A 72,089-nucleotide genomic window follows, 5' to 3' on the forward strand; every position below is an offset into this window, starting at 1 on the left:
TTCAATCAAGGGCTTGTCAGAAAGCATCAACAGTAACACTGAAGGAGTTTGATGTGTTGCTTTCATCTCTATTAGCTATTATTGATCCAGAGGAAGGAGAAGCAAGTTGCATCGGATGGATGCTGGAGTTCCTGAGCACAGACTGTCTGTACTGGGACTGATCAGAAATCTGAGCTTTGCTAACTTTGTTCATAAATGCTCCAACACACTTAAAGAGAGGATACAGCCTGTGGCTGAGAGTTCCTCTTGAAAAGATTAAATCTACATCCCTTCTAGGAAGATTTGCACAGTAAGGAAGATTACAAACTTAAAAACATTCCAACTCATCTTCTGAAAGCAAGACCACATATCAGAATGTTATAAGCTACTCATTTTTATATTTAAAATGCAAGTATTTTTAAAAGCTCAAGATTATTTCCATCCAAAAGCTTGAGAAGAATAAACTATCCATTTGTGTCTTGAATTGTTATATAGGTATATCTGCTTACAGATACAAAATTTATAAGAATATAATAGGGTGTTTTGCAAGGCTGAAACTTCCAAAGTTAAAGACCTTTAATAAACCATCTTCTCCAATGCTGAACACTGAATAATCTAAAAATACAATTAAGAAACGCAAACATCTTGAACTGTGCCTTACTCCTCACTGTATCACATTGATTTTTTTTTCCTCCTGTGAAGTCCCCAGGATAACAGAGATGTGAAAAGAGGCCACGGGGGACATTTTTTCCTCCTGTGAAGTCCCCAGGATAACAGAGATGTGAAAAGAGACGACTGTGTGGGACACTAGGTCCTGATGACAATTACCACAGTGGCAGAGCTGACTGTGGAAATGCAAGGTGCCATGGCAGCTGGGTGCCTGACCCTTTCCCTTGTCTCTGAGCTGTAAAAAATCTCTTTACTTAATTCTGGGGATCAGACTTCTTAGGTCTGTTGTCACAAGCTATCAGAAATACTGCTCTTATTACCATGACATAAAACTCCTTATTAAGGCTAATAGTCTAACAGCAGCCCCCTGCCAAATTGTGCATAACCTGTCACACAATGTCTTTCTAAACCTGAAGATTTATTTACAGAAAAAGTGAAAATGTCAGAGTGATGGAAAAAAACTGCAACCCCTTTGACTCAGTCACCCCTCTGAACGTGTCAGGCGGTGCGTTTTCTGTCACCAGCCATAGCAGGCAGATCTGGGCAGGCTTCTTTTGTGCCCATGAACTGTACTCTCAGAGTATAAACAAGGTAAGAACTTCTCCAAACCTGGAGGGCTTCAGCACTGCCTGCTCCAGCATCTTTCACTTCCAGCAAGCAGTGGAGAGCAGAGGGGTAAAGGATGGGAGCCCTTCCCGCTGGGAAGCGGGACTGTGTGCCCGGGACAGGGGCCTGTGTTGAACTCCTGAAGACAAAAGGCTTTCCTGTACATGAAGAGCATTTTTAAAACTTCCTCTCATGGCCTGAGACTTCACAGACAGATTCTACTAAAGATATTTAAAAACTTTTCGTGCCTGACTTGAACATAGTGGCTCTGTTGAGAAAAGTGACATTTTTCTCTGGAGATACATGCTGGCTAGGATGTGGTAAAGCACTTTTTGAGAAAAACTTTGTTAGCAGTCTAGCAGGGACATCTTCCCCTTCCACAGCCCCAAAAAGGAGGGTGGGGGTGTCACTGGGCCAGTGCAAATGGCTGGGGCAGGAAATGAACAGCCAGGAAGGGGAGTGGGATACAGGGATGAAAGCAAGGATCCAGGATCAGTATTTGAGCAGAACCAGAATCAAGCCAGCAAATATGTTCTAACAAAAGGCTCCCTGGAATTCCCAGGGTGTCTGTGGCAAGCCAGGTTCTCTTAGGTTCCTTGGGAACTCCCAAATGTGCTTGTGGTGTCCAAAGGCAGCTTTAAGCATCCTCGGGTCTCACTCAAGGACAAGCCAGTTACAAGTCAGGATGGTCAATTTTTGACCATCAAATCCATCAAGCAGAATTTACCCTGTATTCACCAACCAATTTGGGAACTGGATAAAGAGTCTGTAACATTCAGGACAATGTAGTTTAACACTGATAAACACAGATGGCAGCATGGCTTTTGCTGCTCCACATGCTCTTCCCAAATGCCCTGTAGCTACCAAGAGCATAAAAACAAATTCCTCCTGCTTCTCATTTTGCTCCCACCATTATCACAGTAGGAGCGTGCCCACATCTGGATGGCTGGGGATAAGTATTGCTCTATTAATATAAGTATTACTCTACCCTGCAGTAGTGAGCAGGGGCAGGAACTTGCTGTGGTAGGCACTGGTTACCCAGGCAGAGGCAACAGCCACTTGGAAGAGCTGAAGACTGCAGTGGAAGATGGAAATATTGGACGTTCATCTGAATGCAGCCTGGATTCCGCTGAAGGAGAATGATCAGGGCCTGTTTGTCCCTAACTCACCTCGTCAGACTTGGCTGACCGGGTGGTGTCTAGGACACTATCAGGCAGAGGAGAGCATTTTCCATCCATAATTAAACATATCTGGCAAAAGAGGTGATGAAGAAGCAGGCAACAAATATTTTATATGATACTTAGGACAGATTTACATCTCTCTGTACTGTCTGGTGCAAGGAAGATAAAGGCCACTATCACTGAAAGCATTTCAATCTTGTAGTTGATCATGAAGTCTGTTCCACAATAGGGTACCACCACTCTTCTTGCCACACACGAAAGCATCACAGTCACAAGTCACTGACAACCACATGAACTCAAAGTCTGGAGTCTCATTCTTGCTTTTTTTTTTTTTCTGTGGGAAGTTCCTGTTTAGATCAAATACATCATTACTGTGGGAGACACAAAAGCAGAGCTCTATCATTTATGATTGTAATCTATTTTAGGACACACTTTGCATTTCAGAGGTGTTAATCTCAAATACTGGCCAACTTCTTTGTCTTCACAATGTCCTTCTATTTCAGAAATTACAGTGGTTGCAGTGTGAGGAAGCTCTTTCTTTACTTTTTGTTTTAAAGTTGCTGGATGGTCCTGCACTGTGGGGGCTGTGTAGACCTGGTTAAAAATTTCTAACTGAATTATTTTTCCTGTAAAAATGCCTCACTTACTCTTTCCAGAGTTAGTTTTCCAGATAGAGTATATGCTGTGCCAGGGAAAGAGGAAGGAGGCTAACACTTTCTGGCCTGAAGGTCAGGGCAGCCTTTCTTGATGCAAGAGCTTGAGGGTTAGTTACTATTTGATTACCAGACAAACATCTGACCTTTTCTCATGTCCTTCTAGAGAAACAAAACAAAACAAAAAAAAAAAACAAAAAAAAAAAAAAAAAAAAAAAAAAAAAAAAAAAAAAAAAAAAAAAAAAAAAAAAACAAAAAAAAAACAACCAAAAAAAACAAAACTTAAAGAAGACCTTGGTGTTGGCCTACTAAAATAATTTGAAAATTCTAAAATCGAAACTGTTCTTGTGGGATGGCATGAGCTTTTCATTTCACATCCCCCTCAGACAGTAAGTTTCATAATGAGAGCAATATATTTTAGTGAGACTGGACTTTCCCTCAACAGCTCTTCCCTTTTAGAATTGGGGTCATTTAGATTGGAAGCAACCTTAGAAGTCATCTTAGAAGTCCCTCCTCCCGTTAAACATTAGTCCAACAAGATCAGATGGCCCAATACCATGTAAGTCAAGTTTTGAAGGTCTGGAAATGACACAGATTCTCTGGGCAGCCTGATCTGGAACAAAATCCCTTCATTGTGAAAATGATCTTCCTAACATCTGAATGAATTTCCTGTGCTGCAGCTGGTGCCCATTGCCTTTTGTCCTATCAGTGTGCACCGCACAGAAGAGTCTGACTCACATTACTGAGCTGGGGAGAGCAAAACCATCTCCCCTGGCCTTCTCTTCTGGGACTGGGCAAAACCAGCTCTGACTGCTCCTCCTCAAACACCATATGCTCCTGCCCCCTCACTGTCCTGGTGACTCTCCGCTGGTCTTGCTCCAATTTGTCAGTGAACTTCTTGAGCTGGGGAGCTCCAGAGCAGACACAGTACCCCAGCTGTGGAATTCACAAGTGTGGAATACCACAGAGGAACAACTACTCTTGACCTGCTGGCTATATTCCTGCTAACAGGCCAACATATGGTTGGTCTTTGCCAGCACATTACAGATCACAGAATATTCTGAGCTGGAAGGGACCCAGCAGGATCATGAAGTTGAGCTCTCCATGAATGGCCCATTCAGGGATTGAACCCACAGGGACTGAACCACAGCCTTGGTGGTATTAGCACCATGCTCTGACCAGCTGAGCTTGGTCCTGCTTGAGGCACACAGGGACACCCAGACCCCTTTCTATAAAGCTGCTTCCTAGACAATTGGCCAGACTGAGATGTTGCACAAACTTATTCCATCCCATGATCAGGACTTTGCATTTGCCTTTGCTGATTGCCATGGGGCTCCTGTCAGTCCTTTCCTCCCACTGCCAGGGTCCCTGTAAAGAGCAGCCTTGCCCTCCAGAATGTGATCCACATCCCTGCAATTTGGAACCCACAGGTTCCAGGTGTTAATACACGCATTAAAAAGTGTTGGCCTCAGTACCAGTCCCAGGGGAACACCAGTTGTGACCTGCCACCAGATGGATTTTGTATGCTGATCCCAACCTTTTGAGTCAGGCACTCCAGTCAATTTTCTATCCACCTAATTGTCACTTATACACTCCATATCTGACTTTACAGAGACATAGTGAAGATTTTTGGGTGTCCGTAGATTGAGAGCTACAGCCTCTGTGTGAAAAGGAAACCACAATAAAGTTTGACTAAAATGTATTTGTTACATTTTTTGAGTGCTTGACTTTTCAAATTAACTGAGTTTTTGTTTATACAGTTTTATTTACATTTATACCAAGTGGGAACTGTTAATATGGGGCTCAAACCCTTTTAAATACTGGGGCATGTGCATGTGGATATGCTGGTGTGTTGCTTTTTGGTTTGGTTTTGTTTTTTTTTCTGGTAGATGGTTTGAAATCCTGTGGGTGAAAGATGCAGTAGGAACAACTGAGTGATGTTTCATGATGAATCTCACGCACTGCAACTACAGTGACCAATACTATTAATGTTCTACTTTTCCACAAATCTTCTGCCTACAGTACTGGATTATGTGGTTATTCAGGTTTCTTTCCATTTGCCCGTTGTTCCTCTCTGTGCTCCCTGTGATTCATGAAGACAGCTCTCCCAGCTGCAGCAGTCACTGCCTTCCCACGGCACTGGCAATACCTGTGACTTCAGGACCACCCCAATCTTTCCCTCTACCCCTTCCCTTCTCACATTAGACCAGGCCATCCTTGCAACAGCAAAAAATCAGTTTCACTTACAGTGCTGAGAACCTTGGAACTCCATTTGAACAGATCCTGAATTTACTTCACCACCAACACTAAATTTGACACCAGGGCTGGGGCATGGGGATGGAAAGATTGCTTTTGAGAAAGGAAGGTTTTTCTGCAAAGAAACTGAAGAAAACTTATTTTGAAAACTTATTTTAAAAATTCAGGACTCTTTACTGTACCAAAAGGCAGACATGGCTTTTGGTGACAATTTTAGTTGTCTTCCACAAATAAAACACCCACTTCTGAAGAAGAGGCTTGTGTGTTGGTGGATGAGCTGTGGGCACTTTGGATGGGGGACAGCCCTGCATGTCACAACAGACACATGTGAAAAGTTCCCTTGCTGAATGGTCCCACAGAGGGGAGGTGCAGCCTGAGCACTGTCACTGCCTGCCAGGGCTGAGTCTCACTTCAGAGGAGCCATCCCAAAATCGTGTGCTTATGGCAGGCACTGGCTGGGAGATGGTCATGCATTCTGAAATTTCTGGTTTACTTCTGCTTAGACAATGAGAAGAGCTTAGTGACAGCTTTCCAATAACCAAAATTAAGGAACTGTTCAAGGTTTTAGAAAGAGGGAAAAGGAAATAATACACAAGTTCATAGAAAAGCTATTTTGAGAAAAAAAAAAAGGTTTCTGTCTTCCCACAGGAACTGCAATTGCTGAAGCTATTCACTAGCCTGCTAAGTTGCTTTGGATGTCTGGATGAAGATGGGTCTTATTTGAGGAAGGGAAGCTTGACCAAAAATAGCAGGAAGCAGAGCCTAGAGAGACTGATGCTTTCTTGTTGAAAAGTTCAATTGGAAAGCACAAACACAAAGCAACAGTGAGAGAACAAACCCCACTGGACACATGCTGGGCACAGTGCTTAAGGCACTGCTGGAATGCACTCAGAGATGATGGGGATGTGGCTAGTCATAAGAGCTGATGTAGAATGAAAGCTTTGTAAAATTTGGCATTGCTTTAAGTTCAGATGGTTGTATCTCAGAGTGGAAAATTGTTTCTTGCTTTTGTCATTGAGTTTGCAGCATACATTGGGACGCAGAGACCCAGAAGAGCAATGGCTTACCATGCTCTTACTCTGTGAGGACTGTCCTCACAGCAAGACATGTACCTGATGGCTGGACAGGATGAATGATGGGTATTATTTAATGCTAATGCAAATATTTTGGTGATATTTTAAAAATATAAATTAAAAAGGAATGGCATGCTTTAGAAGAAATCCCAAAGCTGGTTGCAAATTAATGCCATAGATACAAAACAGAATGAAGTAGCTTTTAGGGAGGAAAATGACAATTTTCCTCCATGTAGCATAATGATGTATGCTCAAGCTTGTCAGAGAATGAGGAATACTAAGGTCAGCTCAAATGGTCTGTGTTTTTCATTCTGTTTAGCATGAAAAGTGACAATCTGCTCAGGAACACTGCTGTCTACAGAAAATGTTTTGCTGACTTCTGCAGACTATGGCTCAAACTCTTGTAATGTCAGTTGGTATCTCCCCAGAAGTAATTTATTTATTGAAGTAGCCTTGAAGATATAAAAACTCCATTATTATTACCAAGCTTTGCCATCAGCAGTCTCAGCTTAAGGGTACTGTGGTGATTAATACTTGGGGAATGTCTGAACGGGGTTAGAATGCTGTGGAGGAACAGGATGCTTGTGCCATGCCCAACACAAACTGCTCTGGCTCTGAGTTGTGGAACACAATGTTAGACATGATAAAGAACACAGGTACTCTTGGCAAAATGGTGAATCAGGCTACACTGACAGAAAGAGGTCATTTCAGGGCAAGAACTAGAAGACTGTGGAGAGGCACGAAGTCAGTGCTTAAGGCCAGATACAGCTTTCAGGTAAACAGGAATTTACCTGAGTAACCCCATCAAGACAGAATCTACTTATTTCATATTTGCCTAATTAGTTCGGTAGAATTGGTCTCTGATTTTCCAAGCTATACTTTTTCTTTTTTTCACTGCTTTCTTTTTTGCATCCTTTCTCAGCACCAGCTACCAGGCTCCCATGGGTTTAGTCCATTCCATTCACACCCATGTTTACACTCTTGCTCTACTTGCCCTGTTTTACTTGAACATCACATAGTTATGAAAATACAAAGCTTCATGCCCACCTGCAACATCTTTGTTTCCAAAGTAACTATGATGGTCCCCCCCTCAAAAAAAAAAGAAAAAAAAAAAAGGCATGTCATTCCAAGCAAATGACACAAAGAGTTGGGGTGCCTTGGTGTGGTTTCTGACACCACTCATAGCCTGTGGGCTGACTCTATTGCCCTTCAAGTCTTTCTGATAAATGCTAGTTCCTCTCAAGGATCCAGTACTTGCAAGGACTCTGGAAATCTTTCATGATGGCAATCTCACACACATCAACCTTTTTAGAGCTACATTGCCTATGTCTTACAGAGGCTGGGCTGTGTGGACCCTGTCCTTCATTGTTAGCACACGGAGAAAAGATACCAGGCACATAAATTAAAAAAAAAAACCCAAAACATAGAATTTATTATTTCCATTTTTAATACCCACGAAGCAATCATGGCAAGATAGTATTGCTTTCTCACAAAAAAGCCTTCAGGGTAATATAAATGATGAATAAACATGGAAAGCAAAGACAAAGCCACTGAAAACTCATGAGGCAGGGTGCCATTTCAATGCAGTGACTGAACTACAGAACTGAACACTAATTTTATTTTTAAAAAAATTACACCTCATTATTCCCAGTGAGAGAGAACTTCTCCTTCCTGAATCACACAGCCTTTTGTTTGCTGTAAGTCACTCTCCACATAGAAAGACAATTCTATTCCCATTCATTTAGTCTTTCTGTTTTCTACTTGGCTGAGATGTCTAAGCAACTCTCCCTTCCCTATGGAGAACTGGCTTTATCTTCATTTGCTTTCCAATATTCTATTCAGAATAATTTTCCTGCTTTCAGGACTTGGTCTTCAAAGCACCTAATTATTAAAACTCCAAGTTATCTGTTTTTTTGCCCTAATAAAAAGAAGATGTATTCAGAGTTTAAAGTTAAAGATGGTGCAAGCAGAGTCTAAGCATCTTAATCAATATTTAATTTAGCTAGATTTGCTACTTAATTCTGAGTAGCCAATTCCATGCATTAATAATTGCACCTCTTGGTTTTACAAGCAATACAAGCACTTTACCAATACAAGCATTGCTGCATCTGCAAGGACTGAGAGAACAAGCTAGAGGCTCACACTTTGCACTTATTATAGCTATTTATCTTAATATTCCTTAGGAAATTATTGAGATCTCTTGGCTGTAAAATCACCTTGTCCATGCTTTAAGATTATTTTGGTGTCACAGAAAGCTGGATGGACCTAAAGTGAGAGAGCTTTCAGAAAGCCTCAGGTATCTGCACAGGGCCACCAAAGGATTGACTCTGTCATCTACACTCACAAAAGCAAGCAAGCATCTCACCTTAGAGCTGGTTCATTAAAAGAACCCAAGGGAACAATAACCCAGCTGTGGCAGAATAAAAGGAGTGTGTCTTCACCTGGAGGGTGCAGCAGGGTGACCTGGGGACACAGAGACTAGAATCTGCCCAGCCTGGTGGTTTGTAGTAGCGAAGATATTTGTTTACAAATGGTAACAACTCCTTGAAGAGCATTTGGCAATATAAAACAGTTTATCTTGTCTTTAGAAGTTAATCTTGTCGTTAGGAGAGGAATCTACACTTTGCACAGGGTTTAAATGATGCTTAGAGTCTGTCAGTTGCAGCATTCAAGCAATGTCACTCGCCTTACCCATCTCTATCCCCAATTCCCAGAGCAACTGTCAATCAATATTCCCAGCCTTTTGTGAAGCTATAATCAGATATTTACATACCACTGAACTGCTAAGACAAAGTCCACTGCATAGCTACTTGTCCTAAGTTAGCTGCCCTGCTGAGGCACACCAGTGTCTCTTGTGAATGGATGAGCTGCCCATATTAAAAAAAAAAAAAAAATCTGGGCTTTGAATGGTTGGAAATTTGCCTGCAATTCACACAGCTGGAAAGGGACATTATTGTTTTTTAGACATCTTTGTCAATCTCTACTTGATATCTCTATGCACAATGAACTTCAAGACAATAAGACAGGCAATTCCACAGTGGAAAGCTGGAGCAATACCATTGCTTCAGTGGAATTATTCTGGATTTACAGTGTAGAAAGTCAGATTGGAATTTGGACAACTAATAATGGGTCAGTAAATCCTCTTCTCACCTTTTTTTCCTCTCCCCAAGAAAGACAATGAAGCTAACAAAAATGAAACTAGACCAAAAATAAGGTGAAGTGGCTGTTGCACACAGTTAATGCTGCACCCAGTGTTCTCATAAAGAACAGGGAGTTTCCACATGGGAAATTCCCTTAAACTCTGTGTTTATCCTCATGGGAGATGAGCAAGCAGCCAAGTAAGAGAATGCAAAGGATTCAGCTGCTCCAAAGGAAGATTGGCGTTAGATTGCAGAGGGAGAATCAGAATTGCTGTTATTTTTAAATTTAACAATCACTGTAAGCAGCAGATCTCTTAGAGGGCAATGAGGCCAGCACAGGCTTCAACATGAACATCTAATGAGAGAGGTTCACACTTGATCTTGCCTCAGCCTAGTGCAATAAAATACGTGGTAAAGGACATTTTCTCAAGTACAATGCAACAGAAAATAGAAACAACACTGATTACACAGGAGGTCTAAAACTGCTTAACTTGTATGTCTTGCAGCACTAAGAATATTTTTTAGTTTGGCTGTTTCCATACCAGAAAAGTGCTCTGATGTTAGCTATGCTGCACCAAGAGCTCACCAAAGTCAGGGTGACACTTCAAGGCAGCTTTTGACAATGCAGCACCCTGAACACCGATGTTCTGTTCCCACAGCCCAGCTGTGCACAGGGGTGGTGAAAGCATTGAGTTTCACAGTCACAATAAAGCCTCACAAGCCTGCTGTCAGTACCTCGAGTTCCCTTTACTCTTCCTCCCTCCTGTCTCTCACTGGATTCTTGATTGCATTTACTTTTCTGTTTCCCTAGAAATTTCCCAAACTTCTTCCTTCTGGATACCAGAAGGCAAGGTGGGCTCCAGCTCTGAGAACAGACTGCTCATTTCCTCTAATGCTCTGAGGAGTTTTAGTCCTGACCTCCATTGCACAGGACCAGCTGCTGCCAAGGGCTGTATGAGAAGAGAGTGAGACCTTTAAGAACGATCCTGTGTGACTGCCTGGACTAGAAACCCAGGGAGCAGAATGGAGGAGACTTGGAAATGCTACAGGAAATACAGCAGCTCCCTTTTACAAACTCATCTTCACCCTGTGGGACTGGAGCAGTCTGAGCAAAGTAGCTCCACAGCTAGTCCAAGACACGGCTGGAGAGCACTCCCCAGCTTCTTGCATTCAAACAGGCAGTGTCTGGCCTGACTGCTGAGCCTGGATGCTAGATTTAGGACCTGGCCATCAAGTGCTGTCATTAAATGATGTGCTAAGAATGGAGAAATGTCACTGAAGACCTTCCAAAGCTCTGATTCCATAGCTCATACATCCTCTTGCTGCCAAACTTGTTTCCAGAATGAAAACTGATCCCCTGCTCAACAGGGAAATGTGAGACCCCCTACATCCACCAGAAAGAAGAAAGGGAAGTGTCTTGTTCACAATCCTTCCTTCTCTGCTTACACTGAACCTCAGCCAGAGGCAGTGACACAGGGATGAATTTCTTAGAAACTCAGGAAATGGCAAACACCTGGCTCAGCGTCCCTGTTTTAATCTTCTTTCATTTCCATTATGCCTAGCTGAAAACAGGCAGGTCTTCCATCCTTGGCCATGATTCTGGATCTAAATCTTCTCTGGACACCAATTACTTTTGCCCACAGCCACTGAAATCAATGGGACTTCACACTCTGGTGCAGAAGTCTCAGCTGGAGAGTGATGATGTGAGATCAGAGCTTTTGCCTGCAATTCATGCATGCCTAAGAGTGCTAAAGAAATAATAGTTAACAATGGATTATTAATTGACATATCAAGGAATTTGTATTACTTTGTCATTAATATACTGGGTAAAGTGAATATATATACATTGAGTAAAAAACCCTACAGGCTGTCAGCACCAGTAGTTACTTTTAAAGACTTTTTATGCACGTTAATGACAACATTGCTCTAAGATTAAGGTACTCTGGTTTTACTGGCAGGGAAGCAGAGGTTAAGCAAGTTTTTTAAGGCCACACAGCAAGTCCTTGGATTTATAACTCCCAAATTTGCCTTCTGCTCAGTCCAGCAGGTCATGCTGACTAACTGTGGAATGCATATTTCCAAAGAACTCTTAAGGGACAAGAGGAATCAGAAGGAACAAAAGGTACAGATAAAGTAAGCATTAATTCTAAAAAAAAATAAAAAATAAAAAAAAAATGTTTTCCACCATCCAAAAAACACAAGTCAACTTCTGTTTAAGTTGTCATACCTCACCAGTGCCTTGGCCAGGAACAGGAGCACTCAAGAACATGAGGGAAATTGTCCTGACAGCATTTTTAACAAAACTGAATAGACACAACAGCTTTATATAATGAGATTTCCAACACAAACAAAATCTAATATGTGTCTAAGATTTCAAATAAAGTTTATGGAGGTTTATCCCAATGTAGATAAAAAGTTCAGAGAAGCCAGAACTGTTCCCTTCCATGCAGATCTTGGCAGCCATGAGACTGTAGGAAACAAGCAGTGATACTGTTATTTCAGCTTCTTGAACACTATTTCTATGCTACTGCTCTATATTAGATAAATCTACTCCTCAGAGCTGGACCAATCCATATGTACTGGAATGCATATAAAAACAAAACCTCTTTTAAGCAAATTAAGAATGTAAATACTAACTTACTCATCTTAAAGATGAAACATTTTCAGAACACTAAGACAATTAAATGGACCTGATCCTGCAATTTCAAAGACTTTTTGCCAGACATTAACCAAGACAAGTGTGAAAGGAAGTGCTGATTACGTGACAGTACTATAACCAGACCATCTGGAATCTGATTCTGGAGCAGGAATAAAGAATTCATTTCCATTCCATCAAGAGTCTCCATCCATAAAAAGTTAATTTCGTTTTATAAGTAAACAAAAGGGAGTTGCTCAACCTGACACAGCTCCCTGAATAATCAGCCTTAATGCACACAGTGGTTCAAGCTGCAAACTGCCTTCTCCCTGCACCCTTTTCTGACTGCACCTCATTTATGCTTACACAACTCACGACATGGGACAGATCCCAACCTGCTGCTAGCAGATTAAAATTAAGTACCCGCAACAATCTTTCTCATGCATTGAAAGAGAGGTAGGTACTGAGAGTCAAGTGACAAAGTATCAACAAAAAAGCCCTCAGAGATTAAAGAACTGAATGGCCCTGTTTGAACTTGGCTTTGGTTAAAGTCAAGCAGCTGGAAAAGCTCCTGATCCCATACTCACATGTAAAAAATAGATGGAGAAATCACATATTCTGATACTTAATTTAGAACCTGACATTCTAAACTTACTCTGTGGGTAGTTAAGTCAGAACCAGACACTACTCCTACTATGCATTACCGTTTCAGAAACAGACTTCTGAGACCTTGTATAGAGAAATTTCTTAAATAAAATTACAAATAAAATTCACATTAAGAATCCTATTAGTTTTAGTGAAGAGGAAAACCTCCAATTCTGCTAATATTTCTTGTTACAAAACTAGGAATATTTTGCTCACTTTGAGAGCTCTGGTAAAATTACACGTAGGTATCTGTAACTGGAAGAATGAAAATATTTCCCTCAAACATTTCTTATTGCCAGGAGCATGGGAGCATGTCTATGTCTGCCCAGTTTTCCTCAGAAACATCTGCAGTTTCTAAGGAAGTTGCTAATCTCACTCTGAATCTTTCTCCTTACTCTTTTTGATCCATTACTTTCAGCATTCTTCCTTCATGCACCAAAAAGTCACACTGAAACTCAGATTCTAATACTTACCTACCCAAACCAGGGGAAGTTACTGAAATGAAATATTTTTATGAAGAAAATAAGATCTGTGCTGTGCACCAGTGGCTCTCACACATGGTTTGTGGCCTCCAAGCTGGCCATGCAGAGAGAGCAGACTACACTGCACGGATTCCACTTCCTCTTCTCCCCATCCTAGCATTGGGTGCACACCCTTGTCTCATCTGTGAAGTGACAGGGCACAGCCAAAAATGCCACGGTGTGCTCACAAAGCAGGCTAGATGTGCAGCTGGTTCTGCCAGCTCACAGGGGGTGTCTGGGAACCACAGTGGTCTCAGCTTTAACACCTGCTTTGGCCTCAGCAGGCTGTGTCCTGGCCCCCTTGCAGCAGAAGGGGAGCATCTGCAGTGCTGTGCGTCCACTCCAGAGGCTACTGCAGCATCCTCCACTTGTCTATTACGAAGCCATAGCCAAAACACTGGTGGTAAACCTGGGCCACCCCTGGATCTGTGCTGCTGCTGCACTCTGCAAATGTCCAGAGCCTACCACACCCTGCTCCACAGAGCAGAGCAGTTTCCATCCAGTCCCCCTGTCCCGTCTCACAAGTAGTGCAAAGACTCCTTACACCCACTCTGACCTAAACCAAGTTCAGCTTGTTCACAGGTCACATTTGGGACGTTTTCTGTTGACAGCTGAAGTAATCCACACACTCAGTCTGATGTAATAAAAGTAACAAAAGAATTAACTACAGTATGGAAGAAGGGAAGTAAAACTGCAAACAAGGCTCACACAACAAGGTTAGCTTCTTGTATCTTTATTACAGGAAAGTCTAAATTAAAAAGATTATTACTACTGACAGCAGTGAACAAGTGAACTGGAGCCAACTGATAACCCTCACTTCATATATAGTCTCTTCCACCTCATAAAGGGCTTTCACTCTAGACAAAGCTGGGCAAATAAAGATACCTTGGAAATTATAGTGGCTCAAGTAAGATAGGAGATAGTGTGCTGTAAGCAGTAAAGATGAAAAATTGAGAAAAGTTGAAGGGAAGAAGTGTGTTTTATGAGCAGAATCCTCAGTGTGCAAGAAATGAAGTATATCTCAAGCCTAAGTGAAGTGTAGCAGAGGCATGGAGTGGAGGGCAGAAGATGAAATGACAAGGAGGGGCAGAGTTAGGAAGAACGCAGTGGGAGTGAGAGTAAATTTCTGTTTGGGCTGTCTGACACAGCTTCCCAGTTCAGGCCCTTGGGGTCAGATGCAAGCACTAGTGCCAGGGCAGGGCAAGGAAGCACATCAGGAATAAAGCAACAAGTGCCTGGCTGCTGGCAGGAGGTGAGGTCTGTGCCCTCGTACCCTTATGTTAGTTAAGATTTAAAAACTGACTTGCAGTTAAGATTACATTCTTGGCTTAAAAATACATATAAAGTATTCCTTATTGCTCTACTGGAGCATAGCTTGTTTCTTGGAGGAAGACATGTTTTCAGAATATACCTTTGGATTTCAGAACATACATAATAGCCTAAAGTTTCTGCAAACTTACTGTCCTTTGGGTAGAATGGCTCAGAATGGACAATATGAAATCCCCAGGCTCCTGGAAAGCCTGAAAATGCCACAAATAGACACCTTCCCAGCTTTATTGCCAAACCATCTTTTAATTCTCCCAAGCATATGTTCCATCTCCAGAAGCCTTCTGGAGGACCAAGTAAAGCCAAGGCCAATAGTTCCTCTAATTAGTGTTAAATTTCACTTGATAAATTGGACAAAATGACCAAGTTTTTAACTAAACAAACCGTACTACACTAGAAAATTAGTTTCTCACTTTGCAAAACAGAGAGCCTGACTAAAAACCAAAGAGAATTGACATTTTTAAACTGACTTAAAATTCACTTACTGTCAAAACAATGGGGGCTCAGTGGGGGAAGCACACCTCTGAGAAGTAGGTAATGTGATCTACCCTTCTTCTACCACCAGGATCAAGAAAATATGTCACTAAGTCAGTGCAACAAATAAAAACAGAATTGGTGGTGTATTAAATACCAATCTGATGACAAATCACAAACACCAGAATTCCTAAAATCAGACTTATTTCAAACTGATCTCACTGGGGGCCTTGTTTGCTATCCTTAAATATCCTTTTGGCATAGGAGTGCACAGAGTAAGGACACCCACATGCTCATTATCTGTGCACATTTGCAGGCTGCAGTTCTAGTAAACATTAGACTAAAAAAACCCAAAAAGTTCCTTGAACTTTGAAATAAAGAATAAAGCTTTGACTTCTATTATAATTAAAAACTTTGAGAATGGCCTTCAGTTCAAGTCCTGTGTTCATCACTGGTGTTCACTGACACAAGGGCTCAAACCAGTACCATAAATGGGAAAACCACCAGTTCTGTAAGGAACACATCTGGCAGGATTGTGCAGTCCATATACAAGCTGTCATGACTTTCAGTAGGATACTTCATTATTCTTCATGTCATCTACAGAAACTGATCTTGCCAGCTGAAACCTATTGATATCTACACTCTTCATTTTTGTCTGAAAATATCTGTAGCCAAACAAACCACGCCAGATGTTCAGCTTGCAGTGAGACAACAATATGAGGATGAACATATGGCATTTCAATCTTACATCCTAGCAAAAATCCACTCTATTACCTAGTTTGCAGTATGCACACTTCATTAAGCCAGACAGCCTTTAAACATTACTACCTTCACACCCCTGCAAGGCTATGGCAGCTTTTCTTTTAGAAAAATTACCTGCAAGAGTATTTCTTTGAAAAACCCCCCATACTAAGGAATTTGGCTCATTAAGGAATTCATATTCTACAGATCAAAACAAATTTACTGTGATCTTCTTGCTTTGCGTTAAGAGAACGTTATCTGTTCTTTTTTATTTGGCAAAGGAAAACGAGATGTTATTGCATATACTTGATCCTTCATCTGGATTCCTGCCTTCTGATATTTAGATAAATATAACTTAATACACCAGAAATATTTAACGTTTTACAAAGAGCTTCTGTTCACATTTGGTAAAACTTCTTTTGCTAACCTATGTGCAGAGGGATCCTTGTGTAAGAGGAACAGTTCGGCTTCCACATGAGCAGCTGTTAATGTAGGCACACATTCAAACACGCAGTTGTCTGAAATAGCAGCGCTATGGACGTTGAAAGTCAAGAAGGGCCAGCTCAGGTTGCAGGGCTGCACGGCCACCCCTGTGGGATGGTGTAATCACAAGCCAGTGAAATCCTTCTCCTGCTAGGAAGCTATTACTGGTCACTCCTCACACTGCTTCCAAGGGTTGGGATTGGCCTTTAAGCAGTGATTCATGAAGGTATCACACTGCTCTGCCTGCCGTGCTGCTCTTGGCTCACTGCAGTCACTTCCCTCCTAGTTTCTGCAAGCCACACATTGCACGCAACAAATTCTGTTCCAAAGGTCTCTCTCCCCATCTTTTCCTTATCCAGAAGGTAGTTTAAAATCACAAATGGAAAGAAGGTATCACTTGAAGCCATGGTTATGACTTATTCACACTTTGACTTCATAAGATATTCTAAGTTCTTGCTTTTTAGTTATGGCAATTTCCAGTAGATTCCCCATTCCCTTGGCATTTATGAAGAACAACAGTTTTGTCTCATCCCAGTCATTAGGAAATACTAGTTGCTCAATGCTTAGTTACAAGAGTGAATTACAAACTACAAATGCCTACAGCAGAGACACATTTTTCAGGGTTCTGCACACGCAGCCTGCTCAGCTGCAACACCAGAGCACTCATCCTGCTTTGCATAAGAGCACAGACACACCAGATCACTGTCAGTCGGGGACTTGCAGTGTTCATCTCGGATTTCTCTGGCAGCATGACCCTGGGAACACTTCACTTCCCAGCAATAAATAGCAAAGAACTACCAATTAGTTCCATTTGTTCCCTAATACTGTACATTTTAAAAGCGTTCTCTCCTCGAAGCATTTAAGAGCAGTACAAAAATGCCAGGCAACACAAAATTCAGCTGAAGTACTTAATATGATTAAGATAACGGGCACATCATAATACTCTGCAAGTGCATGTCCAGAATTATCTCTGTTGTCACCAGAAATTAATTTAATAATATGAATACAGATTCAGGGTTCATGATTCAACAGTATTTCACCACTTAGAGTTCACAGAGAACTGCAGGTTATGAAACTGTGCAATGACATTTGACTCCTTCAAGAAAGCTGCAACACCACAGATGAAAAGTGCAGGAACAACTGGCAACGTTTTCTGTAACACTTTGGATCACTGAGGAAATTTTACAAAGTGCATCTCAAGTAACCAATCCACAATGATTAATGCTGAAATGTAAAAAAAGAACAATGAATGAAGGAAAAGCATTCCGACCTAATTCTCACATCATCGAAGATGATTTTAACCACCAATTCCAATATGAATTTAATAAAGACCTGACTTCAGAAACAGGAACAACTCCAGAAACCAGTTACTTTGTGGGCCAGCTGAGGGAGCGATCAGTTCTGTTAAATGTCAGCTTGGGGTAACATTTAAATATATGCTAAACTTTTGAAAATCCTGAATATGACATCAGTCAATATTACCCTTTTTTGAATTTTCAGGGAAGTCATCACTTGCAATTTGTACTTCTGAATAAATTACGTAATTTGCATTTCTCTAAGTAATTATGACCAAATACATTTTGACAAGAAAAATAACTACCTACCTAACTAGCCAGAGCTGATTATTTTTACTTATTTAATAAAAACAGCCTTAGATATTCAACGACTCATGGCAAAATCAAACTCCCAATCAGCTGCAGACCCTGAAACTACTGAGATCTTATATTTCAATTTTTCAAAGTGAAACCATGTTCATTTTCCCCTGGAGGTTTTAACGAAGAAAAGTCCCACAGTGCTAGATCACATCCAGTAATTTACTATCTGTTGTACTGTGGCAGCCAGAAGCAGTACCTACTCATGACACCAACAGAACATCCCCTTCTACAAAGCAAATTACCACTATGAGTGAAAACAGAGCCCTTGAAGACAAAGAGATCTGGTACGTGAAGGAGTTGCTGTGAGGTAAGATAGGTGTGATCTTGCCGTGGGCTAAATGTGAGCACCAGGACAGCCCACTGCACAGGAGCCTGTGTCCATCCTTTTTACACTCCAGTTTACCTCGCACTGCCTTGTCCACCAAGTTGTTTCATGTCACTGGAAAAAGAAATCTCTTCATAGCTGTTTGTTTTCCCTCTCAATTCCTTATTCCATTTGAGCTCATTAGTCCAACAACAGCTTGAGACAACAATCTGTTTTGGATTTGAAGAGTGACTAATCTTGAATCTGTATTAACATCATGAAATTAATTTCTGGTGACAGCAGGGATAATTCTGTACCTGCATTTGCAGGATAGAATGATGTACCTGTTATCTTAATAATATTTAAGCACTTCAGCTGAATTTTTTGTTGCCTGGCACAAAAGTGAGTACCTTGATCAAGGTACTTAGACACCACTGCAATAATAAATAAATCTTATTTACCAACAGACAATCCAAGTCTTTATACTGAAATAGTAGAATCCTCCATGACAAGTAAGTTAAAGTTACAGAAGTAAATTCATTCTTTAGATGCAGCCTTTGAAAAGGAAGACATTAGTGTTTGCAGATATATTGAAAGACACAGCAGACCTTTTACAGTAACTGAGGTATATACAGAACAAACTCCATTTCTATCAGACATTTATCATGTCCTTATTTAAAGGAGCAGCACTCATTACACAGTGAAGTTCAAACAGTGCTTTGGATTTCCTTCTGGTTCAAAACATGAAATATCTTAATTTCAAACACAATTTTTCAAAGTTTTTCAATGTGTAGTTCCTGCATGTCTGCTTATGCATGCAGTGAAATAGGAAAGGCTACTTAAGGCACAAGCTTTGTTTTCTTGGTTATGTTTTGTTCCTCCTCATAGGTAATCTTAAATTCTGAGAGGCCTCCAGACCACATGGTCAGTACTTGACCATGCTCAGACAGCATTTTTAATTCAGCAACAATACTGAAAACAAAACAGGCAAATCTAAAGAACCTGTGCTCTAAAATCTCATTTATAGCAGCTGCATGGTTGCCATTTCTTATGTAGGGAAGTTCCCCACTTCTGAAATACTAACTATCAATGCACAACAAACTTAGTAAAATGGGGTAGCATCATTACTGCTGCACTAATGTAATAATAAACCAAAACATATTTACTACATGTATTTATTTGTGGCATTCACCCATACTGAGAATACAATTACAAATGATGCAGATAATACATAAAGAAAGACAATGCCATTAATCAAGGGGCATGGTATTATTAACAGAAATGTACTTATTTAGACAAGTAAATGTAATTTAGGTATATGATGAGTTTATATTTATCTTTGTGAACAATGGCACCATAAGTGAAATACTCAGAAGAAGAATATGTTCTGATTTTTTGGTTTTTTTAAGATGTTTTCTTTTCTTCAGCATTGTGCTGTTAAATAAGTATTGTGTCATTAAAGTCTAACTTAAGAATTGAGATCAAGATTTATTCAGATTCAATTTAGAATGGGGCCCAGCTCCAGAGAAACCCATATTACACATCAAAACAAAGACAACAACCCCCTTCATTCAAACCAATAAACCAGAAAGAAAAAATATACATGGAACCAGAACAGAACAACGCAGGTTACATTTAAATGTACAATAAATGTTTTACATTATTTAGTAACAAATGAGGAGTGGCTAATTTAAAAAAAAAAAAAGTTGATTCCTTAGGCTCAAAGAATTCATTTTGTTTGGGATTTGCAAGGCAATGGCAAAAGAGAATTAGATGTCTAATCAGGATGGGGAGAGAGAATCCACTTTCTTTGAAAATCTCCCACTTATTATGCAATACCTCTCCAGCCTTCATAAAGGAATATCTAATGGATTCCTATCCCTGGGTTATTTACAACAAAGGGTTTCACAGCAAAGTACAGAATGGATCAAGATTTAATTTCATACAATGTTCCTAAATATTAGTATTTTAAACACCTTTATTCTGCTTACTCAGAACATAATTCATAAGCCTGTAGGTTCTGTCTGAAAACAAGTGAAATGGAAAACAATTCTAGAAAGGAACTCTATTCCATCAAATTCTCTCCACAAACATGAAAACACAATTACATGGTTCAGGCTGATCCTTATGGGAGGACAAAAAAGTTATCCCTCATGATATATTTCACAATGACCTTACAGAATTATTATATACATGGCAGAACACCTAAATCACTTTTTAATTATCCTTACAAAGAAAGTTTGCTTAGCAACATTTCCACAAAAATGCAAAATTTTCAGCCCAAGTCTTCTTCCTAAGCACAACAAACAGTTTTATTCTACAAATTTTACTTCAGGCAGGTACTAACAACATTAAATTCATCTGGGGAAGACAAACTACATTAACCTAATAAATAAAGGAGTGATCTATACAACAAAGACATAGTAAAACTTGAACTATTTCTCATTCTTTTTATAAACTAGCAGATAGGAAACTATGGAGAGACATTAAAATAACTATGGAGTCGCATATTATCACCATCTATATATCAGAAAGTGTTATTACATTATCGAGATTTCTTGAGGAGGACTTCTAAGAGTATTTTTCTTTAAATTGAAGCACTTACAAAAAAATCCAACAATAGATTTACCTCTCTTCATAGAAAAAATAAACCAAATGTGGTTCTGTACTTGGATATATTTTTCATATGCAGGAATTTAATATTCATAATGAAAAGCCTTTTCTAATCACAATGTTTTATCAGAGAGGACTATCTTCACATCTTGCTTGCAAGTCAAGGTAAGTCAGAGGTATCTTAGGAATGCTTTAGAAATCAGTGTTTTACTTGAAATTAATTAATCCCTCTTTCAAAGGGGTTAATAGTAAGTACTAAAGGCAAACAGTATATACAGCTGCCACTGTCTGCACCAAGCAAATAATTCCAAGCTCAAAATAAGATTAGGTTAGAAGAGGAAAAAGGACACTGTACTTCTTTGCATTTGCTTCAGTGCACCAGTTCAGGCTGGTTTTCTACAAAAGGAAGCACCCCACTAACATAATATGCTATTCCAAGGGACAGGAGAGCGATGACAATGATGAGGAGCAGCACCCTCCAGAAGCCCAGGTCTTCCACAAACTCCTGCCATGTTGTGCGGAAACTGGAAAGAACTCCTTCACCTTGCTGGAGGTTTGGATTAAGAAGGGAATGGCTTTCCATTGCACTACAAAGGATTAAAGTTAAAAATACATCAGAGTAAAAGAATGCAGCTGTAAGTATGACACTAATCCCACTAAGGGCATCTGAAACATTCTAGATTAAAAATTAAACCCCCTACTGATTTATAGCATTGCTTCTGCTAAATCAAGGCAAATCACATCAGAAAAACACTTCTAATTCTAAACTTATTTTAGGTGAAAGGACAATTTATTAACCTGTGCAAAGAGAATGATATTTGTGTATGTATAACTGCACTGAATTTTCAGGCCTGCTACCCAGGGGCCTTCAAAGGTCAGTCCCCACAATTCCTACTAAATATAGCTTAGTAAAATATAATGAAGCATAAGTTAAGACCTCATGAGGCACACATTATTTGTTAATAAAACAAATAAGGACTAAAAATAAACTCTGATTAATAAAATGGAAGCTTTAACCAATATTAATTGAGATGCTGAGTTCTGCAGTGACCTTTACTACTCTCCTGGATATCTTTGTTACATGCCTCTTCTAAAAAAGCATAAAAAAATCACAGAAAACAATAACTTTGGATAACAAGAAGTTCAGAAACTTTCTGAACAAGTTGGCATTGCTGTTTTCTGCCATATGGTGTTCAGCGACTGCTTTGATGTTTTAGCATTCCACTACCAATATATCAGGCCCCCCTAAATTGTCAGATAATAAATTAGGGAGTGGAATTCTCACTTTTAATGAAAAACAAACATAAGATCTGAGAGAGGCAGTCTTCTTGACAATTGATCACCTCTAGAAAAGATCTAAGTTGTCTCAAAATCCTGCACGGCTTCTCATGTAGTTCTCCCAATTTTGCTGGTTTCACAATTGTAACAGAAAACTATCTGTTGCTTATGAAAAATCTCATGAAGAATAGGAAAGCTTTTGCATAGCCTGACTTCACTTAAAATTTTGGCCATCTGCACAGTCTTACTACTTAGTACTTGAGTGAAATTACATACATGGGTGTTTACAGGAGCAGGCCCTGACAACCTCAGAAAGGAAATGGTAGAATCAATCACATATTCAATGATGTCAATAGCAGAATGTAAGCAAAAAAAAATATTTCCTCCCTTTTAACTGCTTTCTGTTACCATATTCCTAGATATTTCTTACAAGACTAATAATAAAAAGTTTAAAAAAATCAAGGAAAAGTAATTTCCAAGTCAAAACTAATTGCAGGAATGCTGCTGTTCTTCATTACAGAAATAAATTGAAAAATGATGGTTATCAGAAAAAAGTCTCATTCACAAAGCTCTCTTCTGAGATTACACCATGGGAAAACTTCACACTATTCATATGGTATTTTTTCTCAGGAAGTACAACCACTGAAGAACAATTAGCCTGAACTCCCACAGCTTGCTCAAGTATTGCAGCATCATGTGCATAAGATTTCAGGAATTGCCTATTAAACAGCCTGTATTTTTGTTTTTTTAAATATTTACTATGCTGTAAAGCTATTTTAGCTTACCCATAGGTACAGGATTTAGTAATCTTCCTTGCTTATTATGATTTCCCAAGCAAAACAAAGGGTTTAGTAAAAGACAGCTGTTTGTGCAGAATTTCTTACTCAGTAAGTACTAACTAGTTAATACATAACCACAGAGAGGTTAAATAAAGGTGCAATGCTATTTAAGTGGAAAGGTCACATGCTTGCTCATTAAAAAGGGTACACAGAAAACATTTTTACTATTTTATATTACGACCCAATTAAAACCAATGTTATTCAAGATATTTTTTTCTTAAATTAGAGCTGCATAAAAACTGGTAACGCAGCAACATGTCAAACAAGAGAAGAGTTTGTGCTACACAGCTCAGACAGATGTTCTGTGTCCAACAGCAGGTGGGAGTTCACATTTAGACACGCCTGTGGCACAGCCACAGGTCCTGCTGGGCTGTGCAGAAGGACAGATGTTTGTGTGAGAGAGGGACAGAGGGAGCTCTGCCTCCTGGCAGCAGGGCCGCTCCTCGCCCGCAGGAGGGCAAAGCAAGCAAAACCAAATTTGACTTGGGAACAGAGCTCTGGCCTCTGCTGCCCGAGCAGCAGCAACTGCCTGTAACAAGGAGCAGAAAACTGAAGTCAGAGACTGTTTTTAGAAAGAGTGTTATTTCTCCATAGGTTCATTCATAATGTAAGAGTTCAGAGGGCAGAGGACAGAAGACATTAAGTGTCCCTAAAATGTGAAAATAGTACAAAGAGGGATAAGTGAAACTGTGGAGATCTGAAAAGCCAACTGGTAAAAAGATATTATTTATTTACAAAGCAAACAGCACACAAGCTCATTTGCTTTGGCTCCTGTAGGCATCTGCTATTTGTTACTTTAAAAATAATGTATTTCAGACATTTTAAAACACGTTCCCAAACAAGCTGGGTAGTGCACTGTTTATGTCTCTGTGCCTGTCCCCAAGGAGAGTTGCTGACTTCCTGGCCAAAGCAAACAATATAACATTTATGAAGGTCAAATAACAGAAAGGAAGCTATGTTTGTTAAAGGGACACCATCAAATCAAAAACCAAAATTTAAATGAAGCTGAGCTGTTCATCTATATGTTAAACAAAATCAGCCTAAGTGCATTTCTGCGTGTCAAGAAACTTTCAGTAAAAGTTCGTGAAGTCTGAAAGGTAATATGCACTAATTCTTACGATGTACAACCATGTAAATTTGAATATAAAATTAATTTTCTGTTTCAGGCCTTGGAACAGTCTCTCTGACAGGTAAGGTCACCTGATGTATAAGAAAGAACTTTATGGGAGTACTGGATATTATTTCTGCAGCTTTGTTGGTTTCACCTTTTCTGTTTACTCAGCTTAGATCTAACTCCATCTATACAGCTTCTTTTCTGTTTACAGTTCAGCCTGTCTACATTTTCACATAAACCAAGCAACAGTTATATGATAAAACTCCCTGTCTTTTGTGATATAATGTTCCAGCAGTCATAGTTCATGGTCATCATTAGACAATATAAAAAAAAAAAACCACAGGTTTTTTTTAATGGGGGTAAACAGCATAATAAGACATACTAGAGAGCAGAAGTCACCAGTGCTTTATACAACAGGACTGACAGCTTTCTTTATGCAGTGAAAATATCTTGTTTCATGGTTGGTAGGACTTCACTGCATTTTCCAGGATAGCACAAACAACTCCTGGAACTGACTAATGCATCAAGCCTGTTCTCCTTATATATTTGTTTTCCACTGAGAAACTTTTATTTTATGGCATACAGTTTTCATTGATTACAATTGCATTTTGTGCTACAGAATCACAATTTATTACTATTGATTTCCTCTCTCTTGTAACCCCAGGTTTTTGTCTTTGCCATCCCAATTTTCCTCAAGGTTGTCTGTATCTCATTTCTTGGTATCACTAACATGCCTCTACTTCTCATGCTTTTGCTTTTTTATTTAAGAAAATTCTAAGTAAGCACAGCCCCAGAACCAGACTTTTAGGAATTCATTACTAACTTCCCTCTAACCCAACAATTTCCCTAAATTGGTCAGCAATTTTCTCAAAATCCTCATTCTGCATTAACTATCTCTTTAGTCACAAAAAAAAATTCTTATTTTCCATCTTTTCCAGGACTGCTAACAATAGAAATTTTAGATATTACAGCATATAAAATCCTTTATTCAAGTTAAGATGGATGAAAAGTCTCCCACCCCTTTTTTTTTTTGCATAGAAGACCATCAAAAGGATGTCAGGTTAGCCTGTGATACTGCCATTTTACATTTCATACTATTTCCCACTTGGCTTTGTGGTAGGTGGTGGAATATTTGTGTCTGGAACTTCAAATGGAAAATTATTAATTTTTTTTTTTTAAATTTACCATAAAATTAAAATCTCAATAGAAGTTCCTTTTTTTTTTTTACATTGGAACTTTTAAAGAGACCTTTACAAAAGTTTAAAGAGATCTTTACAAAATTTAACACTCAATTTTGATTTTGTTTGATAATGTTAGGTCAAATTTGATATTAACTGTTTTGAGGAATAAACAATCAAGTCAATCCCAAAAATCTAAAAGCCATAAACATTATTTCTCCTGGTAATTATTTTTGTTTGGTAAATACCTTTCGCTTTCAGCTGTCTGCATTGTCTCCAGCTTTGAGTGAGCTCCTCTGTTAAATCCTTTCACCTCCTGCTCCTCTAAAGATTCCAGCAGTCTAATCACATCTTTATTCACACCCCTTCGTTTGGCAAGAACAAGTGGTGTTGCACCTTGGTGGTTGCTAAAACAAGCCCATAAAAAGACAAAAGAAAAATTTAACATAGAAATTTTGTAACAAGTCAACTCAGCATAACATATTATAATTTAGTAAGTCCTCAGAACTATTTTCTGTTCTATCAGACAGTAATAAATTCCAGTCTATCCAAGTTACAGCACAATTGGCTATAGAAGAAAATCAGTGTATTTAGGTTTGAAATTGCACAACTCTTTTCCCCCTCTAATACAATCAAATTCTTAGGACTCTAATCTAATTGGAATCTCTGGGTATTACAGCAAAAAAAAAAAAAAAAAAAACCAAAAACAAAACAACAACAGTAGATTTATGGCAATGTTCAAGTTTAAGCTTAATTTCAAGAAAGAATTGTGCAATCTGGCTCCTAATAGCTCCTTTTCCATGAGGGTATTAGGACATGAGGCAGAAATGAAATAAAATACAGATGGTCCCTCTGCTGCTATTAAAATAATACTGAATAGGTCCAGAGCTGCCTTTAGACCAGGAATTTCCACCAGAGCTGTTTGAAATGAGGGGAAAAAATCCCAACCCACAACCCATAAATAATTTGGTCTACCAATAACTAGTTTTGCTGAGTTGAAAACACTAATGAGGGACAGGTGAAAAAGGGACAGATTTAAAAACTCAAAGGTTTTGACATTACTCCTGGCTTTTGCACATGTTGTGAATATGCAGAAAGTTCCACAAACAAAGTAATTCAGCCCAGGAATGAAACAGCTAGTTATTTTGCAGCTTGAGAGCTTCCATCTGAGCACTGGCATCTGACAGCTGCTGGAAGCCAGAAGGAAAGAATATACAATATTCTGAGTCACAGACTTTGAGGGAGGGCAAAAACACTGAAAGGAAGCATTGTTACCAGAAGAGTATGGGAATGAACTGACACATACATATACTGTATTTTCTTTGTCTTATATAGTACCACAATAGAAAATGGGGTGGAGAAATTCTTTTAAAGTAGTCAATGTGATTTTTTCTTTGGTGCCAACCACCCACACCTGGTTGTCTGGCCAAACCAGGGCAGAAATGTCATCAATGAGGCACAATTAGATACAGCAGCTCACACCAGCAGCAACTATTTACATTTGCTTTGCTTGTTGCACAGACTAGCAGAAGTGGCCTCTTATTGTTTTGCTGCCTTTTTATTTTGTTTTTTTTTTTTAATTAAGCGGTATCTTTGTAAAGTAGAATTGCACCAAATACAGCATTTCAGCAACAGCAGATTTATATGCAAGGCTCTGGTGACAGAAGACTAATGTATTATAAAATATGTACTGTAAAAAGTGACTTACCAAATATCAATTTTAAGTCCATTAGAAACTAGGAACTGGATGGTATCGACATGCCCACACAGGTGAAGGGCTGTGTTACCCTGGTAATCAGTGGCTAGCAGGTCAGCACCAAATTTATGCAAGAGCTGACAGATGTCTACATTTCCTCTGGCTGCAGCCAGGTGAAGGCCAGTTCGGCCTCGGCTGTCACGAATGTTTGGGTCAAAGCCACTCTCTAGGAGTCGCTTGGAATAGTTAAAATCTCCATCAATACAAGCCTGCAGCAGCGGCACGTTTGTCTGGGAGGAGTCGTTCACAAAAACGTAGGACATTGCTCTGACTCTCTCAGGAGGAGGTGACCAACCTGCAAGTAAAAGGGTGAAGAAATGACGGTGAAACCAGGCAAATAAACACCATGCTAATATTCACTAGACTGCTCAGGTTCCAAACAAGAATGCAAACTAGCTTATAGGTCAACTCTGAAATCTTCCTGTCATACACATTGTGTGCTGCATTCCCCTCTGGTAAAAAGGAAAGAGCTCACACCTCTGGGAAGAGCAGCAAAGCTTTGTTCGGAGAGAAAACACAGATCTCTGCCACAGATGTCAGGTGATTAGTTTTCAACCTAGTAAGGAATCACATGTAGTAGTATTCATATAAAAGGGCAAAACACCACAGACTGGGACAGAAAGGAAGAACCTTTCATAAATGGGGAAACTCTAAACAATTCAGTCCACTGGTACAGTCACACTAACTGCAACTTTTACCAGCTATAAGCAAAGCTGCTCCAATGGATTTTCACCCTCTGATTTTGAGCTTCAATGCACAAACTACAGTACAGCTAAAAATGCTTAATAAAAATACTAACTTCTTCATTCTGCAACAAATGTATTTTTCAATAGTCTTTGAGAACACTATTTTTACAGTGTCAGAGATACACAGACTATAAAACAAACAAGAACAGCAATACAGAACACAGAAAACTGAATGTACCTAAAACTGAATGTATTGGGCACCTAAAACTGAATGCCCACTGAAAACTGGAACTGCGTGCAAGGAAGACAATGGTAAAATCAAGCACAGAGTACTGTGAGTTTGAGTTGAACCTCAACATGGAGAAATACAAATGCACTTTGTCTGGTTTAATACTAAATAAAGGATTAAGCCCTTTTCTGTATCAGGACATGAAAGAAGACAAATGTTTCACCATGGATTACTTGGTATAGAATATTTGATGAACTATGATTTCAGTTTTGCAGAAGAATATTTTAAGGGTAAGTTAAAACATGATGACACCGTGTGCTTACAGGACACAGAAAAGATTACTTGAAAGCAATAAGGAAAAAGAAAACGATTTAGCAAGAGAATGGTAGAATGTTCATGAGGCAATTTTAATAAGCAATGAAAATGTCTAGAAGACTGGACAACAGTCCTCTTTTGTACTGCCTCAGAGAGGTGGTAAAAAAGAAAAAAAAAATATAAATACATATAAATAAGTAAAATTCCTCTAGAAGAAATCTCAATAGATACATGACAAAGTTAAAGTGACAGGAGGGAAATGTGATTTTACTAGATAAGCTTGGAATAGAAAGTGAACTGAAACGTCACTTGAAACAGTATTTTTCACTTGCCCAGGGGTTCTATTCTGGGCTCACGGTATAGCAATGTTCTGATTAACTATCTGAACCTCTTATTAAAACTGCTACACACACATTTAAATTTTCTCATCTATATAAGGTATCCTTCCACACCAATGCACTCATTCAGCCAGGAGAATGGAAACATGGCCAGTAGCCAAAGAATTCAATTTAAAACCTCTCCTTTTATGAGAGTTCATAATGTCTATATTTTATAGTTCTTCCCCCATGTTTTAGATCAAATTCAAGACCAAAGTACCTACAGAAGTAATTTCAGAATGTTTACACACTGGGCTGAATAACAGCTCTAGCACTGGGGCTGTTGAGTTCAATAAATCATATTTAAACTTCACTAGGCTGTGTTTCTTATCTGGACAAATTCTGCTACACGTATCAACACTTGTCTAGTTTTCCAGTGCAGGAATGCACAACATTTTTTTCTTTATTGGATGCTGAAGAGAAAGAGATAGAAATAAATTCTATGTCTTGGTATCTGTATAAGGAATGATTCTAAGCAGAGTACATTCCTCTAGGCTGCAAGTATGTTTTTAAGCACGTGACAGTACATCACTGGCTCAAGAACTCTTTTCCACAACCATCTCCAATAGCAAGTGGCCGGTTCACTGATACACCATAAAACTTAGTGCAAGACTGGAGTCATGCAGGGCACTGACAGCCTCCTTATAACCCTATACAAAAAGAAAGGAAAATATAGTTACTTGAATTTTCAGTGAATATGTTACAATCCCCTGGATGCTACAAAGCTATGATTCCCAGCTGACAGCAATTTCAATTTTCTTGCCCATTTTCCACCCAAATCATGAATGATGAGAATTTTTCTTCCACTCTGCTTGTCCAGTCTTCACTGAGAAAAATAATGGGCCCAGTTTCTCTGTGATGCGATTGTGACCTTTATATTCTGCACTAAATCTTCCCTAAAGCAAGATCATAAATCATTTTAAAACCTCCAATTATCAGCCATAGTAACGGCATATCAATACCACAAACCCCTAGTCGCACTTGACAAAAAGTGGTTTGCTTGTAAAATAATGATTCAGTGTTTAAACCTGCTTAATAAAACAAGGCCTAACATAAATCAGCAAGAGAATATTATACTGGAAGAAACGTAGGCTATTTGAGAAACAGCATGGCATGCCCTGTTAAATATAAGGTAAAGTCTGTATTTTCATACCAGACGTGTATGTCTGGTAAAGCCTTACAGAATTCCCCAACTGTGATGAAACATTAGCTAATAATACCTAGGAAAAAAGTCACCTCCTTATCTTCTCAGAAAAGGAAGCACAAATACTAGCAGTTAACAGAAAGTGTAACTGGAAGTCATTCTGATTCAGAATTAATTATTACTAAAATCTTCTAGAACTGACCACTCATATGTAGAAGTCTAAAGTAAAACCTCAGTATTTCACAGTAAGAAAGACAAAGATGAGGCAAATCCTTCTTCCCAGTACTTGAAGATTGTGGACTAAGCAAATGCATTCACAAGGAAAAAAAATCTGGACCATCTGGTTTGATTTATCTTTGTGATTAAAAAGATTTTTTCTACTAACACAATTCTATTTCACATATGGCTAGCTAACCTATGCCAAATACAAGCTGCACACAAAGCTGAACTATGCACCATCTTTAAAATGTCAGTCCCCAAACAGCATGTTCTTGCCTCAAAATTAACCCAACCTAGCAAAATTTCCTGTGCAAGAAAACTCATTAAAAAATCACAAATAAAATTAATTAGGTATTTTTCATTAAACAAATGGTGGTTACATTTCTGCCCACAGTATCAAAAAGCTTATTATTGCAATGACTGTCTAATACAACAGACTTAGGAGCAAAATTTAGAAACAAAACAGCATTAGTCATTCAATTTCAATTGCTTCTGAAAGGTGAATCAGGTAACAACTCTGAACCTGTCCATAAGCTGGTATCCTACCAGTAAGGACTGATTTCATAAGCACCAATTAGGACAAATGGACTTGCATTAGTAACAAGACACAAAATACTGCAAAGTGACCATCCTTAACATCCCAAAAAATTACTACTACTTAAATAAATCTAATTTTTAAAAACAGAAGTAAATGACTGCTTGTAAAAATGCATCACTATCTACTGAAAATGTATCTGTTAAATCATTTTTTGTCTAAAAAAAAGGGTTGCTTTTAATAACTTGGTACTTTGACAGAAAATTTGTTTTGTGAAAAAAAGTAAATTCAAAGACATCCTTCAAAGCTAGAAGGATTCTCATTAGAAAGGCATAATATAAGAATACATTTTCCCTATTTTTCCTAGATTTATGCATTTATTTAGCCTCAATACAACGTACTTCTTAATTAAAATATAAGAATACATTTTCCCTATTTTTCCTAGATTTATGCATTTATTTAGCGTCAACACAATGTACTTCTTAATTAACTTTAGAAATTATGCTGTAAGCCTCTTCAATGACACATGTAGTACAGGATAAGAAAATTTAACCAAGCTGTTTTGTTTTCAAAAGGAATCACTTATATTAAGTAATTCTGCAAAAATTATTTATTTACTAGGAGTCAGTTTGTCTCTCACTATATTGTGTACAATGTAACTCACGGTCACACACTGATCTGTTGCAGGACACATTCTCATCTGCAGAAGCCAGGAGTGATCTTGAAAAATTCAAACCACAGAGCTAAATGCAAGTTCTGTCACTTCTTAAATTAGTCCTAAAATTTGTGTTAACTGTGCACAGTTTTATTTTATAGTAAATATATGCTGTGGTCTCTGCTTTCTCCTTAAGGTCAATAGCTACCAAATAGCCCCAGGAACAGGAGAGAACGGCTCCACATAAGAAACCACATCACTCATGGGACCCATACTTCCACTACAAAAGTATTAATGAACCTCCCAAATTGGGATTAATCACCAGTCACTGCTCCATAGGACATACCCGTTCTGCAAAACTACAGTTTTCCCCACTACATTCAGGAAAACTGAACTAACTGCTCCCATTTTAAAACAACACATCAGTACCACAGAACGATATCAGATCGCTCCATCCTCGAGACTTCTCAGCATTAATAAAACTCTGACATCTAGGACCTAGGCATCAGTAAGATTACCACCAGGGAAACTGCCACCACCAAAAATGGAAACTAAAACAAATCCAGGAAATAGTAACCGCCTATGCCAGCAAACACACGATACGCATTCCTGAGAAAATTTGCATTTGTCAACTCCCTTGTAGTAAACAGCATCCTCTTTCTGTAATGTACTTTGAGAGCACTTCAGTGGCAGTGGCTTGCAGAGCTCTTCCTCTTCATTATTTAAGTGAATGAAAAACATTCCAGTACTTGCTTAAAATGCTGAGGAAGAAATTCCTTGCTAAGTTTTCATACACACATGCATTTATGTGTAAGTTACTGAGAAGTCATTTAACTGAATAAATATTATATTTAGTAAAAAATTATGTGATCAACTCATTTCCATTTAGGAAAGAACCCCAGTATATACATCAAAATCCACTTATTAGGAATTTTTACCTTTTCAGTACAACTGGAACATTTTTATTGCTCCACCAATATGGAACTGCTGCTAAAAGCAGCACCTCAGATTAAGCACAGCATGACACCTATTTTACACATGGCTATATTTTGCAGATTTTCCTCTTCTAACTTTAGCTATTTTTTCAACAGTTCCTGGATCTGAGGTATCACAGCAGGTTTATAACACCTACATGCCCTCTCATGTCTCTAGTCAGCCACATGGGTAGGTGCCAACAGAATAACATTATTTATGCCATTTGTTTCCAATCACTCCCATTCCCTTCTGCAGACAAGAGACTTCCAGGTAATGCTCTCTTGATGTCAGGACCATCCTGTAAGTAGAAAGTCTGGGGCACTGCAAATGCAAAGGGCTTTACAAGTACAGGCTAAAAAGTGCTTTATGAAAAAGCTTTAACAACTATTAACAACTTATGGATCAGCAGATGATGGCATTGGGAAACATGGAGCTTTGCTCATTATTGCCCAGTATGTCAGCACTACAAGATAAAAAATATACAAGGCCTCAAATGCCAATCCAGGGTTGAAGGATGCTTCCCCAGACAAAATAGTACAAGCTTTGTGCACTTAGGTACAGAAAACAAGGGAAAAATAAGAAAGAGATCATTCCTTTCAAATACCTTTATTAAAAAGCAGATTCACAAACATTTCATCCTTGCTAAACTTAACTGGTAATTCAGTTGCATTACATGTTTGAACACATGCAATGTGTTAGCTTCTATCAAATATACAGCTAAGTATTTTTGAACGTTGCTTTCATCTTCTGTACAAGAACTATTCAGGAACAAAAGGCAATTTACAGATTTTTTTCAAATAATCTGCAACTTTAATTCCCCACAAATGGCTCAATTAAACCAGTATATAGCTCCAGTACTTCTCCGATCATTGTGGCCAGTTTGAATACATCCGTGTTTATATAAAGTTATTGAATCATACTGGTCAGAATTATCAACCTCTTCACAAAGCTTTACCTGAACTCGTTTGGAAGTGTTTGTGTTTCAATTTGCTGCAGGCTCGGAGCATTCTTCTGGAAAAGACATTGGCGAGGGCTATGTCCGGCTGGCCGCAGGCTGCCGAGGCAGCAGCAGCACCGCAGCCTGGATGGACACTGCCACCGCGTGGACTGCTCAATTCCTGTCCGACCGGAGGGACAAACACAATCACAGAATGCTTCCAGAGGGGAGACCTTAACAGGTCATCTGGTCCGACCCCCTTGCCGTGGACAGGGACACCTCAGACACCACCAGACCGGGCTGCTCAAAGCCCCATCCAGCTTGGCTTTGAACACTTCCAGGGATGGGGCATCCGTGGCTTCTCTAGGCTACTTGTTCCAGTCCTTCTTCACCCTCACAGGAAAGAATTTCATCCTTATATCCAATCTAAACCTTCCCTCTGTCAGTTTAAAGCCATTCCCAGTTGTCTATCATTTCATGTCCTTGTGAAAAGCCCCTCTCCACCTTTCTTGTAGGTCCCCTTTAGGTACTGGTGTGGTGTGTAAGCCTTGACTCACACAGACCACTTCTTCTACATTTGTGGTGTTTCCTATTTTCCTGGGAAAGAAATTATGAAAGGCCTGAAAATAAGATTTTATAAAAAACTTTATTAAAAGGATTCTGAAATCCAAATTGCTACTTCTTTGCAGTATAAACAGCATTCTCATTTAATCTTTGATCCTCTATTAGTGAAATGAGGACTTAGGGATGTTGCTTGAGTTCTGAAACCAAAGGTATTTAATTTTAAAAAGTATGTATTTATGCCTGTTTCTCAAAAGCCACTCAAAACTAAATCCAAAACACCCCCACACCCTCCCACAAATAGCCCAGTTCTTACCTAGACAAACACTAACTCAGAGATGACATATTTACTAAAATGGGGAAAAACTTCCTGTATCCAGGAGGAATCATCAGAGATCAGAACTTAATAAAAGCAATAAAGCAAACTAAGAACCTGTCACCAAATGACTTGTTATATAGTTCATATTTTCTTACTTTTTTCCTTATAATATAAATAATAGCTTATATGTCCTTAGTCATGCATAACCTTGACGACATGGCCTTAGTGTGCAACATCAAATCTGGTTTAGTGGCTAGTGAACAGAAACAAGTCACTTTTAAAAGCAGATGTCTCCTAAATTTGTGAGTCATTTATACATAACTGTATGCTTGACTTCACCTTTGACAAAATATCTTGCTCTGCTTGTTCATTGAAGTTCATTATTTTATATCAACAAGGTTTTTATATCAATGTACCAATGATAAGACAACTAACACTGTCAAACACCCAACTCTTACTACAAGTGCTGGATATCCATATTTCTGTTCAGAATTTTCATATTCACATAGTAAATCACTAAACCAGTTTATTAAAATCAAAGACAAATAGTAAACTGATACATTTATTCTTTCAAATATTTTAAATATCTACCAACACAGCATGACTTAAAAAACAGTATCACGGTAGATCACATTACGTGACAAGATAAAACGGTAACACTATCAAGGTTGTATGTCTAACTAGTATAGACATAGTGACACTACTTTTGCATAAATAGTTGCTTCACCATGCTTAGACTCAAAAAATTTCTCCATGTAGGCAAACATGTAGTAGTACTAGTGACTGCCCAACTTCAGTCTAAAGGGACTGAAGGGAGTAAACCAGCAGCCTAAGCATTCCCAGGACAACAGGCAAGTCTGAGGAGAATCAGAGAGGTCAACCTCAAGCTCCTGATCTGCACAGGGGCTGGAATTGACCAAAAATGCAATGAAAGATGATTGAAAAGAACCTGAGAGTGAGGTAGCTCCATTGATGTTTACCAATTGCATCAATCTATCCTGCCGGGCCTGAAAACAGAAGACATCACATACACAGGGGGAACTTCTACCTTTAGATAACTTAGTAAATACCAGTAACTCATCTGTAAAAGACTCAATCAATATTCAGCATGAAACCCGGTATCTAGTCAATGAACAGCAATACCCATGCTTCTTTAAAGAGGTTTGACAAGGTCTATTTGAGAAAGAATGGAGAGAAACTGTGAAAAAAAAGTCCACGTCAATTATTACTTTTGTGAATAAAGAGCCAACATAAAAGTAGCCACAGCAGATCACAACAAAGGTCCTTTTAGGCCTAGTATAATTTTTGAAATGGTGGCAAAAAGCAGAGGCCAGAAAGAACATAGAATAGGACAAGCATATATAATATTGCTTTTTCTATTCAAAATGGATGGGGTTTTTACATATTTGGCTCCACCTCCACCTCTGAATCTACTCTTTCTCCTCTTCAACACAAATACTTCTAATACCCACAAACATACTCTGGTAAGCTCTCCAACTCAGATCTTATGAAGAACAACATCTCTTGGTCTTGCTGAATCAGGGGCTTGGTAGCTTCCCTTGTGGACCCCCAGCTCTCCTGTGGGAAGAACAGACTGTGCACCTCTGCCTGTTCTTTTCCTGCCACTCATGATTCTATAGGCCTTCATCACAGCCTCCTCAGACATCCCTTTCCAGGGTGAATTCTGAAGTCCAGCTTTCTTGGTCATTCCTCATTTGGAAAGGGATCTGTGTCTGTGACCATTCTTGTTTTGCGTCTGTCATTTTGCATTTCACTCATTTTTACTCTGTTTTGTGAGCAGGCAGACAGAGCATGGGTGACCCAATCAAGATGTTTGGGGTGAACCATGGATTAACAAGTGTCATGACAAAATTCTTTGTTTTGTTTTTTATTTGTTTGTCGGTAATATTCCACTGTTCGTTTTCCACTTTTCCACTGCTGCTTAACCCTGTTGTTATATTTTCATGGAATCATTCATCAAAACTACAAGACGCTGCTCATTACTGAGAAGTAATGGGAAGTCAGGATTCTCTTTATGCTACCTGAATTCCTCTACTTAGACTGAACTCCTGTGCCAGTATGTTGCACTATCCAGGTACTCAGTTTTACAGGGCTCTTCTGCAGCTTTTCATAGCTGACCCTATCTTTACAACCTATGTCCTGCAAACACTATCACCTTGTTGCTCACTGCCTTTTCTAGGCTGAACATGCAAATTCAGAAGAACTAAAATTATTCCAGTCTCACTGATCACCAGCTGACTAAAACTGGTGTCCTGGATCAGGCTGATCTGACTCACCCAGCACTCTGCTTTCAAGAGCAGCCAGCAGAGATCCTCCACTGGAGGGCACAAAAACCTGGCTGCTTCCTGCAGTCCGTTCTCCACACACACCCAGCAGCCACCACAGTACATTGTGGACCTCCCTGAGCAGCTCTTTTAGCAGCCCCTCAACAGACCTTTTGTCCATTTTCTAACTCATTCCTGAATCTGCTCACACTGCCATCACAGTGCTCCTGTCATCCTTCCCTGTATCCACATGAAACTACCTCCCAACAGCCCCGGCATGCAATTCCCATTTCAGTGCCTCAACACTGGATGAATAACTCTCACTTTACTCACTGCCTTCATTGCATAACCCTGGTCATGCCCAAGCAATATCCTCTGTGAACAATCCTGACTTTTCAGTCTTTCCTCTTAAGGAAGCTGATCCCCTGGTTCCTTTCAGTTGCCCTCCCCTATCCCACTGTGTCCTTCTTCCAACGCAGAGACTGGAACCACACAAACCAGATGTGGGTGCACCAGCTGCAGCAGCAAAATGGTGCCCTCTGTCTTCTTCTCACTATCTCTCTCAGGACAACCACCATTTTCCTGGCTCTCTGGCTGCCACAACACACTGAGCTTAGGTTTCCAGGGAACATTCAGTGGTAACTCCAAGCACTTTCTCTTGATTGGTGGCTGCCAGTCTCAAGTTCACCAGCATGTGAGCATGGTTTAAATTATTTTACCCAAGACATCATCTTACTGTGTGAACACTGAAGCTCATGTGCCACCTTTCTGCCTCTTCCTTTTTCTGGCAATTTCTTTTTGCCTTCTTTATAATTTTTCAACCCAACCACTTCTGCATGTAAGAAATGTCTCTGATGCTACATACATCCACTCTCCTCAAAAGCCTCTAGTATGGTACTTTAATGCTTCCTGAAGATCCACATCACCTATGTGTACAACAGTAACTGCCTACTCAGTAACCCCGAGTAAAAGCTGATGAGTCTTGCATGCAGCAAAACTCTGAAGATGTACCCATTCTCAGAGAGAACCAGCCCCTAAGGCACTAACACGTAACACAGACAGGCATTCTCTTCTGGGGATAAAAAACTCCGAGCTGAAGAAGACACACAAGCATTTTATACCATCCATGGGAAGCCCACACACCCCAAGCCATTCCTGAAATGTCCTGCTGCCCTTCTTCTGTCACCATCCACTACTGCTGGTCACTCAGCAGACATTCTAACACACTCTAAGAGGTCTTGAGCATGCTGAAGAATATCATAATGAGCATTACAGGATTTATGCCTTTGAGTTTGTATTATAAAATTCAGCTGATGTCAGAAATTTGCTGACTGACAAAACTGGTGTTTAAGCAGCTCTGTTTCACTCAGCCAATCAAAATTTTATTGAAAAAGTAAAAGAAAAAATGCCACTTGGAAAAGTGGTGCTGATATGTGAATGAAAGCCAGAATCTAAGTCCTGTAAGTACAGACAATGCTGCAGTGGGGGACTCCCTACAAATCCATTTCCCACAGGACTGCACAACATAAAACCTTTTTTTCCAACATGTTTAGTAAGTATCATCTTTAAACAGCAAAGCAAACCACAACAAAACTGACCATTTCAGTATCTGTGCTCCTGACTTACAAACACAATAAACACTCACAATGGGAATTTGGTGGAACAAGCCCGTGCACTCTAACAGCATTCTATGGATGGTCTCTCCAGAAAGCTCAACGCTTCAGGGATCATGTGTTTCACATAACATGTATAAACCAAGGCCTTCTAATATATCTAATGTATAGCTTATTATATATCTTACTATATTGTAGCTTATTAACTGATCTATCTGGAAGTGCAACATCCACAATTTGAGATCATGTGGGGAGATATTAACTGACAGACTGACCAAAAGAAAAGAGTGGCAGCCCTCAAAATTCCAGCATACCGAAATCCCTAGAAGAGCCTCTAGCAGTTCACTCCTTGGACAACCAAGTATCCCAGGTCCTGAGCTGCAGATGGCTCAGGGCCATGAAGGCTTCAAGGCCACATGTGCTCAAACACTAAGTTCAAAAGAATGTTAGGTGAGATAACACAATTAACTTAAAAGCACTGTTTCAAATCCCTGCTCTTGCTGATTAAGACAACTCTAACTAAAGGAAACCAAAACCTGCAGAGAGGAAATGTGTCATGGAGTACAGATCAGAACTGAATTTTAGAGTCCCCTCTTGCAGAGGCAAACTCACACTGCTCTGATAAGAAGACAGCAGATGCACATACTACACTTCAACCTTTAACTCATCTCAGCTTACTCATCACATCACACCTTTTCTTCGACACAAAAAAGCCAGCAAATAGCCACTGTCATTTCCTGATGGTCATCAACTCTACTATTCAGATGGCAAACATTACTATAAATATTTTTCTTCTAAAAAACAATTTAACAAGTTTTTGCTAATAACCTATTTCAAAAACAAGCAAAAAAGAAAAACTGATCTATAGTCTACAGGTAACACTAAGCTTAGGCTTCTGCTGCAGCAAATGAAAATATTATTTTTGGAAACCAGTCACCTTCCACCTCGTAAGTGTTCAGTTTTTGCCCTTCCTTGATATTTTTGAAGGCTGGTCCTGAATATCAGTGCTCTCTGATGGTTAGAAATTTTCATGCATTATTAATCTTAAAACCTACGTTAAATTATTCATGTATTAACGTGATCCTTTAGCTAAATTTATTTCCCTCACGGTGTTTACCTTCATGGCTAAACAGAAAGCAAAATTACAATTATTCTGCAAAATTAAAAAAAGCCAAATGCCTCTTCCAACAGATTTTCCATTTCCCTACTTGACCTCGACATATTTTCCTGTTTCTGTTCCAGGTTTTTGCTGAGAATGATTAACATTATACAAAGAATTCTAGAGTTCTGTTCATGGATAACAATAATTCCTTTAACTGGATCACTGTAGTAAGCATTTACTTTTTCTGCAATTCAATATCTTGTAACTACCTAAGATTCTTTCGTTTTGTGTTGCTTTCAACTGGTAAGAATTTCTTCTACAAATCTTTTGCTTGCAAAGTTACAACTCTAACCCCTCATTCTTTAAATTGTTATTTAACTTATTTCATACCCTAGTTCTCAGGATCACCCAATTCTTTCTGCGTAGTACAATAACCCTCTTCCATACCGTCAGTGCCTCCCAACTCCCCATCGCTACCAAATTACGACAGTAAAGTTTTAATTGCTACATCAAGACCTCTATTAACTATTTAGTAAGATTGGTCTTAAGACTGATCTTCAAAGAACTAATTTTATACCCTCTGATACTCAGATTTGATGGATTCTCGATTCAATATTACTCGCCATAGTTTGTTTCTAGTTACTTCCCTATCCTCTACAATTCAGGTGTTATCCCTACCTTTTCACCACAATAAACACGAGCAGTAGCTTTAGTGTGGTCTAGAAAATTTAAAAGGGAACTCTTCCATTTCCAATAAAAACAGCAATTGCTTCATCAAAGACGGTTATGACAGCAGGTTAAAATATGTTATTCGGTTCCACTTATCTTGTTTACCCCTAGAAAGCACGTTCAAAGCCGCTCACTTACCAAAGCCCTGTCAGCAGGGCGGCCGCGCCCCCGTCCCCCTCCCCTCCCCTGAAGGCTGGCACTGCTCCCGCTCTTCTCCCACCGAACGGCATCACAGCGCTCCACCTCTGCGGCTCCCGGGCCGGGCTCTGCCCAGGGCCCGTTCCCGGGTCCCTCCCCAGGCCTGGCACAGGCCTGTCGGGGTGACAGCGCCCTGCCGTGCCCCGCCGTGCCCCGCCAGGCCTCCCCTGCCGCCCCGGCCCCGCGGCTCCCAGCGGCCGAGCGGGCGCGCGCGCCCCCTGCTGGGCGGAGGCCGCCGGGCGCTCCGTGACCGTCCGCCCCCTCACGGCGGCCTTGGCCGGGCACGGGGACGGGGCAGGGCCGCGGTGCGGTGCCGGCCCGCGAGAGGCAGGAAAGCGGGGAGAGCCAGCAGGACCGGGGCAGCGATCGTCCCCCCGTACTCGGCTCTGTTGGCGCCACCCCTCCTGTACTGGGCTCAGCTCCGGGCCCGTCAGTTCAGGAAGGACATTCAGGAGCTGGAGCGGGTCCAGCGGAGCTGGGGCAGGGTCTGGAGCACAGGCCCGGGGCGCAGCAGCTGATGGGGCTGGGGCTGTTTGCCCGGAGCAGAGCAGGCTCGGCTGTGACCTCACCGCTCCCCACAGAGCCCTGAGGAGGCTGAGGCCGGGCGGGGGTCGGGCTTTTCTCCCACGAAACAAGGGACAGCACAAAGCGACATCGCCCCAGGCTGTGCCAGGGGTGGTTGGGGTTGGACATTAGGAGGAATTTCTTCCCAGAAAGGGCGATTAGACACTGCCCGGGGAGGTGGGAGAGGCTCCAGCCCTGGAGGTGTTTAAAGACTTAAAGACAGGACCGTGGTGGTTGATGGGGAGGTGTTCCGCAGAGGTTGGACTCGGTCTCAGAGGTCTTTTCCAGCCTTTGGTCTTTTCCAAACCTGATTCTGTGATTCTGCGATTTTGGCGCTGCTGTGTGTGCTATCCCTATAACACCACAAAAATCAGCAAGCTAAAAATTAAGGCAAAAGTACAGTGCTACAGTGCCTCTGTCCCTGCCTCATCTCAGCACCAAGGTTCTCTGAGTATATGTGAATGGAAGCGGGGGTGAGAGGGGAGAAAGGGTGGGGGCTGAAGTTATTTGACTTCACCCAAAATATTAACGTAGCTTTTTTTTTGGATGGATGATACCTCAGCAGGTCAGTAAGCGAACCACAACAGTCTGGTCTGCTTGGAAGGATCAGAGGAAATGCATGCCTTTCCCAGACAATGCCTAGGTGGCATAGCCTGTTCAACCATCACACTAATTGCAGACACTCAGAAACATTACAAGCTAATATGTAAGTACTTTTTCTTGCTAACAGAGTAGCACCTTTTCCTGTCAACCCTCCCCTTTCTGCTCGAACAGTGTCTGGGGAAATGGAAAACAAAACAAAAAAGCATAGTCTCAGCACCCATTCTTACAAGTACCTAGATTTTTAAAAACTAAGAACAGTGCACAAGGAAGGAATGAAAGTGAAGGTTTTTGGTTGGTTTCTGTTTGTTTTTTCGGTTTTTTTTTTTTTTTTTTTGGTTGTTTTTGTGGTTGGTTTTTTGGTTTTTTTTTTGTTTTTTTGGTTTTTTTTGTTGTTGTTTGTTTTGTTTTTGGTTTTGTGAGTTTTGTTTGTTTATTTTCTTTATAATTCAAGACTTCAACAATGTGTTTATCATTTTCAGATAATTCACTTTGAAAGACAGTATCTAAAATAAATTATTATGGTCCTCCTCTCTTATTTTCTCAAATGCACAGTCATCTTCATTTGGCCTAACTAAAAATCTTTTTCTTGAGATACAAGGAAAAATTTGAGATACAAATTAACTACATGCAGTGGAACAAATAAACAGTTAGCATATGCATTTCAGTAATCATAGGTAGATACAAAGAAGCTAGAAAATCTCACATAATACAGTTCAGACTGATCTCTTTGGGATATTTCAGAGAGAACAGTTTGGTTTTTTTTCCTGCTGGAATAGGACACAAGAACAGTTGCTTCTGCTCTAAGGCTTATTACAATGTACTGTATGTGTGGATTGAACAGCAGTCCCAGATGTGCCAACATCGATGTTGTTTGGCATTATAGTGAACACAAGGACATATGTGCAGGTACTTTAACTGCTGAATAGGCCTGAATTAGATTGACTGCTGTTAATCACACATTCTTTAACCATAACAACTGCAGAAATGGTACCTTTCAACTCTACTTTTCCAAAAGAGTACCCAGTACTGTCTGAAGCTTCTGAATACCATATCATCTGGCAGGTATAAGCAGGCAAATTATACTATTCTATTGCCTGTACCTGCAGTTTTCTGTTGTATTAGGAAAACTTATGGCACTGATTTATCTTCTTGATATTTGTAAAGTAAATGTCCTGAAAATCTAATAAAAGTGTCCATCATAAGTTATGTAACCATGCTGCAGTAACTAGCATCAAGGCATTAGGAAGCTGGAACCAGGTTTTGCATATGTTGTCTCTGTAGAAGTTATTTCATGCCTGTTGCAAGATTTCTAAAATAACACATAACAGCAGAATTGCCTAGGTGCAGGCACTTCTACAACACAGCCTCACTATCTGCAAAGTCCAGCTATGCTTCTTCATTTTCCTACTAAATCTTACTGCTGCCCTAGATTGTGTAATCAGACAAGAATTTTCAGGCTGTTGTGCTAAGCTAGTAGTATCATGTACTCCTACAGGATCAGAAACAAAATAAAAGTTATGTTTTTCTTCTCATGAGTCAGCAGTAAGTTTTCAGAGTCTTTCAACAGCATCAGTTAAACTTTTCTCCAACTCAGAACAAAGATTTATAAGGCTCTTGAGGATGCTAATGGCAAAATTATAAGACCCAACTCAATGCTTTTTCAAATAAGAATGTACAAAAGATAAACTTTTACTACATTTTTCAAGCATCTCAAAAAAAAAAAAAAGTAGAGAAATAGCAGAGGAAATCCTTAAGAACATTGTGATCACAACATTGAGAAGCTAGTTAAGTGTGTTTTAAGATTTGATATTGGTTCCCTAAAAACACAGCTTGGTGTATGAAGACATAAACCACTTCAAATCTGCTGTATAAATGACATATACCATTCCATGCTCTCACTGTTAAACACAAGAGCATGCTGGGACTTGCTTTAACAGCTCTAGTCTAATTATCAGCTTTAAGTTTTTCAGCTCACTGAGTTTTGTATCAGCAACCAGACACAGCTGATATGCTCAGTGATTTTCTGTTGCCCTGTCCAAGGCTGTTCTTCTCACAAAAAATATTTTATATATGTTCAGGTCACAGCAATGGCCTCAAGCCCAGAGTGCCACACAACTTAGTCCTTGCTAAAGCTTCGCCACAGCAAAGCCACTGAACCACATCCTTCGGTCTCCAGTGTAGGTGCAATTCTCCTCACAAGATGCTGCCTCTCTTAATATCATTTGCAAGTTATTTGTGAATGCTGAAGGCCACACCTAACCTAGAATCCCATCTGCAGCAGTAACAAGTACAGAGCACTTTGAAGAAAGGAGCAAAAGAACTCACCACACAGTTTAATTGATTTCCTTATTGAAGAGCAGTTAGTGATTGGTTTTATGGCTTCTGAAGGTACTGCAGCATCATATTTTTTATGAATTCAGATCGAGTTTTTAGAAATATTTTTCTTTTAGAAACATTTTTCTTCAGCCAATCACATGCTGTAGGTAGAGGTATTTATTTTAATTCACTTTATGTTATTCCCTTTCATTCAACAAATGACTTGAAAGAGCAACATCTTTTAGTTATTTAGCTGTTCAAGAACTATCAGCAATGGATATTAATTTCTGCAAAAGAACTTGGAGATGCATCTTTTATGTGATGGTAATGTCTGTGTATGAATACATGCATGTCAGATTTTCCAAATGGGTATGATTCCCAACCAGAGGGAAAAAACAAATGCACAAACAATCCTAGTGTGGAATCTAAGTGCAAGTCTGTAAAATATATCAGCAGGTGCATGCAGTTATACATACCTGATCTCCATGCACATTCTGTCTTTTTGTAAATTTCAAAATGTGTTGTTCAGAAACATTTGCCATAAGCAAATAAAATTAAGCAAGTTGTTGAACCCTCAAGCTAAAATAATTAATTTTTATTCAGATGTATTTTTTACCCTTTTTATCCTCCCAAAAACTTAAGTTTTCCTTCTTTTCCTACCTGAAGAAGTTCTTACTAAATTTTTTAGTTACCTAACCAAAAAAAAACAGTGGTTGGGCTAAACACATGCAAGAACACACTGTATTTACATTTTGGACTCAGTTTCTCAGTCACTAACCTCTTTTTTGTTGGATGCTGTATTTCTTACTATTTTTCACCTATTAAGGCATTTTGATCTCCAGAACAGATTGATGAATGTAAATTGAGAATAAGCTGAAATGCTCTTCTAAGTACTGTAACAAAATATGCTGAGCAAATCAGTATTGGGTTACACCAGCAGCAGCAGTATAAGAAATGAACTGGCAGAGTGGCCCTTCTCTCAAAATTCTCTGTTTTAATACAAGCTGCTATCCACAGCTGATTAGTTACATAGTGAATGCTAATCTTCACAATTAAAAGTTTGCTTCCGTTAGAAATAAATTTAGAAATAAAGAGATCCAGTCTTTCCCAAGATTCAAATTGGTCTTTTCTTCTGCATCAGTTACAGTTTAAAGCTATGAAATAGCATGCTGTTCATTGCCTTACTGCTCACTCTAATCAGCATGGGCCCAGAAGATTACACATGGTCCTTTCTTTTTTCCTCTTCGGACATTTTCAGTTGGCAGACAAAGTCTTTAGATATCACAAGGTTAAATAAAGACATTACTGATGCTGGAAATTATTTTTAAAAATATCAAGTATCTAAACATCCATTCTGAAAGGCCCACGCACACAAAAGATACAAGGATTTTAGCTACAAATCAGACTTTTAGTTTATTAACACTTCTATTTAAAATAAAAAATTTTCTCTGTGTGAATGTCACAGGTCTCATTTGGTCTAACATTGCAGCAGATGGAGCAAGCAAGTGAAGCGGGGGAAAATTGAAAGGCAGAAATGGATAAAACAGGGTAGCACAGAACACACACAAAATTATACCATCTATATCCTCTACCATACCCAGAAAAAGTCAAAGTCAAGGCGAGAGAATGTAAAACATATTACTAAAGCTGTGATAATAAACCTTCTAGCATATTTTAGTAAACTGAGCAAAGATGTGCTTTTTGGTCAATTAATTCTGGACTGAAATTTTGGAATGTGCAAGATACTTTTCCTCAATGGTACTTCTCTCAGCATGGCTGTAAGAGTGATAGAGTAGCAGCCTTATCTCATATGAAATACAAATTCCTATACCAACACACCTGACCACCATTTCTTGGCCTTTGGCTGCCTTCATCATCTGTTCTGGTACCATTTTCTTCACGCAGCTACTGAACACAAAGGTCTAAAGAGGACAAACCAGAGAACTTTCTGATTTTTTCAAAATGACATACTTGACTCTTCCATTCCTTCTCCAGGAGAAAATTACAGTCCCTAACTACTAAACTATCATTTTCCTGACTCAGTTAATTTTACCCTGTTCTTAACATCTTTATAGTGCAACAAACCAGCTACAGTTCCTTACGGCCCAGCCTCAGCATGACTAACCCTGTAAGATTACATTTTACTCTGATCCCTTCCTGAAAGGATTGAGAAAAAAAACCTGTTTTGTGTACAAAATGATCCCGTTTCATGTGCCTGAGTCATTGTCCTCAAATGGGAGCTCCAGTGTGTCTTCTTTGGCATCCTTTGTATACCCTGGAAAAACAAACAAACAGAAAAACTAAACAAAAATCCTCCAGCCGATGAACAGAGGGAACAGCCTTAAATCAGAATCAGTTAGGTTCATTTTATGCAGTATACAAATAAAACAGCAGAAGTCTTCACTAGAACACTTTCTCTGTGGGAGGGAGCAAGTGTGAGGTAGGAAGGGGGAGTCTTTGCAAGCACAAAGCTGGCTAAAGCAGTTATTTTGCTCCCACACAAAACTCTGACAACTCTACAAGGAAAGGAAAAGGGCAGGTAAAGCATGACATGGAATGCCAGGAAAGGGAGAAAACAGCAGAGTAAAGGGAGATGTTTCACTGCTGTAAAGGCTGCCAAGGGAATATGTTTCAGAATAGGTTTGAAGGAGAATATGGGCAAGTGGAAGAGATTTAAAACACACCACCCCCTTTCTTCCTAGACCTTCCAACCTTATTTTTCATGAAGAGGGAGTGAATGTAGACATAAAGTCAGTGAAGTACTTACAAGAAAAGTAACCTGCCAAATTCTTAACCTGTTGATTTTAAAGCTGACCTCTAATGTGGTTAGTAGGCAATGTCATGCAGTAGCTAATCTCATCATTGGCAACATGGGTGTCTGCTGGGCAGCTTTCTTCTGGATAGTCACAAATAAAATGATCAAACATGAAGGTGTATGTACCACAGAACTGCATTTCTCAAATCTCCATTGGGAACTGCACAAAAGGACAGAACTAATGCAACTCACTGTAAAGGCAAGTAGGTCTAGTGATTTGGAGAGGAAAAAAAAGGGCTATAAGACAAATGTGTAAGCTCTTTCTTCTGGAAGGACACAGATTCACACAATAGGTCAGTGCTTGATTCAGAGAATAGTGCTTATAGTTCAGAGTAAGAAATTTGATTTTTAATTTTTCTAACAGGATATGATGAGATGGGTCTTTTGGATGATTAGCAGATATGACAATAGTGAGATAAAACTAACAAGTAAGAAATACTGTGAACAACAGACCCAGCAGTCTGAATTTTTATCTGGTTGCCTAAACTGAATGACAAACTTTTGCACCTGAGTTTTGCAGAGAACAGCATTCAATCGAATACTTCTTGTCAGCCCTTGAGATACAGCTCATTCTGCTGGGATTTAAAAAATATTAACAGAGATAGGAATCTCCTTTTCTATTTGGTGGTTCAATATCTGACCAGGAGATGGGAGACCTCGTTCTCTAGTTCAAATGACTCCACAAAACCACACTCTGTTTTTGAAGTCACAGCCCCTAGTTTCTTTTCTTTAAAAACCACACTTCTTTGATCTGTTTTGATTGTTGGGTTGGTTTTTTTTTTTGTTTTTTTTTTTTTAATACTGTCTTACCTTTGCTTTGTTTACATTTTTGTAGAAATTGAAGTTCCTGCATCTGCTCATCTGTTGCTTTAACCCAATTCCTCTTAACTTCCTGGACTGCCTTAAAAGAAATTTTAAAAATAGCAGAAAAAGTCAGCAAAAATGTATTTCCTTTTACATAAACACTCAGAAACACATAGAAATAGAAAGCTTGTGGTTTATTTTGGTTTTTAAACAAAGCCTTTGATTTTAGGACAAGTTCACTCTACACTGTTCTTTCCTCATGAGTTAATAATTTCCAAAGCTGTGTGTAGGTATACAACTTAACAAACCTACAGATTACCTACATGCTCTTATATGATGACAGAGTGCCTAAATATTAGGAACATTAGGATACATATATCACCTTGAAAATACAGATAGCTAAATATGTCCTTTTTTAGGTGAAATATTTTTCCCATGCATAAGCCACAGATGAGTTAGAATCTCTAATGCAAGGGTTTGAAGGATAAAAAACCCCAAAACACCAACATGCCCCCTATCAACAACAGCTAAATCCAGCACTTAGAAAAGTGGTGCAAATCAGTGCCAACAAGGACCATTTATAAATATGTCAAGAATTTGTATGAAAGATTAAATTAATGTGGGAAAGGTAATTTTTAAGATTACAAAAAGTCCTTTCAGTTTTACCTGTGTATGTAGCAAGTTCAGTGAAATTCTACAATCCATCAGCCGTGTATGGAGAGAAGGATCCATACAACCTTTCCAAGCCAAGGGAAAAAAGTAATAAAAATGAAGACAATTCTTCATTGAATTGTTGTTTGAATTTTTCAGCTGAACAAAATGGAAGAGCAATCCAGACAAATTTAATTACTTACCAGATTAAAAAACACCAAACCAAACAACAGATGCGATCTTGAAGTGTGTCCTGTACTCATTCTTTACACATTGTAGCAAAATGGAAAGAAACTGGGGTCAGGTTATCCAATCTCTCCACTGATTTTGGTGGTATCAAACATGTAAGTTACAATATAGAACTAACACTTTTTTGTCCTTTTCTCAAACAACTCTGGGTTTCTCTGGGTTTCTCTACACAGTAGTTGGTAAGGCTCCTAGAGCAGCCAGTGCCATACTGCAGTGCTGGCATACAAGACTAGCCTGAAGCCAGCTAGCTGCAGCACCAACCACTGTGGAGCTGCAGCAGGCTGAGCTCAGTGCAGGAGCACAGCAAATTGAACACTCAGTTATCCACGGGCCAGGGGCACAGCTGGCCCGAGCCTTTGACTTAAAGCAACCTGGGTAAATCTCCACAGCCACAGGACTGGAGCAGCGCAGGCTCCACGGCCAGTGCCACTCGCACTACGCTGGGTCATGCAGCCCAGACAGCCCATTTCCTATCCTGGGCTTGTTGCAGTGCTGGATGGAGAATTAGCTCCTCAGACAGTTTGCCACAGCTCAGAACCATGCAGTTCTTTCACTGGACAGCTACTACTCCAGTTTGTAAAGGTACATAGAAGGAAACAGAGAAAGATTTGTAGAGGCCAATCTCTAATGCAGTAGATTTAAACCAAACAAGTTACCAGCATCAAAAAACAGGTTTCTGTGTACCTTTCCTTGCTGCCACCAAAAGATATGGTCTGTTCTTCCTCTTCCACTCCATTCATTCATCTGCTGCAATCAATACAACTCACTAAGCAAGAAAAATAGATTTCTTTTTTTTCTTTTCTTTGTAGGGAGTAGACCTGAGCACAACTGCAGCAGGGAGCCATTAGACCGGCCCTGCTCTACTGCCTAACTGCCCCCTCGGGGCACTCTGACAAATGGGACCTTGGCACCCGGCTCCCCATCCCCAGGGTTTATCCTCACCCACATTACCGCGTGCTGCACAGCAAACAGAACCAGGGCACTGACTCAGGTCAAAAACAAGCCATCAAAACCAAATCAAAAATAAAGAGCCAGTATTTTTAGACCAGGTTAGCTCACCAGTCCAGTTCACCACTGTTTGCCCACACAATCCCACCAGCATAATGGAGGAGTAGCCCAAGGAACAAGCAAATGAAAGGGGAAGAGTGCTCTGCTGTTTAAGCCAGGCCACTTACTAAAATAAGTGCTCAAGATATGGCCTCAGGTATTATATATGTTAGTGTATGAGCACTTCAGATAAAAAGTAATCCACCTCTGCCTAGAGGGGCAGTTTGCAACTCAGAACTCAAAGTTCTCTTCTATATTGTTTGTGGGTATATTTTTATTTGTGGTCACTGCATTGTGCAAGTATAAATATTAGGAGGCAAGGAGCCACAAAACCTCTCTATAGATTCTGAAAGAAAGAGGGCATAAATAGCTAGCTGCAATAAAGGACCCTTCAGGAATACTACAGTGCTAAAATTTAAAACACACAGCACCACAGAAACCAGCAAATTCCTATTAAAAACTGGTCTCACAAAAAACAAAAAACAAACAAAAAAAAACAAACCACAAAACAAAACAAAAACAAATCAGTCAAGCTGCTGAAGCTTGAAGGCTTTGTAACTAATTCATAACTTATTCTAAGTTACTAATTCGTAACTTATCCAATGGACTCCTTTCTCTGCTTATAGTAGTTGTCATGCTTAATATGAAACTATCTTAGATAGTTTATTTAAGCTTCTTGCTCACCACTCTCTGATCCCAAGCTTACAGTGCAAATTCTTCATGCTCTGAAGTCTCACATCAGGAAGTTCAAGTTCTGCCACTTTTTTCACCACTGGGAAAAGAAAAAAAAAAATCCCACACAGATATTTGGTGAAATCTAGGGAAATAGCTCAACTACTTTCCTGTATCATTTTTTTGCTGGCTAGCAATGTGCTTTTAGAGAAGAAAAACCATACAGATTCTGGAGTAAAGTAAGGTGACAAGCTAGTTATCTTCCTCACTTCTCTGAGTCTAAGCTTACAGAACAGCCTAAGCTCTACTATTTACAGAACATCTCTACTCCCTGAGACTATGGTCTTCTAGGATAGCCTTCATTCAAAACACAGCTAAGCATGATAGATGTTATGGGACACATGGATGGAAACTTCCAGGACTGCTGCTTTTCTGGAACAGATCACCAAAGTGTATAAAATGTCAATGTACAGCAAGAATGTACAATAAAGTACTCTGTCACTTTTCAGAGATCACTAGTTTTCTGCTTACTTAAAAAAAAAAAAAAAGTGAGTCTAAAGCCCCAAATATGTAATAATTTAATTCTAAGCCGATAGCATGATTCAGCAGAAAAGTTAAACATACCTTTTTAAGCCTGTGAGCATCTAAACATTTTTTGGCAATGGAATGTGGGTTACCTTTGGACTTGATGTATTTGTGAGGATCATCAAAGTTACACAGAAATGTAATCAACTGAAAAACTTCTCTATTCTCCTGTGTATCTGATCATATCACAATACAAGGCAATAATAATTCCATCTGGAACTGCACCGCAAGATACATTTGAGATGTAGTAACTGCCACCTGTGTACTCAGAGATATCTTTCACAGCAGAATGGAAAGGGCAATGGCATAATAAATAAAATAGACACAGACTGTAAAGTTCCTAGTTCACTAAGCAAGCCTGAGTTCCTTAGTATGTCTAGTAGTAACAGGACCTTCATTTTAAAACATTTAGAAGAGCACTAACACCTCTATGCCGATGAAAAGACAGAAAAAAGCTAAATAACTGCAATGCCTAACTTAACTCCAGTCGACAGCAAAGACTGTTCACTGCCCTGATGTGGCTTGAGCCTATCTCAGTCACAGGCCTGGATCCTGCCTCATCCACATACCCACCCACGTGGGAAACAGGGCATCAGCAGACCAAAGAGGATCCAAAAGCCTCTTCACATTTTATGATCATAAAGACACTCACAACCCTGATTTACAGCTTGCTTAATAACACTGTGGTCAAACTTCAGTTACTGGCTGTTAAGAAAAGAAACAAATAATGATATAAAGGAAAGTAAGCTAGAGATATTGTTTATAAGTATAACAAGAGAGCTTCCTGTCCTATTGTTAAACTCAGCATGTGACCTGTAAATAAGAACTGTTTCATGTAGGTATGGCCTTCCAATTAAATGCCTACCTAGTATACACACCCAATAGCTCCCATGTGGTAAAGCTGATATGTGAATTGCAAACTCAAAGGAATACTCATATGTGAAATTCTTACCCCTACACCACCCTCTCTCTTGCTAGACTTTGTTCCCCACTACCAGACTTTCCAAGACGTAGGGGGAGAGAGCTTGAGGGAATTTATCAGGCCAGATGGGTCTTTTAACCTTAGCAGGATCATGCAAGCCTTGTTCAGATTTCAGATCCAGTCACTGTAGCCAACAACAACAAAAATCCAAGGGAGGGCTAAGTTAAACACCACGTAAAACTTACCAGAGAGAGCTTCATCATCACAATCTTGAAAGAAAAATAGGCTAAAATATTTTATAAATTCTCTCAACAGACCCACCTCACACAATGTAACATTCAAAAACAAGGTCAGAAGCTTCACTATACATTAGCATGAATAAGGGAGAAGTGTTCAGTACCTATTAATGTAACTTGACAGTTTTAAAATTTTCCCATGTCCCATTTAACTGCTCATTTAAAAGTAAATATAACCACTCCCATATTCCAGCATGTGAATTTGTGATGAGTCTCATAAGATTCAAAGCAATGTAAAAATGTAATAAAATAGAATGTGTTTACTACTGTCATACATTTATTCTCTAATGCAAGGCATCTGCCATGTTATTCCAGATCTTTACTGCTAAATCCTCAAATCCTGTTGTACTGTGAGCACACAGTTAACATTACTCAGGAGCATCACAAATACGTATTTTTACAGAATTTGTGTCTTTTCCAGGCTGATAGAGTTCTCTTGTTTTTCTAGGAAATATCTACACATCCTGCCCTTTAGTGAAAACATTAGTCTTGTAGGGTTCTCTGTAAAGGCTTCTGACGAGAGCAGACTTGAACTCTGTTGGACTTTCATTATCAATAATGCACAAGGAGGAAAAACCCTTTCTGCCTTGACATTTGGTTTAGTTTGCTGCGGCCTCTCTCCATCTTCTTTGAAAGAGGGCAGAAGTAGCACCAACAGAGAATGCAGACAATATTTGCAGGACTAGCTGCACAATGGGATAGTGAGGACAGAAAAATCAGGCAGAAGTGAGCCCACTCACCATGAGAAATGGATTTGTAAGGAATACTCAAAACCTGACAGAAAGCTCCCGCAGTCTTGTCCATCTGTATGCAAACACTGAGATAAGGTGTGCTGACTTAGGAAGGCCATGGAATAGAGATGACATTGCTGAGAGAGACATTGAACTAGAAACAAATGTCAACAAGTTTCAAACGATGGCCTTGTAAAAAGATCAGATATTTTAGAAAACTAGAACGGTGAAAGATGCATTGCAGCAGGACCATGTGGGGTAAAAATATAGGTGATTTTTTGTTAGAAGTATTAGCAGCATTGTGTGGCAAAAGCTAATAGGCTAAAAAACATTTATAAGGTATTGTAACCTGGAAATAGGTTGGCTTCTGACAGAATGGCATTGAGTTTTATGTCTTATGTCTCACCCTTCATCGAGACTGATAATGGAATAAATTTTTTTAAAATGTCTCTCAATTGCTCTGTCCCTGAAAAATTGGGAATAATCCAACAACTAACAACTGAATCTGATTGGGAGAGTTGTCTTACTCTAGTTTAGGTTCTGGAAAATCAAAGCGTAAATTTAAACAGCCATAACCTAAAAGAATGCAGTACCATTCCTAAATTCCACAGTGACCATAATCTCCTGAGTTTGCTCAGGAAAGTGGTGAGGGTATTATAAGAAATCTCTTCAGTCCTGAGAATACTACTGTTATAGCTACTCTGGCAGATTGTGCAACTCATGCTTTGGTCAGAGAGGATGGACTTTCTTTGTCTGAGCATAAGGTGGAAGTGTCAGGTTTCTTGTCTTCTAAAGTGTGAGGATCCCAAAGCACTTCAAACTCTGTGTCACAGTGACAGCATTGTAAATTCATTGTAAATTCAGTTCAGAAGGGTTTTCTCCAGCTGTATCAGTGGGTTCAAAGAGCAGACATGTTTTTGTGTATGGAAAAAAGTAGACATCGAGCTAAATATAGATTGGAAAAAATTGTTTTGAGTTAAAATTAAAAAGCACACTAGCAAGGTTTTCCTTATCCCTGTTCATATCAGGACTGTTACTAGAGATGGCAGCAGACCATCAAAATCACTTGTCTCACAGTCAATTCAGACACCAGATATGATGGGGAGAAAATTTCATAGTCCAAACACAAAAGATTAAAAAGTAACTATCACCTTTTATTCTGTCTGCCACTGTTGTCCTCACAAATTACTTCAAGAAACAAGCCACAGTGTTATCCCTTGGTAGTGCGATACTAAGGATAGCAGACGGCATTTCCAAGGAATGGCAAGGAATGGCAAACACAGATCTCAGATTTAGTAGGATTTTGACTGCTTTTATTTCTTGGATCAAAGCACAAAGTGGTATATGCTGCCTGAACACCAGAATATTAGGGAGCGAGAGTTGTAAAATCTACTTCCATCACAAAATAACAGTGAATGTAGTAGCAATTTACAGTGACAAAAGCTAAACATTTCCCAAAAGTCCTATTTCATCTTTAAGACTACAAAAGAAGAAATGGTGTCTGCAGCATTTGAAGTGTCATTGCTTCTTTACAGTGTCACATAAACGTTAAACATATATAAAAGTAACATACAAAGCAATATACAACATCACTGCCTGTCTTGGAAATTGCCTTGACACACTGCAAACAGACAAGTTTATCAAGCACAAGTGATTAATGGTTTTTAAAGTATATTAGAAAATCCTTTCCTTACTCAAGGCCCCTATACAAATTTCTTGTCCAAACATGTCTCCTTCTTTCTTCCACCCTATTAGCACCTGCTTCTCTCTCCCCAAATCAGAATTCCTATCTCCCTGCCACCCCCAAGGCTTTTTGCCTTCAGCATCTCCCACCTCACAAGTCTCCTGTTGCAGGGTCTAAGGCTAACTCTGACACTTTCCCCTGGAAGAACCTGTCCCAGCATTGCCTCAGGTGGTGCAAATGCCATGGCAGAACAAAGCCAGCAAGGGGTCACCTTCGTTATCCAGTTTATGGTTCCTATGCACAGACAGTGTAAGTTTTGAGGCTGGACTAACACACATCAGCTCAACAGAGTACAGCAAACGTGTGCTCAGCTGCCTTATACCTACAGCCAGTTGAGAACCACTTTTACAAACTCAGATTGCAAAGGCACAGCAGAAGCACGGTGCACATTTTTCTGTACAGTGAGAGGAAATTTTAGAATTCCATGACAAAGAGCAGGACCCATTGGACAGATGCGTGCTTTGTTATTGCTGTTAGGATTAGGAAATGAGGGCAACCAAAGAAGCCTTGCTTGTGCACACATAAATGTGCAAATACACAAAATAAGCAGAGCCGTTGCTGCTCCTCCTCCCCTGGCATAAGAAGAGAACTCCAGCTGGAAGTTTCAAACACAAATCAGCCAGTTGTGTAAACAATATTTGGTTGCTACTGGTTTCAAATTGTAACTGGCAATTGTTTACTGTGTGTATTGCAACAGCTGTTACAGACATTCTAGAGCCAGCACTAGAACAGCGCCAACACACAGTTCCACAGAAAGCACCAAGGGACACAAATCAAGTAAAGAGAAGCATGCAGAAAAAAAAGAAAAAAGATGCATCAGTAGTGCAGTTTTAACAACAGCTGCCAGCCAAGACATAAGTGAAAACTAGATAATTTCTGACTTTAGTGTTCAAGAACTTTCACCCACACTATGCCAAACCAAAGGCAATCTACTTATGAATGTGTCTCTATGTATTTTCTAATTCTGTCATATGTGAAGGAAACCTGAACTTAACAGCTAAATGCTGTAGAAGCACAAGTCATGTAACATTAAGAAGTTAATTGTGGACAATTCTAAGGACCCAAAATATCATCTGCAAAACCCACAATGCCCCCCAGCCCTCTGGTACAATAAACTCCTCAAAGCCCACAGAAAATACTCTTGTATGTCTTCATATAGAGAGGTTTATGCTTTCCTAATTGAAATCATTAATTTTTGTTCACTCCTCACAAATGGAAACTTTAAACACAATTCTAGAAAGCCATTACCTGTAATATTCTTTCTGCTGTGTCTGATGTCTGGATATAAAGTTTAATATTGCTGCCATCAGCAAGGTAAACATCCAAAAAGGCTCTCTGCTTTTGGATCTTAAATGTATCCTGTCAGGTAGAAATGCAATACTGTTTTACTGCTTTCCATATTGCTGAAATCCTTCTGAAGATGCTGATGCTCCATTCCCTATTTATTCAGGTAAAATTAAAAAAAAATTGAGATTATACCATTTATACACATGAAGTTACTAAAACTACTATTAAGACTTGCAGATGACAAAAAATAAATATCCAGAACAGCAAATGGGAAGATACTGAAGAATAAGAGGAGAGACTTTTTGGTGCTAAGTGCCACAGGCTGCCTGATGTGTTAGTGTTTGTAGGCATGACACAGTCGCTTCCTAGGAAATAGAGACTCCAGAAAGAGGAGGTGGATATACAACTGCAGGTGAATTTTCAAAGCCACAATCTTGGCAAAAGGAAAAAGTGCATCCCTATACCTACACCTGGAAAATGTCTGGTGAGAATAATGAGGCTACAGTATCTGAATAGACCAGAGCCACTGCTACAGGAATACTTTGCAGTGCCCAAAGGTCCAAACCACTACACAGTGAGAGGGGTGTGAAAAAGAAACCTGAAAGCATTTAGGTCATGAGAAAACAGGTCTCAAATAAATGACCTCAGAGATCTGTCTTATGTGTAGACATAATAAAGGGGTGATTTGCAATCTAGAAAACTAAAGCACAGAATTCAGATGCATTGGCTGTCAGCTGATGATACACAGACTCAGACTAGAGGCAAAGCTCACATTTCTAACTGTGAGGTAGTGCACAGGAATGGGATATTCTCCACAGGTTTTATATTAAGACTATATATGTCCCTGAAAGACTTTCCTGAGGTCAGATTTAGAAAGTGCCATGTCTTGCTCTGCATGAGAAGTCAGTTACTCATTTCAGGAAGATGGGAACAAGTTTGAGAACACCCTTGGGATTTATCGGGGTTCGCTGTTATTTGTCTCTGCCCCGAGACGGGAAAAGTTGTTCGGGGTGGCGGCAATTCGAAGGACGAGCCTGGACTCTCAGGTTTTTTGGTCTTCAATCTTGTTTATTAATTCTTATCTACAACATTTTCTCTCTGCCCAACCGAGGTCTGTTCAGCGGGACAGCCAAGGGCACTCCCCCCGCCTCTCGGGCTGGTGCTATCTTTTATACTAAAAACTACACATACTATGTTTCCAGTTACTTTCCAATACCTATCATCTGTGTTAGACAGTGACTTTCTACTCTAAACCAATCTGTGAATGCCAACATCATCCTAAACCTGGATGCCAGGGAGAAGAAAGAAGAAGGACAGGGCACGCCCAAATCCCTCCATCTTGGAGCCCCTGACCCCCATGTACAGAATCCCGACCCCCTGTACAAGGTCCAAAACCCCCCTGTACAGTGCTCCAAAATTTTTCCCTTCACCCTGTGATTGCTACTGCTATGCTGCTTAAACTTTTGTGACCTGTAATTCTTCATACAAAGTTGGTAATTTGCTCCATGGGTTGAGATCAAATTTCCAGGTGTCTTTGGCTTCCTATCCGGGTCTCTGAGCCCCTGCCAGGGCTTTGAGCCATCCAGGGCATCCAGAGAGATGTCCTGGGTTCCAACAGGGATTCCCTCTGGATTATGCGGCACAAATTCATCACTGCAGCTACTCCTCCTGTAGACTGCCCTGTATCAGAAGACAGCAGTGATCCTTCTGGCATTGGTGTTAATTGAGCAGAGGTACTTCCCTTCACAATCACAGCAGAGAAAAATGCTGGAATTGTACATAACTGCATGCAACATTACGTTTTAGTTTCTTATATCCACTTTTGCTAGCCCGGCAGAAAATATGGGAGGGTTCCTGGGAACCCTTAGGTTTCAAGTACTCTTGGCATCTTTCTGCAGAGCCTTCATGGTGTCTCTATATTGGACCATCTCCCAGCTCCTGCAAGGTCAGCAGGAGTAGAGTGGCAGAGCTGGCATTTTTGCTGTGTGCTCTATTACTCCTCTTTTGGTACCCTGGAGAACATCATAGGGTGAATGACTCCAATTAACTGACTCAATTCAGATTGGTAACTTATTTTTTTTCAGTCAGAAAGACTATACAAGTACAAACAACAAGTGTTGGTTTGTGTTTTTTTCCCAAAAAGAACTGAAAATTAAGAACCTGTTATAAAAGTTTGTAGAATGATATGTGGGGGAAAAGTCGAGGAAAGCCAAACTAAAACAATCTTTCTTATTTAAACAGACTTCTCAAAGATTTTCCTGACACCCAGTATTTCACCTATCTGCATACCCACACACCTGTTTGTATGTATTAGGGAACAAAAGAACCCCTTCTCAAGGCATTGAGTTGTTCTAGGGGTTTAATCTTTATTTCCAAATCTATTTATTTCTTATCCAGGAGACAGGTCTAGTTGTTCCTTTGAATTAAAATAAGCACTACTCTGCTTCTGTGAAGATACAAAAGCCCCTCTGTCTCTTACACAGAGGATCATCTGCTGTGCTTTCTTGACTACCTTCACAATTTTCCTCACAAACAAATGGGAAGGAGCAGACACTTCCTCACAAACATCTGCGGTGCACATATTTTGGTATGAAACATTTCACGTGTGACATAAATCTATGTGAAGTGTGGAACAAACATGGGATGCAAACATCACAATTAGATAAAGGCCCACCCCTCATTATTGACTCTCAACGAGGAGCAAGCAGGTCACCACAGAGCCAGTTTAGTACCTGGGGCTCAGCAGTGCCGGGGGTTTAAAAAGGCTCAAGTACCAGAGTAAGTGCTTCTGGGTGTGTGCTGTTCATGCTGAAACCTCCACAGGCAAAGTACACGGAGGACTTTATGCATCTGCTTTTCCCAGATCCTCACTGCCACCCCTGCACATTTTACAACCTGGATACAGGGCACTTCATCCACTGTGGCAGCCCAGGGCTGGGAGCACAGAGGTCACATTGCCATTCTGCCACTCCAAGGGAGTCCCATTCAATAGCACACTACCCTCACTGCCACCTCTCTACTCAGCAATCATGAAGAAAAAAAGACAAGCATGATTCAAAGTTTCAAGCTACTTCCAAGCAGTTTGAGTTCTCCAAGAACACTGTGCAGCATATTAGAAGGCAGATTAATTTGAGGATCTTCAAGAAAGGATGTTAGAGGAAATAAAATCTCAGTTCCATCTAGAATAGTCACATTAAGTATGACTGTTTAACACTTAAACCAGCAGTTTCTGCAGCTGTCTTTTTTTAATGGTGCTATCTTATTTGGTTCTACTGAACTACAAGCACACCTTCACATCATGGCACTGGTGACAAACTCACTACTTATCTCCAACTTTTGATTACTGTTATTTTCAATAGGGCATGTATTAATAGAACAAGGGAGAATGGATTTAAACTGAAGGTGGGTTTAGATTAGATATTAAGTCAAAAATCTTTACTGTGAGGGTGTTGAGACACTGGAACAGTTTGCCCAGAGAAGCTGTGGATGCCCCATTCCCAGAAGTGTTTAAGAACAGGGTGGGCAGGGCTCTCAGCAATCTGGTCTAGCAGAGGGTGTCCCCACTCACGGCAGGGGGATTGGAACTACATGATCTTTAAGATCCTTTTAAGGTCCCTTCCAACAGAAACCATTCTTTAATTCTGTGATTCACTTAGTAAGGTTATGACACAGTAAATCAAAAATAAGAATCATCTTAAGCTGTTGTGTTTGGGGATTCCCCTTCCCCCCTTCATTTTATCACCTGCTCTTAACCCAGAAAGCAAACTGTCCATGCCAGAAACTCCCCACATTGTTCAGTGCTACAAATATTTGTGTTTAGCCTCTTATCAGTAAAGTATTGTTGAGACCAAAGAAAATTACTTACATAAAACAAAAGGAGGAAACAGTGCAGTCTGTAAGGCAGGAGAAGACAGTGTTAAGTGAAGAAATACAAATACAGACATGTCCCTAAAATAACACAATAGAATCCAGCATAAGTTTAACATAAATACAATAGAAAAAGTATTTACCAGTGTCAGCAATGATCCATTCAGTAGGTGCACATGGCAATTCTAACAACTTCCAAAATGGATGGAAATTTCTGTTTAAATAAATTTCATTCTGTGATTCACTTAGTAAGGTTATGACACAGTAAATCAAAAATAAGAATCATCTTAAGCTGTTGTGTTTGGGGATTCCCCTTCCCCCCTTCATTTTATCACCTGCTCTTAACCCAGAAAGCAAACTGTCCATGCCAGAAACTCCCCACATTGTTCAGTGCTACAAATATTTGTGTTTAGCCTCTTATCAGTAAAGTATTGTTGAGACCAAAGAAAATTACTTACATAAAACAAAAGGAGGAAACAGTGCAGTCTGTAAGGCAGGAGAAGACAGTGTTAAGTGAAGAAATACAAATACAGACATGTCCCTAAAATAACACAATAGAATCCAGCATAAGTTTAACATAAATACAATAGAAAAAGTATTTACCAGTGTCAGCAATGATCCATTCAGTAGGTGCACAATTCTAACAACTTCCAAAACGGATGGAAATTTCTTTTTAAATAAATTTGCAGCAAAAGCTCAGATTTTGTCCCAAGCAACTATTTTAGTTTTGGAAAGAGCACTAAAGTCTTATCTACTCAAAACAGACACCAACATAAAGAAACCTTTGTTTTGGCAACAGTCGATGTTCAGTAGAACTATTCATGTTTCTTATACTTCTTCTCCTGAAATTCAGGAAACATAACATGTAACTTGCATTGGATACTTTCTTGTATCCCTTCATATTGTTTGACTAGCCCCTTAACAGCGTTACTATTACCTGTAGTAAAATCTGTAGAAACATCTAGAACTGCTGTCTAGAACCCACTAGTCTGTCCCAGTAGCTTGAAGCACAGCTCAATTGTTAACACACAAATACAGAATAATACAGATCTGGTAAGGTACTTTCTTTGAGTTTTGGTATTGATAAAAAAAGAAAAGTTTTCATAAAGAAAGAAAAACAGAAACAAACAATAAAACACAATGGAAACAAATAGAAAGACGTCAAAAAATATATATGTTATATAGCAAGAAAGGCATCTAGATATCTTTTTATTCAGGCCTTTCTATGCCAAAAACCTTCCCCCTTGGCCAGCACACAATACAAGTCTGAAAGTATAGGAACTTCCCATATGAAATTCAGATCTGTGTCCAGCTGCACTTTTGAAATAGAAATCAAATAAATAAGAAACACAACCTAGTTTGATATGAACAAATAACATTTTTAGAGCAGGGCTAATATCTTAGCTACTCAGTCTTCTGTTTGCTTACATACACATCCAAACACATTTGTGAGCTACTGTGTGAGGAGAGAGGAATGTTCCAAATGTGCATTCCTCCACTGCTTGCACAAACGGTGTGTTGCAAGGTCAGGGGAGCAGAGATCGTGTGGTCAGAGACACGGGCTCTAGTGAAGGAAATGCAGCCTCTGATCAGAACAGCTTGGATTCTGGTTACACCTGCAGACTTCTGGGTCACATGTTGCTTACATTTCCAATACCATACACACCACAACTCTCTTGAGGTATTCAATCCTTGTCCTCATTCTTGCTTTTCAGAAAGAAAACCACCTTATATCAGAGTCCTTTGGTAAAGAACCACATAAGAATGCTACTTTTTGCCTGTTATCAGGCTCTGCTCTGTTGTATTTGCTCAAGTACTCAACTTTTCATTTGTCCTTTCATCAACACCTGAATCCTTTTCCTCATGTTAGAGGCTGCTGCTCAACACAGACTGGAAAAGGTCAGCAGCCTAGATTCCCAACTCCAAACCTCTACTGCTTCAAGGAAATATGTCTCAATTCTATTCATAAGTGCATAATGACCAGCTGTCCTCACAGCTGTATCCTGAACACTCCACATTATTGCATGGATGCCCATAATCTCAGTTTGCATTCAAGGATATTGATGTGTTGCATGAAAATGAGACTGATAGAGTTATATGTACCTGCTCATACTGTCTTTCTCCTGATAAAAAAGGAGAAGACACAACACAGTCACAAGGTCTGCTCTTGGTAGTGCCTTTTTGTGAGGACCACAGCATTTGTCTTTAGGAGCTGGAGGTAGTAAGAGGCGTACTGAATCAGCCTCTCCAGCTTGGTCATTGTTCAAGTTTGTAGAGTCTGAAAGAGTGGAAGGGCAGGGGTGTTAGGGGTCAGATCATTCAACCCTGTGTTCAACTCTACTACAGGATAGTGTTGGTAAATACTTTAGCAATGTTTGTTTTGAGCAAAACATCCGTTCTGTCAAGCTGTCTTCCCTTGTGTTGGGTGTCCTCTTGTCCCCTGACAACTCCTTCTGTGAGATAAGTTGCTGGGGCAACAGCCAGAGTACGCCTGCTGTAACCTCTGCAGCAGGAAAAGGCGGTGCCAGGCAAAAACAGGCACCTGGAAAGCTGGGTTAGCCTGCATGGGCTCGTTCCAAACTTGGGAAGCTGGCCCTGTTAGATGTGTTTGGGGGATGCAGCTGGTTGGTGTGATGCTGAGTGCAGACACACGGGTCATATTCAGTACTGTCAAGCAGCTGCAGTAAAGCCATGCTCCTTGCACAGCACTCCCACTCCAGCACACATTTCACAACCCCATTCAGAAGAAACACAGGACAAAGACCAAAGAGGTCTTAAACCGAATTTGCTTTTTCTCTTTGCATATTGTATTTTAGTCAGTGTCACATACAAATCCCTTCACATAGCAGATTAAATGCTGCAAGAAAATTAAGTAAGTACTAACTTACACTCTCTTAGGTATTAATTTCTCTCTCATAATGAAAGATAGAATGAAGGTGAAAAAAAGTCAGCAATAGAATTTTTAGGAAAAAGTATCCCAATCCTAGCAAATTCATTCACCTCTAGCTTCCCATGTTCTCATTCTTTTAAAAATGAAGGTTTCTATTACAAAAGCTGCACTGGTTTGACCTGCAGACATATCTGTGCTCCATAAAGTGCTGTGGTGGCAGAAAAGTGACTGCTTCCTGTTCATCAGCCCCTGCAGCGCAGTCCCTCTGCCTCTTCCCCCACACCAGTGCCAGGTTGCTTGCACAGGTGTGTGTTCACTTCTTTCAGATTGCCAAGACTGACTACTCAAGGCCAGTCCATGCCGTTGCCAGAAAAGGAACATACTTTTTCATATTTTTAATGATTTTTTATTCACTAGTCATCCCTCTTGCAATATGAGATGAGCAAGTTTGGGGTAATGCTTGGTTTTAACACTAAGTATCAGTAACACAGAAGCATTCACTATGTTTTCCCTCTGAGAAACATGTAGGACACTAAGTGCTGCCTACACATCTTCAACAATGGGGAAGAAAATAACAGCACAGAGGTACAAGTTCATTAAAGAATGAACTTTACTGTTGGGGAAATTTTGTTACTCTGCCATAAAACATCTCTCAAGTAACAGTATGCTAATAAATACTAGAACATGTACAACAAGGACAGTTTGCTGGGTGAGATTCTTTAATAGCCAAAATGAATATTTATTCAACTGTCAGTTGCACCAATAAAGGGCACTGTGCACAGGTAATGACAATTAATGCACTCTTGTCTTTCACAGAGTTATTTGATCTCTATTTGGAGATTGATTTTCCTTTAATGGTAGGACACACAAAGCACTACTGCCATTTGTATTATGAAGCAGCATTTATGTAAGCACAACCATTTTAAGTTTTAATTGGAAGCAAATAAAGCTGTAGAACTACTGTCTTTGCCAACCAGGAAGCCTAAACAAAGCTTCTTAAAATCTGTTGTATTGTGGAACAGAAATTTGGGTTCATTTTTTTGTCTTGAGAATGTGCTGATCTCGCACCAATATTTAAGGAATAATTCTGTGCCTATCTTGACCTCCACAAAATAACTGACTGCTTTTGGTGACACAGTTATCACATGCCTTTATAAGCATACACAGGTGTAATAACCTGTAAAATTAGTGCTGCACATGTACTTATCAAGTCATCCCTCCTCACCAAGAGGGCCTGGTGTAGAGAAAAAAAACTTATATACATTATTTCTTCTGGTGCATTAAGAGAAATCCACAATGTTGTCATGTCAAAAAACATCTTTAAACCCTGGAAACTGATATTTTGAAGAATTATTTCCTGCCAGAACTTTGTAGAAGAAAAGTCAGTTGGTAGTGCTTGACAGCATAGTGCAGGCATTCCTCATGGATTTAACTTTCTTTAGCAGCCCTGTTATTAGTCTCATCAAGACTAATTAAGACTCAAGAGTAATTATTGGGAGTCATCTTTAGGGCTATAGTAGGCATTGGATCAGAACTAAAAAGACTGTTTCTTACAACAGAAGTCATTCACTGTCTTTAGCACTCCAGTCGGTCTGAATTTAAGAGACTGTAAATAAACAGCATCTTTTTATTTACAAACTATGCAGGAAAAACCTTTCTAGAATTTGTTAGGAATTCTTATTCATACCATTTTCTATAGCCCTCCTGAACTCCCCTTACATACTTTAGTCACACATAGCATGTGAAGAGCTTTGAGACACAAACCTCTTATTTGGTCCTTCAAAGTACACCCACTTCCCAGAACAGTTCTCTTCAAGCAAGGTTACCACAGCACACCAAGCACTTTCCAGAAAACCAAAACAGCATCCCCTCCCTAAAATTGCTGTGGAGTCAGTCATACTGCACCCACCTGCTCCAAAACACCACTATTCTCATTAGAGCCACAGCACTGTGAAAGGAGGAATGGAAAAGGGACGTATGGCAACTTGCAATAGTCAGCTACATGCACAAGTTATCAAGGCTCCAAGCCTGCCAAAGAAAGATCACACATGCCATGGACCACATTTAAATGCATTTGAAAAGCCATCTGCAACAACCCAAATATATGCCAGGTTCTGCCCATCACTACAATTGCAAGATAAGAGAACATGACATTTTCCCAGCAGTCATCAATACACTCATCAGTGCAAACCACTGACACTATCAAAAAGCATTGACAATTGCAAAATCCAAGAATGTGTGTAATCCCTCTATTGAGCTCTCACAAAGACTTTCCTGTGAACTGTTTAGAGGCAAAAGATTCATCAGATATGCCACAGAATATAAAAACAAAGCATGCAGTTCTTTCCGAGTGAGAAACAAGTTTGTACACGGAGAAAAAAACAATAGCAATATTATTATTATTGCCACCCAGGCTTCACAGAGAGCACTCTGTCATGGAACTCACTGCTTTACAAGGCAGACTGATACTCTAAGAACACAAGGAAAGGAAGATAGCAAAGGAAGTCTTGAACCTGGGAGGTAGGATAATATTTCAACTCTTTCATATAACAAACTATTTGTCTGAAAAATTCAAACTTACCTGCTGTAGCTTTCAAAAAAATTATGAAGGCATCACTATTTGTAATATTTGAATCCAAAGTCACCGAAAAACAGGGAGGGAGGAAACTAAATGTAGCCAACAGATGAAAAATATGGCCAGTGTCTCAAAACATGACTTTTGACTAAATAGTGAGTGTTACTTTACTCATCCTTTGGTTTCTGCCCAGCTGCCTTTATCAGTTTGTTAAATTACTGAAACTATGAACAGGGCAAAATCCATGGAATGCTGCTTTTTTCCCAAAGCAAGACCTCAGTAAGGTTCTTGGCCATGTAACTCTGTGGTCACTCAAGGCTGATAACTTTAAAAGAAATGAATAATCAAGTAAAAAAAGACAGAATAAGCACTAAGAACAACTTTAAAGACTAACCCTGAGTTTCTGTTTTGTAAGTCTTGGCACAAAATATCTTAGGCCAGAGGCTACAAAACCTCTTTAAGCTCATCTTCATGTGTATCCACCCTTTTGGGTAGTTGAAATGGATTTTTCTTTTTTCTTGGCTTATATGAAACTCACAAGACCCATTCTAGGAATCCTGCAGACATGTCCTACAACACATGTAATTTTTCTACAAACTCTTCCTATAATTCTCACAAGTTTTCTTGGAAACTCTTGAAGGCAGGAGGTCCATGTTACTCTTCTACCTGCCCAAGTGCCTGTTATTTTTGCCTCTATCTTCTACTCACTGGGTGTCAGCTCTGGCAGTTATGGAGCAGCGGGGGTGGGTGGCTCCACTCATTGATCTAGAGGGGATGGAGAATGGACAGACTACAGGCTGTTCAGAGTGAAACTCCACTCTTACTTTTGGGAAACCTGCAGAAAGGCAGCTGCTTCAGAAATTAGAGAAATATGATACCCTGATGTTCTAAACCTGGTGAATCGACAGCCAGGACAGGGCTGCAATGTTCAGCATTTTAGATACCCCTAACTCATCTCAGTGAGGAAGGCAGAGCACCCTGCAGTCAGTATTGTAGACATGTCCTTGAAGGTTTAGCTCTACATGTGAAAGTTGATCAGGTTGTTACAGCCAGGCTTAACATTCTCAAGATACTGCTCCAGCTGTGACTGCCTCTCTCTCATCTGCCTTTGGTTTGGTCCTTGTCAGATAAAACTTTGGATGGAAAGTTGACACAGAACTCCCAAAATGCTCCTCAGCTGCTAAACAGACAAAGGAAAACTAAACAAAAATGAGGAAATATTCATCGTTTCCAAGGAGTTTTCAGTGCTTTCTTATTTTGACAGCAAGACATGATGTCCTGCAAAAGCCACAGGGCACTCACCCAGAGCCTCCCTGATGGACCTCAGGGACCACAGCAAAGGCAGGGCCTTTTTCAGGGCAGCTACCAGAAGACAACCCAAGTGAGCAGCATCTTTTGATGTGGGGTCCCCATTTTTTACAATCTTACCACTTCTGAGCTCCTGCTCCAAGCCACAAAACCTAATATTACATTAACCTTATCAGCTAGGTCTTAAACAAATTCTGATTACAGATGTCTTCTCTTTCCAGTATGTCCATACATGATTTCTTTGTTCTGTACCCACAGAACTATTTTTTTATGAGCTGGTAACTTCTGTCCTTGACTTGTGCTACTTCAGAGGCTTTTACTCGTTTGTCTGTGAGAGGTGATAAAAGTTATTGGATCATCTGATATTGAAAAGGGAAAAAAAGACACAAAGCCCAACCAAACCAAACCAAACAAACAACAAAACACCAAAACAAAACAAAAAAAACCCCACCAAAACCCAAAAATCTTTCATGAACACAAATTATCTGAAAATTTGATTTGTTCCTCCAGCTATTGCAGTTGGCTAACATGGGCATAATGCCTCTGTACAAACCCTACACCATCTATAAACGAACCTGGAAATCCTAGAAAACACAATTACACTATTTTACAATTGACATAAGGTGGCTCCAATAGGTTTGGACAATATTTGGTCACTTGAAAATATAAACATTCTCTACTATAGGTAAATAATCTCAATAGAAGGATAAGCTATGTTTACTTTCTTAAAATGCACGTTACTAAACACAGCAAAATACAGTAAGTTTGTCTGGAAACATTTTTTAATCTAAATCAAAACAATGTGTCATCTGATCAGTAAAATGAGACTCCCTACAGAATGCTGAGACATTACTACTAATTAAATTTATGCACCGGTATTCAACTCAGCAATTAGTGTCACTAAATCATGGAAAAGATGACATTTTCCCCTCTGGCCCTTGCTGCCTAAGTCTTTCACATGACTCCAGCAACTGAAGTATGAAGGAAAAAAGTTTATTGCTGCAAGAATTAGCAGTACCTTTCCTTTTTGTTAGCTAAAACCAGCAGTGAAGCTTAGAACCACAACTCCATTTTCCCTATGCTGGCAACACACCAGCAATTCCAAGGTCTTGATTTTTACATATGATGTGTGCAGTGCTCAGAGACACACAGCATAAAAGGGTTAGATAGCACGACATGCTTTGGTTTAATGTAAAGCTAACTGCAATAGTGAGTGTAGAGTGGTTTTTATCTTCAAAGCCCTTCACATACATGATTTTCCTCCAGGGAAAACTTATCTCTGCTCTACAGGCAGGCAAACTGAGGAAACAAAGCAAGAAAATTTGCCAGGAGTCTGACAGCCACGTGGTCCTCTCTCTTCCCTCTGTGCTCAGGCCATGCCTCACCTACAGAAAGTGGTGCTGTCTGTTATCATCAATTCACAAAAACTGAGACTCTGGACTACTTAAAAAAATAATTAATTAATCTCAGTGTCAGCTGCTGGGTAAGTTTCTTGAAATGCAATCATGTGACCTCAGGATCTGGGCTACAGAGAAGAGAAACTTCTTGCAACCAATTATATTTTTTTCACATCCCAAAGGAAAATGCTCATAAACTTTTAGTGTGTATTTGTATACGGTGCTGAAAACCCAGGTAAGATGTTCTAACTTGGTGGAAGAGGTACTTAGTCTTCCAAGATTTCCACCTAAAATAGACAGTTTCTTGAAATGCAATCATGTGACCTCAGGATCTGGGCTACAGAGAAGAGAAACTTCTTGCAACCAATTATATTTTTTTCACATCCCAAAGGAAAATGCTCATAAACTTTTAGTGTGTATTTGTATACGGTGCTGAAAATCCAGATAAGATGTTCTAACCTGGTGGAAGAGGTACTTAGTCTTCATCCAAGATTTCCACCTAAAATAGATAGAGTAGCTTCCCTAAATATGACAATTTTAAGCTCTAAAACCTATTATCTTCAGAAAGAGGAGTAAAGACACAGGCCATAGTTGGTGCTGTTTCTTTTTCATCTTTCTGCATCTTTCCCTGCCTAAGCAGGAGATGTCAGCAGTTTCAAAGTGTAGTTGACCAAATCTGCCACTTAGTCTAGTCCCATAGGTTTGCCTTTTGGTGTTAGTCCTGCTATGCCATCTAGATCACCTGTTTCACCCAGGGCCATGCTGGTGATGTGCAGAGCTTGAAGTCAGACCAAATAACAGAAACGAAAGTGCTAAATTGTAAGAAGGTGCAAAACTGAAAAGCCAAATGCAAATATCACAACATCACAAAGGCAGAAGTCAGGAAGGGCCTGGAAATCCAGTGATGTTTTTAAAGCACAAACATTGTCCAGACAATCTTGATCTCACTCTAGAAGCTCTGTAACTTAGTCTTGCAAGAGAGCTTACCTCTCCATAAGCAGAATAAATCCTCAGAGCTGTATTAGGGGTGCTGTGGTCAGTGTGCAGTTCCCAGAGAACTCTCAGGACAGAGCACGACTACAGCACAGGGCAGTGCCTGACTGTCCCTGGGCAAATCTAGGGCCAAAGCTTAGATCCTTCAAATGCACTTCCATCTGGCTGGGACACTCCAGCTGAAGGTGTTCAGCCATTTGCAGAGAATGGCTGAACAAATCTCAGTTCAGCAAGTGCAAACAGCCCAACATGAGTTAGATTCATCCCAAGCAAAGGGAGACAGGTTCTTCAGCTCTCCTCCTCACTGCTAATACCTAATAAAATATCAACACAGAAGAGGAAAATAAAATTGGGTTGCTAGAGGAATCAAATGTACTAGCTCCTAAAGGAAGAGACACAGGGGAGAACACAGAGCCACCTCTGGACTCTCTTAGAGTCCATACAAAGCCCCTTTTCCCAGAGGAAGGTGAAGACTGTAAATCCTCATACCAAGACAGGCACCTTCTCTTAATCCTCAGCCAAGTGCCTGAGGAAGAGAAGGACTAAAGTTGCACCACTCTCCTCAGCATTTCTGCCAGCCCTACCTAAGCAACTCACTTTAAGCAAGATCTCTTTTAAAATACCATTATTGGTTGATCACACTTCCCTCTATGAGATTTTCCTTGGGTCCTCAGCTTAAGGCTGAGAAATCCCTTAGGAGGTGAGGCACCAAGGGGTATGTTGCTCACAGTCAGTATGTGTGCACCTCCCCATTCCACAGTGCTTCCAAACCATCGAATGCTCCATCACCATGCAGTGCCCCTGAACAGCTGCTCCCTTCAGACTGTCCTTTCTAAGAGAACAACTGCTCTGGGAGACAGCAAGGAAGGAAAGACTGGGAGCGTCAAACAACAGAAGCAGTCTCAGACTAAAAAGTGATGGGAAGCAGGAAAATGCACTGCAAAAGAAAAGGGGCAGGAAAGGCACAGCCACAAACAAGAATTATGTGTCCTTTGCATCACAAGTCAGGAGAGGAGCTTGTAGAGGTGGAAGAGGAGAGCTTTGAAGATTGCTGCCCTGAAAGGGGCACAATTAGTTCAGCAGGTTGTTCAGGATGCAGAAAGGCAGGGTCGACTGAAGAGGAGTTTAAAAGATAGTTTATTGTGAAAGTGGGTCTCATGGAAGGGTGAGACTATAAGGTTGTTACATTCAAAGCCATCACATTAGAAGCTGTTCTAATGCCAGTCACAATATCTTTTATAAATTTCTCACCCAATCAGCTACTTCCACAAAGCTCGCTAGCATCTTCATAACCTATTGCTAATTGCTAAGTTTTACACGATTTGCTGCAATGAGTCTTCTTCTATCCAATCATAACTCTACAGAAACTTTGTGCTGCATCTTGTACTTTTTACTGACTCTACAAGTTCTATTGTTAAACTTTAAAATCTTCTACTATCTTGCTTAACATATTTATTTGCTTACATGAGGCATATTTCTAGTTGCTTAAAACATATTTCTGCTTAAACTGCAAATCTTTATTCTTATTTTGTGTCTGTTTCACTATTCTGTGCTAAAGCTTCAAGCCTTCTCCAACACTGTATCCATCTCTATCTCTGAGCTTGTATGTTTGAGGCCTTGGGAGCTCTCTATGCTTGCATTTCCCACATCAGCTCATCCAACAGATGCCAGAGACAGACCTTCCACAGCAGCATTCAAGAAACACCCTCAAGTATAGCAGCACAGAAATCCATGCATGAGGAAAGTTTATTTCTAATTTACATTCTTTGCATCACAGAATTGCTGCATCTGTGGGACATTGTGGTCATGATATGTGATCTGGTCACATGCGGTGAAAATTACTTTATCCTGGAGTAAGGCTTCTCATACATGTGCATTTTTCTACATTAACAAAGTATTTCAGGCAAAATAAGCAGAACAGAATATAATAATTATGGATAAGAAACCTCACAGAAGAATAGAAAGGCAATTAAGAGGCAGCAGCATAGTTGTAAACTTCAAGACCAACAGCAGGAATGAAGGAATTGAAAACAAAAATCAGCTAACAAGTTCTAAAGACCAGCAGGAGGCAAACTCTCAGTTACCAGGGATGCAGAGAAGGGAACAATTTGGCTGAAAGCACTAATGATGTTAAAACCTGTTGAGCAAGAAAAAGTAGGCCTTTTAAAAATGGAAGCAAATGCATAAGCTGATTTATTAGTTCAGATAGGTTATCCAGAATGCTCCATTAACCAAAGCAAAATACTTCTGTGAGAGGTCCCACAGGGAACAGAATTGCAGAGCTGCAACTCCAAGAGCACACCTCAGCACACACTGCTTCTCATGGCAGCCCTGCTGTGACTCATCTACCTTTTAACTGTGCTTCTCCAACTATTTGTGCAGTCACACAGAGTTGGAAGAGATGGACTGATACCCATTCAGCTTTACAGGTTTTCATCCAGGCTGAAAAACTGCTTCAGAGTGGTCCTGTAACTGCAACCAAGAGCACAGCAAGGAAATTGCCAAGAGAAGCACCTACCTCAGCCACCAGCATAAGTGTTCACCAGAAATGGTCCTAAAATAGGACTGGTGAGGTAAAATTATGCTGCTCAGGATAATAGTGTGCACCCAGACTTACAGAAAAGCCAGAAGCGATTTTGCATGGAGCCAAGGACTGGCAAAGGCCAGCCAGAGATTAAACAGAAGGCTAACAAAGAGAAGGTTGACAGACACTCTGCTTTCACAGAAAAGCTCAGCATCACATGTTCCCCTTCACTTTTCTAAGAAATCCAGAGGAAGGATAGAGGGCAAAAGGACAGAGGCAACTCAACAAGGAACAAAGCAAAAGTAGAGATAAACAGGAAGATTCACCCTGAAATCATCCACTTCTGTTGCCTGGAGCCATACAATTATTCTCTGAGGCTCACTGGTCCTTGGAATACTTCAAGCCTGTGTTCCAGCTGTTTTGTAACTCGGTGTGGAAAGGGTCACTCCTGAGGTATCAACTTAGGCAATTCAAAATCCAGCAAGTGGTTAACCCCCAGCTTGTCAAAAAAATCCTGTAATCAACTCTGCAATTTGCCTGAACTGACCTCCGTAAACTTTCCAGAGTTGTTCATGGGATTAATGAGCAAAATTGAGCAGCTGCACCTCTTTCCCAGAGGCCAAGGAAAAGAGGCACTTGGAGACAACAGCTGCTGCTGCTTGGCCAGTGTTTCTCATTTAGCCGGCTTACCATACCCTTCTGCCACAAGCCTTGGCTTTTTTCTTCCCGTTTTGCCTCTCAGTCGCTGCTGGATTTCACCTTGCAAACGTGTGCTCCATCAGCAACACTGCCCCTCGACAGGACATCGAGCATCAGGAGAACCAGGCGGGTGTGAGGGCCAGGTGGGGCGGCAGGGCTGGGGGCGGCACCAGGCGCACCCTCCCTCACCTGCTCGGAGCTGCGGCCGTGCCGCGCCCTGCGGAGCAGGAGCCCCTCCGCGCACACCGGGCCCGGTGGGGCCCAGCAGCGACACCGCGCCCTCAGACCGGGCCCTAAGACCGCGCCTGGCCCTTGGACCGCTCCGTCAGACCGCACCCGGCTCCGCCGCTCCCTCAACTCTCCCTCAGACCGCACCCGGCCCCCCGCTCCCTCAGACCGCACCCGGCTCCGCCGCTCCCTCAGACCTCTCTCTCAAGCCTCCCCCTCAGGCCGCGCCCTCAGACCGTGCCCGCGGGGTGACACGGCACTGAAGCGCCGGGCAGGGAGGCGGTTCAGAACGGCCGCGCCCTCAGACCGTGCCCGCGGGGTGAC

At 40.1% G+C, this 72,089-nt stretch overlaps 1 protein-coding gene across 2 annotated transcripts; it reads right to left on the reverse strand.

Moving 5' to 3' along the window:
* Positions 1–19,502: 19,502 nt before the first annotated feature.
* ANKRD46 (ankyrin repeat domain 46) lies at positions 19,503–40,191 on the reverse strand. 2 transcript variants are annotated; one of them, XM_041412926.1, is made up of 4 exons: positions 39,939–40,191; positions 27,072–27,414; positions 25,612–25,770; positions 19,503–21,541 (listed from the first exon to the last, which is right to left on the reverse strand). In XM_041412926.1, the coding sequence occupies exons 2-4, from the start codon at positions 27,380–27,382 to the stop codon at positions 21,325–21,327; spliced, it is 687 nt and encodes a 228-aa protein (XP_041268860.1). In that variant the 5' UTR covers positions 27,383–27,414; positions 39,939–40,191; the 3' UTR covers positions 19,503–21,324. The 2 variants fall into 2 exon arrangements, with proteins under 2 accessions (XP_041268860.1, XP_041268859.1); XM_041412925.1 differs by lacking the exon at positions 39,939–40,191 and adding an exon at positions 33,210–33,448.
* Positions 40,192–72,089: the final 31,898 nt, after the last annotated feature.

This window comes from Onychostruthus taczanowskii, unplaced genomic scaffold (assembly GCF_017590055.1).
Source record: "Onychostruthus taczanowskii isolate IOZ18803 unplaced genomic scaffold, ASM1759005v1 scaffold4, whole genome shotgun sequence".
NCBI classification, from domain to species: Eukaryota; Metazoa; Chordata; class Aves; order Passeriformes; family Passeridae; genus Onychostruthus; species Onychostruthus taczanowskii.

Bases quoted from the DNA above. Each gene is read 5' to 3' on its own strand.
- ANKRD46 (XM_041412925.1), bottom strand. From the start codon at position 33,261: ATGCTCCGAGCCTGCAGCAAATTGAAACACAAACACTTCCAAACGAGT. The intron at 25,771-27,071 runs GTAAGTCACTTT...GGCTTGTTTTAG, and splicing joins GGACTTAAAATTGATATTTG to CAACCACCAAGGTGCAACAC. The intron at 21,542-25,611 runs GTATTTACCAAA...AATCCTTTGTAG, and splicing joins CAGACAGCTGAAAGCGAAAG to TGCAATGGAAAGCCATTCCC.